The sequence below is a fragment of the Rutidosis leptorrhynchoides genome, chromosome 4 (genome assembly GCF_046630445.1).
Source record: "Rutidosis leptorrhynchoides isolate AG116_Rl617_1_P2 chromosome 4, CSIRO_AGI_Rlap_v1, whole genome shotgun sequence".
NCBI classification, from domain to species: domain Eukaryota; kingdom Viridiplantae; phylum Streptophyta; class Magnoliopsida; order Asterales; family Asteraceae; genus Rutidosis; species Rutidosis leptorrhynchoides.
Window position 1 is genome coordinate 59,356,424 of NC_092336.1, and position 72,089 is coordinate 59,428,512.

Below are 72,089 nucleotides of genomic sequence, written 5' to 3' on the forward strand. Positions count from 1 at the left end.
AAAGGGAGTAATGAAACTCACACTACAATATTTTGTAGTAAAAATATTCATACGGCGATACCGAACAATGCAGGGTTAGCCTTGGATTCACGAACCTATATCATTTGTATATTTATTAATATACATAATTGTAATCGAACAAATATATATATATAAATTTATTAGCTATATCCTTTTTATATTAATAATATATATATGTTTCATATATTCATTGTGTAATAAAATATTAAATTTTATTATGTTATATGTATTAAATATATATATATATATATATATATATATATATATATATATATATATATCATTTGTTTGTTAAAACAGTACATTAGTAATACTAAGATATTATTTGAAATATTAATAGTGATAATACTAATATTAATAAATATGATGATATTATTTATAATTCTATTAACAATACTATTAATGATAATTTTAATAGTAAATTTCATAATAATGATAGTATCGGTAGTTTTTAATAAAATGAAAATTTTAATAATAATAATAATGAAAATATTAATTTGTGATATTAATACTTAAAACATGATGATAATAATTATAACAATATTATTACTAATGGTAATCTTAATAAAAATACTTTTGTTAATAATAATCCTAAAATGATATTAATACTAATATTAATGAAAATAATAATAAATTTTATTATTTTTACAATAATAATAATTATTATAATCATAATAAAAATAATAACAATACTTATAATACTCTAATGTTATTACTTAATAATAAATAAATGATAATAATAATAATCATTTTAAGTATATAATAACAACAATAAGTAATAATAACAATAATAATAATAATCATAATAACAATAATAATAATAATAATAATAATAATAATAATAATAATAATAATAATAATAATAATAATAATAATAATAATAATAATAATAATAATAATAATAAGAATAATAAAAGTAATAATAATAAAAATAAATAAAAGTAGACTACCTCAAGAAAAAATGAGTTCCAAAAAGAAATGACAGTCCATGCCGGGGATTGAACCCGAGACCTCACGCATACTCGACACCTCTCTTAACCATTCATCTGAACCTGCTTTTCTGTTTTAATCTAACTTACTAATTTATATAACCCGTTAAATTATTTTCCTATTTTCTTCCCCATCATAACAATGATTCAAATCGATTCAACAATCTAATTGAGTTAGCAGCTAAATTTTAATTTTAGAATAGAAACAGAAACACTTAAAACGTATTTAAATAAATTAACAAACGAGAAAGAAAAAGGAAAAAAAATAATTTTAAAACAGCCTCCTGCTGTATCTCGCGATGAACAAAAAATAAAAATAAACTCCACTTCAATTTTGAAATTCCAAATCATTTTAGACTACGATTCCTGAATAAAACTTATTCGAAATCGAACCTAGAAACCTTCTGGATCATTAATTGATCCAGAAACAACACATAAAGTTCAAATTTCTCGAAGAACATAGTAGTTGACTTTTTGAAAATAACAGTTTGACTCAAAAATTTGATCTTGTTTTGAAGAATTGGAAATTGAGACTTTTCAGATAGTTCAAGTGAGTGATTCCTAACACAAATGCAATATTAGATTTTTGAAATTTATATGGAATCGAGTTTTGAGTAAAAATTTACACATACAGAGTTTTTTTCTGTTTTCTCTCGTTCTTCTCTCTTTAATTCACGAATTGTAATATTTGATATATATAATGTGATATTGGATGATTGCTACAACATTAAGATTCGATTCAAATTGTTTTGTAGTTAAAAGTGGGTCGACAGTAGTTCAATCAGAAACAGAAGAAGGAGGAAAAGAATGAAAACATATGAAGTTTTCTTAATTAATTTCGTACGTAATTGATTCTGATATCAATAATACTAGACAGAAACAAAATTCACAGAATATTGATGTGGATATGTAACGGTTTCAATATATATCTGTACAATTTTTCAATTTATTAATGAATATAAATATTTTATTAATAATACTTTTAATATTAATAATCATAATTAATAATACTAATAATAATATATTTAAAATAAATAACTTCTGTTAATAAGAAAGATAAATAAATAAAAAAACATGATAATATTTATAATAATAATAATAATAATAATCATCAACAATATAAACGATAAATTGTATTATTTATATGATAATATTAATAATGACTTTAATAATAATAGTAATTATAATTATAAAAGTAATAATATTAATAATAATAATAATAATAATATTAATCACGATAACCAATAATATTTAAATTACAACTAAATAATAATTTTAATCATTCTTATAGTAATATTTATATTTAAGTATTTATTTTGATAAATCATAATCTTAAATTTATTAAAATTTTAATATTTAACATTTGTTAATATCACTAATAATGATATTAATAATAATGAAAGTAGTAATAATATAATTTGTCATTATTATATATATATATATATATATATATATATATATATATATATATATATATATATATATATATATATATATATATATATATATATATATATATATATATATTTAACTTGTTGTTACATTATATATGTAAATATGAATACATTAATAATGTTTTATATATATAATTATTATATATCTATTTACTATATTATTTCATAATAGAAATAGATATTATAAATTTCAACACATAATACTTATATATAATTATTATATATCTATTTACTATATTATTTCATAATAGAAATAGATATTATAAATTTCAACACATAATACTTATATATATATATATATATATATATATATATATATATATATATATATAATTATATATAGTTATTATATATGTTTATATCTAGATTCTTTTAATAATAACTTTATTATATTATATATTACTTTACATATTTAATTCTACTGATTAATTTGTATTTACATTATTATTTATACTCATATATTTATATTTATATTTACATATTTATTTACACAACTGTTCGTGAATCGTCGGGGATAGTCAAAGGTCAAATGAATTCATAACATATTTCAAAATTTTTGAGACTCAATATTACAGACTTTGCTTAGCATGTCGGAATCATATAAAGATTAAGTTTAAATTTGGTCGGAAATTTCCGGGTCGTCACAAGAACAAATTCTAAATACACAGGTTATAGGTTATTAAGATAAACACGATAATGGGTTTGTCAACCACACTAGCCAATCGATCGATCTCCCTTTAATCCTTCTCGATATCCACTCGAATGATTTGACTTGAATTTCATTTAGAGCCGTAGGACCATTCCATGACGAATTTTTGAAGACTTTTTGATTTCGATTTTTCTAATTGAGATACCCGCATATCCATTACACCGCTTGCCACACTTTCGCTTGAAGAGGTGAACTCGGAAGAGGAATTCTCCCTAGAAAAGTTTCGCTAACACTTAATATCGTTACATTTGGAAAGCCCCACCATTTGTACACTCTTTCCCAAACTTCCATCGCGTGCTTGCATAAGATTAGAGAATGTTCCACGGACTCGACATCATCATTGCATAACGGTCATAGAATTGAATGTAGATCTAAACCTCTCTTGTCTAGTTCCTCTAAGACCGCCATTCTTTTTAACCTTGCTCGCCAAACAAACAACTCAATTTTCTTTTGTGACGCCCCGTACAAAACCATCGTGTACGATTCGTCATCAACAGGATCTTCACACGGTCAAACACTATATGCTGTTTGAAAACCTGCTTGCATTCATAAACGATAACGTGCATCCTACGAATAGGAGCATAAACATAAGTATTTGACCCTAAGGTCGTTACAAATCCATTGTTTGAAATTAACATAAACTACGAATGCAAAAGAAAAGTTCCATGAATGAGACATCTCTAGTAATGCAGCGGATAACTAATACAGCAGGTCCTTAATAGCAATTCAATAACAGCATGACAGCAAATCTAACAGCGGAAGCAAGAAACCTCTAGGCACCTGGGAAATACACGCTTAAAAGTCAACACGAATGTTGGTGAGCTATAGTTTAAGTTGTAACAGTAACGTAAGGGAGGCCACGAGATTTCAGTGCAACAAAACAGTATGAAAAGTATATATATAACCGTGGGCACCCGGTAACTAGACTTAACGTTTATAACCCCCAGAAAGTACACTTGGTGAGTGCGTATGTTCACGAAGTATTAAACACCCATTAAATGCTAGCGCGACTAGCCCGAGTGGGGATGTCAAACCCTATGGATCCATATCTAAGATTCGCGTTCACCGGTTCAAAAACCAATGACTAAACATTACCGTGCTAAGGGGAATGTTTATGTCGTTGTATAACCCACACACATATAAAGTTTAAGTACTCGTGCCTAGTATATAAAACGTAAAAAGCGCATGTATTCTCAGTCCCAAAATAATTAAAGTAAAAAGGGATGCTATAACTCACAGTGAATAAGCAATACAAGTTGATACGAAAATGTGCAAGTAGTAAGTCGGTCCGAAAGGTCGTCAACCTAAATCAAAGGTTATTAGGTCAGTAGATTGTCTTTATAAATTCTAATAGTGCATAAAATAAGTTTAAGTGTCATCATCATCATCATTCATCATCAAAAAGCTAAGTAAGTTTGACAAGAATAGAGATCGAAACAATAGGCTGATTTCAGTCAGCTGCTACGACCTATACGTAAATCAAAAAGACGTGTAATCAGTGGCTATGGCTCCGTATATGAGTCCCCTAGTTGCTGACCAATTTCCAGAACCAAACTTGTCTTCGTTTGACCGTGGCGACGGTTTAAGTGCGAGTAGGTCAGAAATTTCAGCACAACATTAATAGGGTGTAGTGACTCTCGGAGGGCCATAAATCCTAAACCGTAACTCGGATTAAGACGAGGCCTAAATAGAAAATCATCTACTCTAACCGAACTAACTGAAAATCAACTTTCCAGTAGCCCAGGTGGTCTGATAAGATACGAAAATCAGTAGACAAGTGCTCCGGTGGGGTTCTTGGTACTTGATGCTCATCACGGTTCTCATCCTTGATGCTTGTAGCTTCAAGTGTACAACTCGTTGATGGGTTAGCATTACCTTGACTAAGATTCCACCATCAACACACAATATGTTAAGACCAAGTAAGGATACAACTCAATCAAGAGTCTTAGATGGATGATGAACCAAGGTTACGTCATATTCTTAGACTTAACACAATTACAAGTCACATTTACAACTAAAGCTACAAACTTTACATCAATCAAACAAGTATAAACACAATCTAAGTCAAATGAGGTGATGGAACCCTAAGCAAGAGAGCTTGGATCCTATTCACACAATTTATATGGTCACAAAGCTAGAAAGCTTGAACCTTTATTGTTCTTGAAGATCTTGAAGCATAAAGCTTGGATCTTTAAGTTACATGAAGATAACAAACACAAGTTTGAATCTTTTTGACAAAATAACAAGATCATAAGTTAGAAAACTTAGATCTAACAAAAAGATATGGAGATTCAAGCTAGAAAGTTTGCATCTTGATTGTTCTTGAAGATCTTGAAGCATAAAGCTTGGATCTTTAAGATACATGAAGATTACAAACACAGGTTTGAATCTTTATAATAAAATAACAAGATTAAATTAAAAAGATTTAGATCTACAAAGTAGGTGAAGATTCAAAGCTAGAAAGCTTGAATCTTCCATGTTCTTGAAGGATTCAAATCCAAGTTTGAATCTTACAAGATATAATCAAGATCAAAGCTAGAAAGCAAGACCTTTAATGATGATGATGACCATGAAAATGATAAGAGAAGAAGAAGAAAAAGATCAAAAACTTACAAGTTTTAGAGTGAGAAAGACTAGAGAGAAGATAGGAGATTAAGTGTGCGTGAAATATAAATGAGAGCAAGTGTAAAATGGATGAAATGAAGCTAGTATTTATAGGCAAATGAGGGTGTGGGTGAGGCCATAAGGCCGTTGGTTTTGTAGGAGGAGGGGGGGCACAAAGTTGCTTTTTGGTTAGTGGTTGTCTAAAGTAGGTACTTATACTAGGATCCCATGTAACATTATGGATAATACTTGACATTTTTGCTATCATGTTCCCTCTAATTAAATGGGTAATTGTCTTATATATTAATGGATCACTAGTAATTAATAAGTGGGCTAATTAATTGGGCCACTAGCTAGAGTAGGGTGGGCTTAAGTCCAACAAAGTAGAAAGTCCAACAAGACTAACTAGTAAGCTTAATTAAATTTCTACGCGTAATTAAGCATCCAAAATCCCAAGTAATTATTATTATAAAATAATAATTAATATTTCACAGTCATAATATTCCGATTACGACAAAAGTCAAACGTGTGCGAAGTCCGCGGTTTATTCGAAACGTCAAGTAACACTAACGGTTATAAAGCATCCGGTGAACAAGTTAAGTATCCTACGTACTCTAAGGCACGTTTTAACATATAATTAGAAGTAAACCACGTATATCAAGTTTCCAGAGTATAAAGTAGCATAGTACGCACAAAATCGCAGTTTCGCAAAAATACAAGGCACGAAAGCAAGTCGAAAAAGTCGGGTCGTTACATTACCCACCTTGTAATGACCCGAAAATTTCTGACCAAATTTAAACTTAATCTTTGTATGATTAACATTTTCGACACGATAAGCAAAGTCTGTAAAACTGAATCTCAAAATTTTTGAACTACTTTCATATATTCAAATACCTTTCGGTTGTTCTTGACGATTCGCGAAGAATTATATGTATATTGATACATATATATATACTATAACTTGAAAACGTAACAATGTATTAATTGTTTGATACCGTACATTAAACTTATTGGTTTAAATATTTATTTGAATATATATGATAAGTTGGAATATAAATTGTATGAATAACTTGCGACGTATATTTAAAACGTGTTAATAAATGTTGAAAATATATATTAACTTGGTCATAAAACGATTTGTTATTATATATATATTAACAAATAGCGAGACAATGATTTATAGAAGTAAATGACCAAAATACTCGAAAGTTTAAGATACACTTTGAATGATATAGTTTATTGATAATTTAAGATTATATTTTGACAAAGGTACGAGTCACAAAACGTAAATTGCGAGTTTTCTAAGCGTACGAAAATGCGTTCGAGAAACCAGAACCGGGACATAAGTCGAGTGACAACATACGAGTCATCGGAATGAAAATTACAAGTCAACTATGCACATGAATTTAATATAATATATAATTAATTATTTAAATTATATATATTATATAATAATATGTCGACAAATAAGAAAACAAAAACATTTTGAGCTGGATCAGGCGGCCATGCGATCGCATGGAAAATACACTAAAAACCCATGCGATCGCATGGGCATCAGATTCCAAAAAGTTGCCTATAAAAGTCCAGTTTCTGCTCGAGTTTTATTTACACATACACTACTCCCTTTGTAATATTATTATTATTTATATTAATATTATTATTATTATTATTATTATTATTATTATTATTATTATTATTATTATTAAGATTATTATTATTATTTATTTTATTATTATTAGTAGTATTATTATTATTACTAATTATATCACTTAAAATACTACGACGAGGTCATGAGCGTGTCACTTTCAAAATGGGTTTTCAAGCGGGATAGAGCTAAGGAAACTATGTGTTATTACTAAGGAGGTTTTGGGTATTGTTCAAGTGATTTGCTCGTGAGTCAAACTAGTATTTATCATCTCCGTTACGTCTATGTACTTTCCTACAATATTGAATCTCAATATTGATATGTTAGCACTCATATTTTATCTTTTATATATTAATTGTGTATCCATGTCTAGTGCTCAAGTATATATATTTATACATACGTGTATGCTAAATTTCGTCGTTAAACAGTTTATAATAGATCACGAATTAAATACATATATTACTGGTAAAAGATATATGATATACATGTTTTTGGAAAGCTGGCGAAAAATCAATAACTTTTCATTTAGATATCGAATAGTTTCGATGAACGGATTAAAAGATATGATCAACTGAATTATATTTGACGTTAATTGGAATTGCTTTTGAATCTGCAATTAATATTTAAACAACTTGTTTGTAAGATTAATAAATTGGATTTTTGAATATTATCAACCGAGTAAATGAATCCTTATATAAGGTACGTCTCGTTTTGTTGAACTATTGTCAAAATTGACTTTTTGAAACGACTTTGGATAACTTTTGTATGTCGATCTCGAGCATTAAGATTGTGATACACTATGACCAGACCTAGCTTGATAGACATTTATTGACCAACATATGTTCTCTAGGTTGAGATCTACAGTTATTTGGTAATCCGAGTTTCAGTCACATTTTGGTGAACGACTTTATATGCTGCTAAGGTGAGTTTCATTACTCCCTTTTTATATATATTTTTGGGCTGAGAATACATGCGACTGTTTATAAATACTGAAAATACTAGATTTATATGCGTGAGTTTCATTTGCTCCCTTTTTTAAATGCTTTTGCAATATATATTTTTGGGCTGAGAATACATGTACTTTATTTTAAACAATGGACACAAGTACATACTAAATTCTATACTGAGTTTGAACCGAAAATCCCTTAGCTTTGGTAACTAGTAACTGCCGGTTATAAGAACTGGTGGGTGCGAGTAGTAGTATATGGATCCATAGGGCTTGATATCCCCGTCCGAGCTAGAGCACTAGCCTTTTAACGGACGTATGCTATTTGAGAAGCGTACACGTTGGTTTGCGTGTATTATTAAGATGATTATACAAAGGGTATAAATTATATATACGTTAAGTTTAGTTACCAGGGTGCTCAATTTTGTAGAATATTTTGATAAACGTTTCTGGATGAAACAACTGAAATCTTGTGATCCACCTTTATATACAGATTATGCGAAACACTAAAACTATGAACTCACCAACCTTTATGTTGACACTTATGAGCATGTTTATTCTCAGGTTTCCTAGAAGTCTTCCGCTGTTTGCTTATATGTTAGACAAGCTATGTGCATGGAATCTAACATGACATATTTATCAAGGAAACGTTGCATTCACCAAATCATCACCATGTATCTTATTTTGACTGCATTGTCAACGGAAGTACTATTGTAAACTATTATTTACGGTGATTGTCTATATGTAGAAATCATCAGATGTCGAAAACCTTTGATTTAAATGTTCATTTATGGTGTGCCTTTTCAAAAGAATGCAATGTTTACAAAACGTATCATATAGAGGTCAAATACCTCGTAATGAAATCGATGAATGACGTGTTCGTCCATATGGATTTGGAGTGATCGTCACAGTTGGTATCAGAGCGTTGGTCCTAGTGAACCAGGTCTTACATGAGTGTGTCTAACTGATAGTTGTTAAGATACATTAGTAAGTCTGGACTTCGACTGTGTCTGCATGTTAAAAGTTTTGCTTATCATTTCTTGTCGGAAATTACATGCTTATCATTCTTAAGTCTAGAACGTTTTACTGCATTGATTGCATGAATAGTGTATAGACAAAATTCATATCTTAGCGTATCTGTTACTGTAAACTTTTCCTGACATCTTCCGAAAATTTCTCCGTGATTTATGGAATTTGGTATTATATATACATATGTAAATTATGTATTGAAAAATACCAAACTAAATTCTATAATCTAATTCATATCAAAAACCATCTCCCTAATTATACAAGATGGATCCCGTATCTAGTTCAAATTCCTTAAACTCTTACAGCTATTTCGATATGGATATTCACCTGAATTCCGAAGACAGTGTAACCGGAATGGATCAACCAATTATCCATCATCTATTCTAGATGAATTGGGGATGGGTTGGTAGTCTACTTAATTATTGGAGACAAGAAGAAGGCGATCCCTTCCATCCACCACATTGCCCTCTTGGCGAAGAACCTGAAGCACTTACTGGCGAACCTATTCAAGACACTATTTTCTCTCTCATTTCCAGAGTATCTCGTCACGATAATATACTATCTCAAATTCTGGATCTTATTCATCCGCTCGTCCGAACCGCCAATCATCCCGGTGTAGTAGAAGAAGTCAACGAGCTTCGCGCTCGGGTAGTGGCTTTGGAGAATATGGTGCAAAGGTTAGAAGCACCAGCAGCATCACCGGCATCAACAGTACCATCGATAATAACACCAACAGTACCATTACCACCACCAACAACATCCGCATCGCAAACCTCAACTTCACAATCTGTTCCACGTGCATCAACGTCATACGCACCGTAGATACCAAGAAATACCAGCAACAATAACCGATGAAGTATTAACTCATTTCCTCTGAAGAAATTTTATATATATTTAATATATATGAATTTTGAAATCAAAATAAATCTTTTCGTACTAAGCTATTACATGTGAATCTTAATTGGTAGGTACTACTCGGTTAGTTCATATTACTAATATGCAATGATGTACATCCTTCCTTAACAACTTAACCATTGTTAACTACAATCTCTGTTTCAACCCAATGAATTCCATTTCATAATAAACCAAGTGTATTAATCAATTACATAATTGATTTTACATTTTCAATTTTGATATACTCAAAACTTTCCAGAAAACATCATCTGTGCCTTGTAAGGTTCACAAAAATTCCACGAGTGCCAACATCCTTCACCAAGGAATATCAATAAGAATAAATAATGAAGTATTGATTTCATTAGCGAAATACTCTGCAAAGATTATGTAATCTTTAATATTTTAAAGATTAATCATTTCTAAGTCAAGTCGAAAATCAAATGAGCTTAATATGATATTAACTCATTAAATCTGTATTACATCTGAAGAATATATACATACATATATTTTCATAAAGACGGTAATAAAAATTCTTTTGTACAAAATATTAATTGTGAAATCTTTAACGGGTAGGTAATACTCGAGAAATATATAAGTTCACAATTAATATGTTATACTGTACATTCTTCAACTTTGATTCAAAAAAAAAAATTATTAACAATACTCACAACGATATACAATCGTTTTCATACAAATTCAATTACATATTCTGACATTGACGGATCAGAATCCAAGTCATAACTCTGAACCGGTGACATCATTCTTAGATCTCTACATCTTTCAAAGCTATACTTTGACTTCAAAACTGTGCAAGATCCTTTAGCGTTGTTTTTACCGAAAATAACCTTGCAATCCCTTTTCAAAGTATCCAGTATTATCAAGCATTCAACCAGTCAACGATAACCTTTCAGACTTGAAACTTTGGTATATACATTTTTGTTACTGGGGAACCTTTTATGTTCCACCACATTAGCAGTAAATTTACCAACAACTTCATTGATCCTTGACCTTCCGAAAAATCATTATACTCATTGAAACCCTATCATGTACTCATCCACATCTTATAACAATAATTGCCATAAAAACTACCGGGAATTAGCAATCAGTATTTTGAATTTCGCAGCAATTCTACGCCAACAGTTATATATATATACATATAATGTCTATCTCCTAGACTTACATACTTCGAATGTGAAGTTTCTGAAAAACACCCTAAAGTATGAACTAGTTCTCTGAAATTTGGAACAATGCTGATGAAGCAGCAAAAACTGTAAACGACCTTAACAGTCAAAAGTTTGATGATAAAGAATAGTGTGGTGGTAAAGCTGAGAAAAAGAGAAGGTTTAGAACTGAAAAACCGATTGAGTAAAGTATGAAAGAGGCTGTGGATAAATCACAAAGACTGAACCTGCCTTCAAAGAATTCAAATGATTCAGTATCTGCTGAAGCCATTAACGAATACCTTGATTTCGAATCTAAACTCTTGCGGACAATATTCTTCATCATCCTCTGATATTAGAAATTCTAAGATATCATCGTATCTTTCATTATAAATATCCTCCATATTTCTGGAGATAATTCCATAATCATTCTTATCGGAAATCAATTTTCTCCTTATGATATCTGTGTTACATCATAAAAGAAACTATTTTAGTTTCTAAATTCTGAAACCTTCGAGTTTAAAATATGAATATTTTTGAAGTGGTGTTGGGAGCTGAAGCATGAGTTAGTATAATATAATGACACTTGATCAACGTGATTATATTACAGTAAGTCATGCTGAGTTTCTAAATGGAACGTGATGATTCACAGATCATAACGTCATCATGTGCTATGTCATACGACTCTTGTATTCTAGTTAATCTCTAAAATATCAAGAAAATATTTCTTGATGATTCTATCTTTCCGGATATTCTAGTAATTTGACAAATCAAGATCGTGCCATTACGATTACCTTCTTAGAACATTAACTATGTTCATCCAAAACTCCATACCTACGAATTCTGGACCATTATTCGCTTGACTTGAAGTCGGGAAGGAAAAATAAAAGCATGAAGCTCCGAAATATAATGGAGAATAAAAAGCCTGATAAAAACCCCGAAATTACAAACCGTGTATATCAATGCGTATAGCAATATAAAGACACGGGAGAATGAAAAACACTATAACCCCAAGGTAATAGTAGAAGAAAATAACCTCCTCTGGTGGTAGATGAAAAAGAAGAATGAAGGATACGATAGCCAAGAAAATATTAAGAATCAGAACTGGATTAAGCATTTTCAAAATCTATTAGGAAGTATGAAATAAGGAAGAAGCTTATAGGAGTGGTGAAAATAAATGAAACGGAAGAGGTCAATTTATAGTAAAATATCAGACATAGCAATCGAGGCAGATTACGTATTTAATTAAAGAAGATCTTAATCTCCTTAATTTCCGAAGAATCAAATCTTATTTAGATTATGAAGATTTTCTATTCCTTAAATTACGGAAATCAATCGTTAATATGTCAAGAGTTAAGACGAATCTCTATTCTTCATTTCACTCTTTTACGATAACTTCTCTCATACGCTTCGAATAATCGGATTGTTTTATCCATATTATTCAACGGTGATAAAACTCTATTTATCAACACATATACGTCATGAAAACTTTTCTATTGTTAGTCATGACGACCTCACTCAAATTTCGGGACGAAATTTCTTTAACGGGTAGGTACTGTGATGACCCAAAAATTTCTGACCAAATTTAAACTTAATCTTTGTATGATTAACATTTTCGACACGATAAGCAAAGTCTGTAAAACTGAATCTCAAAATTTTTGAACTACTTTCATATATTCAAATACCTTTCGGTTGTTCTTGACGATTCGCGAACAATTATATGTATATTGATACATATATATATACTATAACTTGAAAACGTAACAATGTATTAATTGTTTGATACCGTACATTAAACTTATTAGTTTAAATATTTATTTGAATATATATGATAAGTTGGAATATAAATTGTATGAATAACTTGCGACGTATATTTAAAACGTGTTAATAAATGTTGAAAATATATATTAACTTGGTCATAAAATGATTTGTTATTATATATATATTAACAAATAGCGAGACAATGATTTATAGAAGTAAATGACCAAAACACTCGAAAGTTTAAGATACACTTTGAATGATATAGTTTATTGATAATTTAAGATTATATTTTGACAAAGGTACGAGTCACAAAACGTAAATTGCGAGTTTTCTAAGCGTACGAAAATGCGTTCGAGAAACCGGAACCGGGACATAAGTCGAGTGACAACATACGAGTCATCGGAACAAAAATTACAAGTCAACTATGCACATGAATTTAATATAATATATAATTAATTATTTAAATTATATATATTATATAATAATATGTCAACAAACAAGAAAACAAAAACATTTTGAGCTGGATCAGGTGGCCATGCGATCGCATGGAAAATACACTAAAAACCCATGCGATCGCATGGGCATCAGATTCCAAAAAGTTGCCTATAAAAGTCCAGTTTTTGCTCGAGTTTTATTTACACATACACTACTCCCTTTGTAATATTATTATTATTTATTATTTATATTAATATTATTAATATTATTATTATTATTATTATTATTATTATTATTATTATTTATTTTATTATTATTAGTAGTATTATTATTATTACTAATTATATCCCTTAAAATACTACGACGAGGTCATGAGCGTGTCACTTTCAAAATGGGTTTTCAAGCGGGATAGAGCTAAGGAAACTATGTGTTATTACTAAGGAGGTTTTGGGTATTGTTCAAGTGATTTGCTCGTGTGTCAAACTAGTATTTATCATCTCCGTTACGTCTACGTACTTTCCTACAATATTGAATCTCAATATTGATACGTAAGTACTCATATTTTATCTTTTATATATTAATTGTGTATCCATGTCTAGTGCTCGAGTATATATATTTATACATACGTGTATGCTAAATTTCGTCGTTAAACAGTTTATAATAGATCACGAATTAAATACATATATTACTGGTAAAAGGTATATGATATACATGTTTTTGGAAAGCTGGCGAAAAATCAATAACTTTTCATTTAGATATCGAATAGTTTCGATGAACGGATTAAAAGATATGATCAACTGAATTATAATTGACGTTAATTGGAATTGCTTTTGAATCTGCAATTAATATTTAAACAACTTGTTTGTAAGATTGATAAATTGGATTTTTGAATATTATCAACCGAGTAAATGAATCCTTATATAAGGTACGTCTCGTTTTGTTGAACTATTGTCAAAATTGACTTTTTGAAACGACTTTGGATAACTTTTGTATGTCAATCTCGAGCATTAGGATTGTGATACACTATGACCAGACCTAGCTTGATAGACATTTATTGACCAACATATGTTCTCTAGGTTGAGATCTACGGTTATTTGGTAATCCGAGTTTCAGTCACATTTTGGTGAACGACTTTATATGCTGCTAAGGTGAGTTTCATTACTCCCTTTTTATATATATTTTTGGGCTGAGAATACATGTGACTGTTTATAAATACGGAAAATACTAGATTTATATACGTGAGTTTCATTTGCTCCCTTTTTAAATGCTTTTGCAATATATATTTTTGGGCTGAGAATACATGCACTTTATTTTAAACAATGGATACAAGTACATACTAAATTCTATACTGAGTTTGAACCGAAAATCTCTTAGCTTTGGTAACTAGTAACTGCCAGTTATAAGAACTGGTGGGCGCGAATAGTAGTATATGGATCCATAGGGCTTGATATCCCCGTCCGAGCTAGAGCACTAGCCTTTTAATGGACGTATGCTATTTGAGAAGCGTACTTGGTTTGCGTGTATTATTAAGATGATTATATAAAGGGTATAAATTATATATACGTTAAGTTTAGTTACCAGGGTGCTCAATTTTGTAAAATATTTTGATAAACGTTTCTGGATGAAACAACTGAAATCTTGTGATCCACCTTTATATACAGATTATGCGAAACACTAAAACTATGAACTCACCAACCTTTGTGTTGACACTTGTTAGCATGTTTATTCTCAGGTTCCCTAGAAGTCTTCTGCTGTTTGCTTATATGTTAGACAAGCTATGTGCATGGAGTCTTACATGGCATATTTATCAAGGAAACGTTGCATTCACCAAATCATCACCATGTATCTTATTTTGACTGCATTGTCAATGGAAGTACTATTGTAAACTATTATTTACGGTGATTGTCTATATGTAGAAATCATCAGATGTCGAAAACCTTTGATTTAAATATTCATTTATTGTGTGCCTTTTCAAAAGAATGCAATGTTTACAAAACGTATCATATAGAGGTCAAATACCTCGCAATGAAATCGATGAATGACATGTTCGTCCATATGGATTTGGAGCGATCGTCACACACCTGTTATTGGAAATTTTGTCCCGAAATTTAAGCTGATGGTGATGGAGTCGAGAAAAAGTTAGGATACTTCTGCATCATTTGATCCTCTCGTTCCCAGGTAAACTCAGGTCCACGCTTGGCATTCCATTGGACTCGGACGATCGGAATCTTGTTTCTTTTCAAAGTTTTGACCTCACGGTTCATAATTTCGACAGGTTTTTCCATGAAGTGGGGTTTGTCATCAATCGTAAGTTCTTCCAATGGTATGACAAGTTCCGGTGGGGCAAGGCACTTCTTCAAATTTGATACATGGAAGGTAGGATGAACAGCACTCAACTGAGTCGGAAGATCCAGACGATAAGCAACGGGTCCAACACGTTCCAAAATTTCAAAAGGACCAATATATCGCGGGTTTAACTTTCCGCGCTTTCCAAAACGAATTACACCTTTCCAAGGTGCGACCTTCAACATTACTCGGTCACCCACATTGAATTCGAAGTCTTTACGTTTAAGATCAGCATAACTCTTTTGGCGATCGCGGGCCATCTTAAGTCTCGCCTGAATCTGAGAAATCTTCTCCGTCGTTTCATGGACTATCTCGGGTCTGGTGATTTGCACTTCGCCTAACTCGGCCCAATAAATAGGAGAATGGCACTTGCGGCCATACAACGCTTCAAAAGGCGCGACTTTAATACTTGAATGATAACTGTTGTTGTAAGAGAATTCGGCTAGCGGCAGATGCCTTTCCCAAGACTTTCCGAAGTCAATAACACAGGCACGCAACATGTCCTCCAAAGTCTGAATCGTTCGTTCGCTCTGACCGTCGGTCTGCGGGTGATATGCGGTGCACATGTCGAGACGAGTTCCCAAGGCTTCTTGCAAAGAACGCCAGAATCTTGAAGCAAAATGGGGATCGCGATCGGAGATAATTGATAAGGGCACGCCATGACGAGATACAACCTCTTTGATGTACAGTTGAGCAAGTCTCTCCATTGTATCTGTTTCTTTCATTGCTAGGAAATGAGCAGATTTGGTAAGACGGTCAACGATAACCTAGATTGTATCATATCCGCCCACCATTTTTGGTAGCTTCGTGATGAAATCCATCGTAATTGCTTCCCATTTTCATTGTGGGATTTCTGGTTGTTGGAGTAATCCAGATGGCCTCTGATGTTCAGCCTTAACCTTCGAGCAAGTCAAACACCTCCCAACATTAGTTGCAACATCCTTCTTAAGATTTGGCCACCAATACTGTTTCTTAAGATCGTGGTACATTTTTCCGGCTCCTGGATGAATCGAATATCTCGACTTGTGGGCTTCATCAAGTATAAGGCTTCGTAAATCTCCATAACGAGGTTCCCAAATTCTTCCGGCATAACATCGGAGTCCAGACTCCTTAACCTCGAATTTAGAGACCAGGATGTTCAGGTATTCACGAGATATGTTCTCCTCCTTGAGAGCCTCTTCTTGGGCTACTCGGATCTGGCTATGAGGTTCAAATGGATGGTGATGTTCAGAGCCCAAACACGAAGAGGTACCATTCTCTCCTTTCGACTTAAAGCGTCGGCTACAACTTTGGCCTTACCAGGATGGTAACGAAGTTCACAATTATAGTCGTTCAGCGTCTCAATCCATCATCGTTGTCTCATGTTCAGGTGTTTCTGGTCAAAGATGTGTTGGAGACTTTTGTGATCGGTGAATATGGTACTCTTTGTCCCATAAAGATAGTGTCTCCACAACTTCAAAGCGAAGACAACGGCTCCAAGTTCGAGATCGTGAGTTGTGTAGTTTCGCTCATGAATCTTCAGCTGACGAGATGCATAAGCAATTACCATCGTTCTTTGCATCAATACGCAACCAAAACCATTTTTCGAAGCATCGCAGTACACAACGAAGTCGTCACTGCCTTCGGGAAGAGATAAGATAGGTGCGGTGGTTAACTTCTGTTTCAGGGTTTGAAATGCTGCTTCTTGTTTGGTTTCCCAAACGAACTTCTTTCCTTTGTGAGTCAGTGCGGTCAAAGGACGCGCAATCAACGAAAAACCTTCAATAAACCTTCTGTAGTAACCGGCAAGACCTAGAAATTGGCGGATGTGAGTTGGAGTAGTGGGTGTCTCCCACTTGCTGATAGCCTCGATCTTGGCAGGGTCAACTTTGATACCTTGATCACTCACAATATGACCCAGAAATTGGACTTCCTTCAGCCAAAATTCACACTTGGAGAATTTGGCATAAAGCTGCTCTCGTCTCAAGAGTTCAACCACTAACCGAAGATGTTGCTCATGTTCTTCTTCGCTCTTGGAGTAGATGAGGATATCATCTATGAATACGATAACGAACTTATCCAGGTATGGCTTGCATACACGATTCATGAGGTCCATGAACACGGCTGGTGCGTTGGTTAATTCGAACGGCATCACGAGAAACTCGTAATGACCATAGTGGGTTCTAAACACAGTCTTCATCACATCACTCTCTTTCACCCTCAACTGGTGGTAACCGGATCGCAAATCGATCTTAGAGTACACGCTCGATCCTTGTAGCTGATCAAAAAGAACGTCAATTCGGGGAAGAGGATATCGATTCTTGATCGTCAATCTGTTGAGTTCGCGGTAGTCGATACACATGCGGAAGGATCCGTCCTTCTTCTTCACGAATAAAACGGGCGCGCCCCAAGGCGACGAGCTCGGTTGGATAAACCCTCGATCGAGCAATTTCTAAAGTTGACTCTGCAATTCTTGAAGTTCTAAAGGTGCCAGACGATAAGGCGCAGGAGCTACGGGTGCAGCTCCGGGTACTAGATCGATTTGGAACTCCACTGCTCTGGGTGGTGGTAATCCAGGCAACTCTTCCGGAAAGACGTCAGGGAATTCATTCACTATTCGCACGTCATTCACACTCTTCTCCTCTGATTCTAAAGCCTTCACGTGTGCTAAAACAGCAAGTCGTCATTTCTTCATGATCTTCTGCACTTTCATACAACTAATGAGGTTCAGCTTCAAGTTACATCTCTCTTCGTAAATAGTCAATGGCTCACAGTCTCCTTGTGGTATACGAAGAGCTTTATCTCCACAGATAATATCGGCCCTTACTTTAGTCAACCAGTCCATGCCGACAATCACGTCAAAGCTTCCCAATTTGATGGGTATCAAGTCAATTTCGAAATCCACGCCAGCTATGTTAATAATAGCTCCTCGGCCAATTTGGTCAACTTTCTCAAGTTTCCCATTGGCTATCTCAACTAGCATATTCTCCTCTAAAGGCACTAATGACCAATCTATCTTAGAGCAAAAGTTTCTACAGACATAGCTTCTATCAGCACCAGTATCAAATAGGACAGAGGCTAATAGATTGTTGATAGTGAATATACCTGTAACCAAGTCGGGGTTCTCACGGGCATCCCTTGCGTTCACATTGAAAGCTCTTCCACGCGGTGGTCCTCCGTCCTTTCGCTTGTTGGGACACCCATTCCTAAGGTGGCCCTGCTGTCCACATTCATAGCATTTCCTTGGTCTGTTTGGGTTTGTCCTCATAGCTGGGAGGGGAATCTTGCAGTTCTTGCCAACGTGCCCGATCCTGTTGCACTTTTCACAAACTGCATTACAGTATCCGGTATGGTGCTTGTAGCACCTCTTACACTGTGGTAGACTACCCTTGTAGTTGGGGTTCGAGCTAGTGTTCGGGTTAGGGTTCCTTCCGTCGTTAGGCCTCTTAGCGGGGGTTTGATCATAGGTTCTCCCCTTGTTGTTGTAGTCCCACTTACGCTTCTCACCACTGGCTCCCGATTCGGATTTAGCCTTTTTCGGTTCTTTGCTGATAATTTGGTTCATAAGGGTATGCGCCATGCGCATAGCTGCCGGGACGTTGGGTGGATTAGAAGAGGTGACATTTCCTTGAATGGACTTGGGAAGTCCCCACAAGTATCGTTCCATTCTCTTAAATTCTGGGGTGACCATCGTGGGACACATCAGCGCTAATTCCAAATACCTACGGTTGTAACCATCAAGATCGTTGCCCACAACCTTTAACTCCCAGAACTCAGCCTCCATCTTCTGTATCTCTGTTCTGGGGCAGTACTCTTCGATCATGGCCCCCTTGAATTCTTCCCACGGAATGGCATAAGTCTCATCAATACCCTTAGCTTGAGCCAGTGTGTTCCACCAGGTTAGGGCACCGTCTGACAGCGTACATGAGGCGTACTTGGTTTTGTTCGCCTCTGAGCAGTTGCTTACACGGAACACAGCTTCTAATTTCTCAAACCACCTAGTCAGACCAACTGGCCCCTCAGTACCGCTAAAGTTGTGGGGCTTGCAGCTTTGAAACTCTTTGTAAGTGCAACCGTTCTGGACGTTCTGGTTAACCGGTGGGGCTGGAGGAATAGCATTTGCCATGGCTGCGGCTACTCGTTCCGCAATCATTTCCTCAATTTGTGCTGCTGTGGGCGCTGCTCTTTCGTTTGCCATTGCTCTTCTAAACAGAAATTTTGACTTAAGTCAAAATCCAGCATTTAATATATAATAATACAGTATATGGTAAACATGGGAATAACACAACGCATGCCAATTAAGTAACTCAACCAGGTACAAATACCGCAAAACCAACATACAGTAACGTAAATAGAACACTGTGCAAGAATTAAACAATACAAAGTTCCATTCATTAATAAAGAGTTGCATACATTCGCATAGGTTCGTACAATACATAAGTAAAACATGAACTACAAACGAGATTACATAATGAAATCTACTACAATGCCCTATGGTGACGGTGGGTAAAGGATGTCCATTACGTGGGACATCTGCTCCTCAAGCTCAGTCACCCGAGCACGGAGGATCTCCACCTCCCTCGTCAGTTCCTCGATAGAGGGAGGGGCTGGCAGAGCAGGCGGTGCTGCTGGTGCAGGTGGTGCCGGTGGTGCAGATGGTCCAGCACCAGAAGCAGATGCTGCATAGCGGTAAGGCTTACGCACGAAGGGATCAGCAGGGTAAGGCACAACCCGCTTACGGGCGGTAACCTTACGACACTGACCATGTGCGTCGGTGAACGCTCGACCTCCGTTGATCCTCGGAATAATGGTGTCGTCGAAACGGTACCGCTTCTTCGGCGGGGTGGAGGGTGGCTGTACAGGTGCATCATCAGGGTCCTCCTTGTCGGAGTCATCGTCACTAGAGTCGTCTGTGGATGAGTCGTCGAATGATGAATCGTCGAAAATAGCTGGAGGTGGCGGCGCTCGGCGACCGGTAGTAATGATCCGGTATCTGAAAGGTGGGATCGGTATGACACGTCCATCAGGAAGGCGTCGGCACCAATGGTTATGCTCATTACGGAATAGAACGTCCCCGTATTCCCCGGGAATCACAACACTACCAGAGCGGGGCTGTGGCTCCGAGGGTCCTGGGATGAGTGGAGCTGGAATCTCTGGTAGATCCTCGTGTCCGTCTGAGGTGATCACTGGGTCGGGCGTATGGCTGCTGGTTCTGGAGGATGAAGCGCCGGGGTCACTGGTGGGTGTCGCCGACGGGATCGGTGGATCGGCAACAGTGGCAGGTGAAGTGGCTTAAGAGTCTGAATCGCTGCCCAAAATGATGACAGGTGGAATATCCGACATCTGAACAGGGAAAAATAACTTTTCCATGTCAGTAAGTCATAAAGCAAGCACGTATTAGGCACTACAGCAACCTAGCATGACAGTAATAATAACAGTGCTAAACAGAAATAACATGTGAAAGCAGATAGTAATCATGCAATAGCGGAAATAATCATACAACAAGTTCGCATGGCAGTGAAGATAAGCAATAGCATGCAGTAAGATCATACAGCTGAAAATGTAGACAAAAGCATGCAGTAAGTTTCACAGAAACAAGTAAACTAGCAAGTTGTAGATTTGTCCTATTAGTGAATCCTACTTAGGTTCGGTCTAGACTCACTAATGTAACCTAATTCCCTACAACCAATGCTCTGATACCAAATGTGACGCCCCGTACAAAACCATCGTGTACGATTCGTCATCAACGGGATCTTCACACGGTCAAACACTATATGCTATTTGAAAACCAGTTTGCATTCATAAACGATAGCGTTTTACAAAAGATAACGTGCATCCTACGAATAGGAGCATAAACATAAGTATTTGACCCTAAGGTCGTTACAAAGCCATTGTTTGAAATTAACATAAACTACGACTGCAAAAGAAAAGTTCCATGAATGAGACATCTCTAGTAATGCAGCGGATAACTAATACAGCAGGTCCTTAACAGCAATTCAATAACAGCATGACAGCAAATCTAACAGCGGAAGCAAGAAACCTCTAGGCACCTGAGAAATACACGCTTAAAAGTCAACACGAATGTTGGTGAGCTATAGTTTAAGTTGTAACAGTAACGTAAGGTAGGCCACGAGATTTCAGTGTAACAAAACAGTATGAAAAGTATATGTATAACCGTGGGCACCCGGTAACTAGACTTAACGTTTATAACCCCCTGAAAGTACACTTGGCGAGTGCGTATGTTCACGAAGTATTAAACACCCGTTAAATGCTAGCGCGACTAGCCCGAGTGGGGATGTCAAACCCTATGGATCCATATCTAAGATTCGTGTTCACCGGTTCAAAAACCAATGACTAAACGTTACCGTGCTAAGGGGAATGTTTATGCCGTTGTATAACCCACACACATATAAAGTTTAAGTACTCGTGCCTAGTATGTAAAACGTAAAAAGCGCATGTATTCTCAGTCCCAAAATAATTAAAGTAAAAAGGGATGCTATAACTCATAGTGAATAAGCAATACAAGTTGATACGAAAGTGTGCAAGTAGTAAGTCGGTCCGAAAGGTCATCAACCTAAATCAAAGGTTACTAGGTCAGTAGGTTGTCTTTATAAATTCTAATAGTGCATAAAATAAGTTTAAGTGTCATCATCATCATCATTCATCATCAAAAAGCTAAGTAAGTTTGACAAGAATAGAGATCGAAACAATAGGATGACTTCGGTCAGCTGCTACGACCTCTACGTAAATTGAAAAGACGCGTAATCAGTGGCTATGGCTCCATATATGATTCCCCTAGTTGCTTACCAATTTCCAGAACCAAACTCGTCTTATTTTGACCGTGGCGACGGTTTAAGTACGAGTTGGTCAGAAATTTCAGCACAACGTTAATAGGGTGTAGTGACTCTCGGAGGGCCATAAATCCTAAACCGTAACTCGGATTAAGACGAGACCTAAACAGAAAATCATCTACTCGAACCGAAATAACTGAAAATCAACTTTACAGTAGCCCAGGTGGCCTGATCAGATACGAAAATCAGTGGACAAGTGCTCCGGTGGGGTTCTTGGTACTTGATGCTCATCACGGTTCTCATCCTTGATGCTTGTAGCTTCAAGTGTACAACTCGTTGATGGGTTAGCATCACCTTGACTAAGATTCCACCATCAAAACACAATATATTAAGACCAAGTAAGGATACAACTCAATCAAGAGTCTTAGATGGATGATGAACCAAGGTTACATCATATTCTTAGTCTTAACACAATTACAAGTTACATTTACAACTAAAGCTACAAAATTTACATCAATCAAACAAGTATAAACACAATCTAAGTCAAATGAGGTGATGGAACCCTAAGTTAGAGAGCTTGGATCCTATTCACACAATTTATAAGGTCACAAAGCTAGAAAGCTTAAACCTTTATTGTTCTTGAAGATCTTGAAGCATAAAGCTTGGATCTTTAAGTTACATGAAGATAACAAACACAAGTTTGAATCTTTTTAACAAAATAACAAGATCATAAGTTAGAAAACTTAGATCTAACAAAAAGATATGGAGATTCAAGCTAGAAAGTTTGCATCTTGATTGTTCTTGAAGATCTTGAAGCATAAAGCTTGGATCTTTAAGATAGATGAAGATTACAAACACAAGTTTGAATCTTTATAACAAAATAACAAGATTAAAGTAAAAAGATTTAGATCTACAAAGTAGGTGAAGATTCAAAGCTAGAAAGCTTGAATCTTCCATGTTCTTGAAGGATTCAAATCCAAGTTTGAATCTTACAAGATATAATCAAGATCAAATCTAGAAAGCAAGACCTTTAATGATGATGACGACCACGAAAATGATAAGAGAAGAAGAAGAAAAAGATCAAAAACTTACAAGTTTTAGAGTGAGAAAGACTAGAGAGAAGATAGGAGATTAAGTGTGTGTGAAATACAAATGAGAGCAAGTGTAAAATGGATGAAATGAAGCTAGTATTTATAGGCAAATGAGGGTGTGGGTGAGGCCATATGGCCATTGGTTTTGTAGGGGGAGGGGGGGACACAAAGTTGTTTTTTGGTTAGTGGTTGTCTAAAGTAGGTACTTATGCTAGGATCCCATGTAACATTATGGATAATACTTGACATTTTTGCTAGCATGTTCCCTCTAATTAAATGAGTAATTATCTTATATATTAATGGATCAATAGTAATTAATAAGTGGGCTAATTAATTGGGCCACTATCTAGAGTAGGGTGGGCTTAAGTCCAACAAGGTAGAAAGTCCAACAAGACTAACTAGTAAGATTAATTAAATTTCTACGCGTAATTAAGCATCCAAAAACCCAAGTAATTATTATTATAAAATAATAATTAATATTTCACAGTCATAATATTCCGGTTACGACAAAAGTCAAACGTGTGCGCAGTCCGCGGTTTATTCGAAAAGTCAAGTAACACTAACGGTTATAAAGCATCCGGTGAACAAGTTAAGTATCCTACGTACTCTAAGGCACGTTCTAACATATAATTGGAAGTAAACCACGTATATCAAGTTTCCAGAGTATAAAGTAGCATAGTACGCACAAAATCGCAGTTTCACAAAAATACAAGGCACGAAAGCAAGTCGAAAAAGTCGGGTAGTTACATCTTTGGAACTAAGTTGTTTAGTATAGTTTCGACATGCACCGATATGCCTTCGTTTGCTTTATCTTCAATCCTTGAATGCAGCTCCTTTGTAGAGAATTTTCCATTTGGTACCATAATCCATTTCCACAGGTCACTTACTTCGCTTCCAAACTCGAATCCTTTAATCAAATTTATTAATTTTTCCAAGTTTCCCAATGCTCATCCTGAAGGGGGACGAACCCAGTTCCACTGCCCTGTTACTTCAGGTCCGCGTCTCGACACTCTTTCTTGAACTGATGCCGTCTTTATTGCTTCCAGTTGGTACAGCCTGTTGAATGTGTCTTTTAGCTTTCCATCACCTATCCATTTGTCTTCCCAGAAGGACACACTCGATCCGTTTCCCACAATTTTCACGAAAGATGAGCTGAAGGGTATGCCCATATTATCCAAGTATTTGCCCACAAAAACAATTTCCTTCCACGTAGTATAAGAAGAGAAAAGGCGATGAGAGGATTCCACATCAAACCCACCATTTGGACCATATAAGCTCATAATGACTTTGGCCCATAATGATTGAGGTTCGGTATGAAACCGCCATCTCCATTTCCCTAATAAAGCAAGATTTTTATACAATAGAAACCCAATGTTTAGGCCTCCCGCATCAAACGGCAAAAGAACATTTTTCCATTTTACCCATGAAATCTTTTTGTCATTATAGTTCCCGCCCAAAAAAAAAGTCATCCTCACACGCTCTAATTCGTTAATGACGCACGACGGAGCACGATAGATTGAGAAAAAAAATACAATGGTAGACTATTCAAAACCGACTTCACTAAGGTCAATCTTCCACCAAAAGAAATCGCCCTTGCTTTCCACTCCGATAATCTCGAGTTGAATTTTTCGATTACGAGCTTCCAATCTTTTGATTTTTTCATATTAGACCCGATAGTTATCCCAAGATAGGTAAATGGAAGTTTTTCCATCTGACATTTAAACCGAGCTGCAACATTTTGGACCTCCTGATCTTTTACCCCAACACCTATAATCGAGCTTTTTTGAAAGTTAATTCGAAGCCCTGAAGCTCGTTCGAAACACAACAAAATCTTCATCAGGTTTTTTATATTTCCTTTGCTCCAATTCCCAAAAACATTGTATCATCCGCGTATTGCAAAAGTGTGATGTTGACCGCTTCATTGCCCACTTTTACTCCTCTGTAATAACCCCTTTCAAACGTCGCATTGGTTAGAATATTTAGTCCCTCCGATGCTAAAATAAATAAGAAGGGTGAAAGGGGATCGCCTTGACGAACCCCTCTCCCTAGCTTGAATTCCTTTGTCGGAGATCTGTTAATCAAGATCGAAACCATTGCCGACTTAAGACACGAAAGGATCCAATTTTTTCATTTCTCTCCAAATCCCATGCTTGTCATTACTTCGATTAAAAACGACCAATTAAGGCTATCGAAAGCCTTTTCAAAATCCGATTTGAAGATGAAACTTTTAAGCCGCTTGTTTTTTAGGTAGCTTAACTTCTCATTAGCAATTAACACCCCGTCAAGGATAAACCTTTTTTTGAGAAATGCGCTTTGCTCATCGACCACCAATTTTGGAACAATCTGTCTAAGACGAGTAGACAACACTTTAGCAATCACTTTGTAAAAACTCCCAATCAGACTTATGGGTCGATACTCTGATAAACCGTTCGGGTTTGTTTTCTTTGGAATCAATGACACAAACGAAGCATTGCACCCTACTGTAATCTCGCCGGTCCTCCAAAACTCGTCTACCGCAGCTACCAGGTCCTGCTTTATCAAGTTCCAAAAATTTTTGTAAAAAAGAAAACTAATTCCGTCCGGACCTGGGGATTTGTTGTTTGCACATTCGTTAACTGCCATCCATATTTCTGACTCCGTAAACTTTTCCTCGAGCTTGCAAGCCTCCTCATCAGACAGTACCTTATATCTCAAGTTTACTAAACTCGGTCTTTCCTTGGTGTCTTGTTCGAATAGTTTTTTATAATGAGCCAAGGCTGCACTCTTAATGTCTTCCGGGTTTTCATTCCAAACTCCATCAATTATTAAGCCTTTGATGTTACTTTTGTTGTTGTTCCTTTTGATTACCGAATGGAAGTATTTAGAATTCTCGTCTCCATCAATCGCCCATCAAATTTTCGCCTTTTGCTTCAACATTCCTCTCTTGATTTTTTTCTTTTTCAAACATTTCCTTTCTCGAATGTAGCCAATTGTTCCTTTCGTCATCGTTTAGATCTCTTCCTTCAACAACATGCTCCCACAGACTAACATCGCATTGAAGTTTTTTAATGTCCGAATCCAGATTTCCCAATCTCGAAGCACTATTCTGTTTTAAGGCTTGCTTAACATGCTTAAGTTTTTGCATAAACACTTTGTCTTTCCTGTGATCATTTATCACCGAATGCCAAGCTTGCTCAACAACCTGATCGACCCCTTCGAGTTCTAGCCATTCATTAAATTTTTTTATCGGTTTTGGCCCGAAGTCCCTTTGACCATTCTTAAGAATGATATGACAGTGATCTGAAATATTCCGATCTAAAACCAAAGCCGACAAATTTTTTCAAAACTGAAAGAAATTTTGTGAGACAAGAAACTGATCGAGCTTAGTAAACTTTAACCTATCACTGATTCTTGTGAATTTCCGACCACCTAATGGAACATCTATGAGGCAATTCCTATTTGTCTCTCTTTTTTGTTTATTGAATTTAGCAAAAGTTTTCTCGAACGCGAGAGCACCTACCTCGTTCTCTTTGATGATCATTCCAATTAACTGTAATAAACACAATATATAATTTTCATTTTATTTTTAAAACTTGGGCAAATTTAAAGATATTTTTATTTTATTTATTATTGTACATTCTGATTCTGATTTTACTTTTCTTCTCATCAAAATTTCAGGATCGAACTTAAAATACACGTCACGGGTAAAGTCTTGCCCAAAGTCTTGCACGTATTAATAAAGTTGACTTTATTAAATACGGAGTAACTTTTAGAATATAGTCCATACTAAACTATTATAACGTCTGGATCAATGTAGACTAGAATTAATGTCAATTCAACTTTTTTCACAACTTCTTTAATGTGATTATCACCAATTTATCAGCTTATCTTATAATATATGTTATATGTTATTTTTTTAACGGCGATATCGACATCGAATACTCTCATTTGTCACCCACACACGCGTTAGGAGGAAACCCAATTCGCGACGATGTTGGCAGTACCATTGAAGGTTGGGAAAAACCCCCAGAGACCTTCCCAAATCGTATTGATGTTGACATTACCATCAAAGGTTGAAAATTCTCTGCTTGGAATGAGGATTGAACATGGGTTGGCAGTACCCCAAGTTGAATCTCACCCCATACCACTCAAGCCAAAATTCGGTGGTAATATATGTTATATGTTAGTATTTAGAAAAAGTTATAAGAATAAATCAAAGCTCAATTAAACAGTATTATAATAATAATTTACTATTTACTATTCATTTTAATATATATATATATATATATATATATATATATATATATATATATATATATTGGTATGATCAAGAGGGAAGTAACCAATCGGGGGAAGCAGAGAGAAGCAAAAACCTTTTTTTTCGTTTTTTGAAAAAACTTTGTTCACGAACATTATAGATGGGATGAAAATATGAACATTTAATAAAGACACTTTGTGATAAATGTTTTTATTTTGGCGGGAAAAAGCTCGAAGAAGTAATATATAACAATTATCGTGTTTTTCGAGCGTATGTTGAGGTTTTAGCTATTGGAGTTTAGATATTAGGGTTTAGATATTAGGGTTTATAGGGTTTAGATATTAGGGTTTAGAAATTTAGGGTTTAGGGTTTAGATTTAGGATTTAGATTGAGTTTTTAACACGAACGGTTTAGAGTTTAGAGTTTAGGGTTTAGGGTTTTGGGTTTATGGAATAAACCCAAAACACCAAACCCTAAACCCTAAATCCTAAACCCTAAACTCTAAACTCTAAATCGGGCTAAATTTTACTTCACAAAACATGAAAAGAAACGTTCATATTCTTCACGAACAATATTATCTTGAATGTTATTTTTGCCGATCGTTTTCCCGCCTAAATAATAACATTCATCACGAAGTGTCTTTTCTAAATGTTCATATTTTCGTGTGATCTTGATGGCGGGGAAAAAAATTTCCAAAAAAAACGAAAAAAAAATTGCATCCCCCGCTTCCCCCGATTTGTTACTTCACCATTGATCATGCCACTATATATATATATATATATATATATATATATATATATATATATATATATATATATATATATATATATATATATATATATATATATATATTAAATTAATCAATATTATATTTTATAGTATACATCTATACATGATTGTACAATCTAATAAAATAAAATGAGTAGAAAAAATGATATATCATAATTCATATTCATATTCATATTCATAATTCATATTCATTCATATTCATATTCATAATTCATAATTCATATTCATATTCATATTCATAATTCATATTCATATTCATAATAATACTATAAAAGACTGATTATTATTTGTTGGGGGAGTAGTAAATTATAAATTCTTAATTTCTAATAATCCGAAGTCAATGGTGTTAGGCCTCAGTTATAAGATGGAAATCTGTCTTGTTTGTTTCTTTATAATAACTCCTCAGCCACCAATCTACTCCTATTCTTATTTCTATCTCCCTCATGAATCCACATTCAACACCTCTTAATTTACTACCCACATCACGCTTATAATATATTTATTTTTATTCGTTTATAATAACTATAACTATTATAATTACTTAAGATTAAGAAGAGACTGAGATCAGAGAATGACGTCGTCAAAGAAGTTTATAGTTGAAGTTGAACCGGCGATTCCGGCCAAAGATGGAAAACCGTCGGCTGGACCGGTTTATCGTAGTGTCTTTGCCAAACACGGTTTTCCAGCTCCTGTTGACGGTTTAGATTCCTGCTGGGATGTTTTCCGGTTAGCTCTTTTTTTTACTTAATATATCTGTTCTTATCTATAATATATATACGTGGTTATTGATTTACTGTAGTATAGATCTGTAACTTAATATTTACTTGTGTTTCGATTATGTTACCTTGATTCTGTATGATTAGGTTTTGACTGGTTTATTTGAATTTTGACTTCTACACATTGTATGGTTTTGAAGTATATATGGATGGATATGTTTTGACTCATGTTTGACTTTTTGTGGATGGCATCTATCTCCAAGTTAATTAATTGGCTTTTTATTCGGATGAAGACAAATCTTTATATTAAACCGTACAGTATTTGATTAATAAAAAATACTACAGATTATGGTTGGTTTAGCAACAAATTAAAATAATGTTTTTGGAGACTTATGTAAGATGATATTACTTTTATTTTGCTTGAGATAACAGGCTAACTTTGTTACATATATAAATAAATATATGATAAATTTCTTGTTTTTAGTTTATCTCCCTGCATAACAGACAAACTTATTTCCACTTTCCACTGTCACATACGAAAATGATATTTTGAAAGTTCAAGGTTGTATAAATCGCTACTTGGGGATACTCGGTTGGGACTTTTTAGGCAGTACTCGGCAACTCGGGGAGTAATCGGACGCTGACCAAGTTTGACTTTGACCTAGTTTTTGACTGATTTTCCGATTAATCCCTTGTTTTGGCCGACTTTTGACCGATTTTCCGAGTAATCCCAAGTTTTGACCGATGTTCCGAGTAATCCAAGTTTTGGTCGAGTTTGACCGAGTTTTGATCGAGTTTGACCGAGTACTTGCGGAGTTGCAAAAACCAAGTGCAACTCAGCAAGTACTCGCTGAGTAATTCCGAGATCAGCAACACTGTGAAAGGGTGAAAACTCAAGCTTTAACTCCAAACTGGCAACAACGATAAGCTTTATAATTTCAGTCTTCATGTATAAAATTTGTTTGGCTGGTTAAGTTGCATTTAACATAAAAAGTGACTATGGAGTAAATATTTGTATTCTTAGTCAGTAAAAAACCTAGGAAAAAGTAGTAATTTTTATATTGCTTTCTTGGTTTGCTGTTCATTTTCATAGAGTACCTTCTATTTAAATTTAAATACAAGGTTAAAGCAAAAAGCATGGTGATAAACATGATTTTGGCTCTGCTTTCACTCCAAAGTACATGTTATTTCACAATGACCATCTTAATAGTGTGTGTGTGTGTGTGATTTATTTATTTATTTATTTATTTGGGAACTTGTGTGCTTGACAGTTAGCACAGGCATGCAAGTATGCAACACTAAAAGTTTGTAGTGGAATGCGTGATTCATGTAACACTTAATGACAAAACTTATACTAGACCAATATCTTGTAAAGGAAGCAATAAGTAGATCCAACACTGCATTCTGAACTATATTCATTTCAAGTTCATGTGAAGTTGGACAGTGCATGTAATATCTGAAAAGGTTATGAATTAGGATTAGGGAGGCTTAATTGTTGTCCTATAACTCATTTGTGTTCATTTAAGAATATAATGCAGAACAGCTATTAGTTAGAATTAAAAGGAACTCATGTATATGCATCTCTATCAACTCTCACAATTGTCATAGTATGTTTTTGTTGCTTAAAATGTTTGTTTTGTTACGTTACAGCCTATCTGTGGAGAAAAACCCCAATAATCGAATGCTTGGCACCCGTGAATTTGTTAACGGAAAGGTATATTGGTCCCTACTATGGATTATGCTTAATTGTATTAATATCTCCATCTCCATCTCTTTCTTTAATTTGTATTTATCTATATAATATATACTTTGTATTTTGTATGCTCTACAGCATGGAGCATACGTATGGTTGACATACAAACAAGTTTATGACAAGGTGATAAAGGTTGGAAATGCTATCCGTGCGTGTGGTGTCGAACCTGTGAGTGACCTTTTGATGACAATTATAATAATATATTCTCTTTAGTTTTGTCGATTCTTCCTTCTAAAAGTATTCAGTTCAATTCTTAATATATTAATTAGTATAGACATACTTACTAAATGTGATGGATGATTTAGGGTGGTCGGTGTGGAATCTATGGTGCCAATTGTGCAGAATGGATTATGAGCATGGAGGTACGACACCTTTTTTTGGAGTTCTTCATGATTGTTGACCTTAGGGTGTTTAGTAACATGTCACACTATTATACATTGCTGTTTTTTTTATTTTCCGAATAAATCACGTGTTTTCCATGATTGCCTTTTGTTTTTAAGCTGTTTTTTTATTTATTAACGACCCTTCAAGTTTTCACCTTTCACTCCATTCCCTGAAGAAAGTTTTCTGCACTTTTTAATCTTATGAATACTTTATAATAATTATTAATTATTGAGTATTTTCATCCAACTGATGCCAAATATCTCAATATACTGCACGTCGAAATAGAAAAAATGTGTTCACTTATATTTTTCACTAAAAAGTTACATGAACGCAACATGGTCGTATTTTTATATGGCATACAGTTTAGTTTATATGGGACTTATTACCTGATAGATTACATTCTTAATACCGACAATGCAGGCATGTAATGCTCATGGGCTTTACTGTGTTCCTTTATATGATACCTTAGGTAAGTACTCAATCCTTTTCTGTATGTTATTATCTATTATATACGTTTTACTTTTACCATCTTTTTCGAAATATAGGTGCTGGTGCAATTGAATTCATTATATGCCATGCCGAGGTTACAATTGCTTTTGTTGAAGAGAAAAAGATCCCTGAGGTAATTGCACCTGTTCATTTAATGCTTATCAGTTCAAAAAAAGTTAGCTGGTGAACTAATAGAAATCTTTTTGTTCTTCAGTTGTTAAAAACATTTCCGACAGCTGGAGAATATCTTAAAAGTATGTTACTCATCACGTCTATTATCTAATATCTTAATCATTAGTATAAATTTTACAAATGCTAATATGTTATATGTATAATTCTTTCGTTCAGCAATTGTAAGCTTTGGTAAAGTTACTCCTGAACAAAGAGAACAAGCAGAAAATTTCGGTTTGATAATACATTCTTGGGATGATTTCTTGTCAATGGTACGCTCTTACTACTATTTTTTATACGGAGTAGTTAATATTAATAAATAAAGTTAACTTGTAATGATAATCTTCGTTTTACAGATGAGTAAAATGTACGTACATTGGATTTGACTGTTTTTATCTACTTGCAGGGTGATGATAAAAACTTTGACCTGCCATTGAAGAAAAAAACCGACATTTGTACGATAATGTACACTAGTGGAACAACTGGTGATCCTAAGGGTGTTTTAATTTCAAATAAAAACATGACAACACTTATAGCTGGGGTCAATGGTATACTAGATAATACAAATGTGTCGGTGAGTTCCCACCCTACATTCAATGAAAAAATGCTTACTTTTTTTATGTGTGTACGTAAAAAAAGATTATCGAGACCATGATCTTCTAATACTTATGAATGATTAATGTTCAGTTAAGTCAACATGATGTCTATATCTCGTTTCTACCTCTAGCACATATATTTGACCGGTTGATAGAAGAATGTTTTATCTTTCATGGAGCATCTATAGGATTCTGGCGTGGGGTAAACTTGTAACTTTATTTTCTATAATGTTAAGTTGATAGATATATTCGATACATATCATTATAATGTGTCTGATTATTATATATATATACAGGATGTTAAATTGCTGATTGAAGACATTGCGGAGCTGAAACCTACTATTTTTTGTGCAGTTCCTCGAGTGCTGGATAGGATTTATTCAGGTTTTTTTCCTGTTAGTCGCATTGTTCCTTCTTTTAATATTCATTTTACTGGTAATAACTAATAACTGTTTTTTTTTTTTTTTTTAAATCAGGTTTACAACAGAAAATTTCTGCCGGGGGTTTTCTCAAACGTAGCTTTTTTAATCTAGCTTATGCACAGTAAGTATTCTTATAAACCAAGTATTTTTTTTTTTTTTTTTTACTATTGTTTTCATTCATGTTGATTTGGATTTACACTTTAACGTTTGCAGCAAGTTAAGTAATATGAAGGGTGGGAAATCACATTCAGAGGCATCTCCATTAAGTGACAAAATTGTCTTCAGTAAGGTCAGTGTAAAAGACCTTTTTGCCCTTTTATATTTGTCATAATAACGGTCGCATAACTTTGACGTTAATTTTATGTTTATTCAGGTTAAAGAGGGCCTAGGAGGGAAAGTACGACTTATTGTATCTGGGGCTGCTCCATTAGCTCCTCATGTAGAAGCATACCTGAAAGTAGTGACATGTAGTCACGTTCTTCAAGGATACGGTATAACATCCGTCTACTTATTTCATTTTAAGTTATCTTTTTGTCGAATATAAAATATACCTAACATCGACTCATTTATAAGAGTATCTCCAATGTTAGCGCTATTTGTACCTTTTTGCACTAATATTTTACGAAAGTGCAAAAAGTACTCTCCAATGTGAGCACTAAACATTGCACTACTGTAGTGCAATGGCAAATAGTGTTTAGTTCTGCACCAAATTTTGGTGCAACAATAAACACTATGGGTATGTTTGGATGCGAGACTTTTGGAGCTTTTAGAAGCTTCTAGCTCCTAGCTTTTATGAAAAAGCATGTATCTAATAAAAAGCTTTGTTTGTTTAAAATAGTTTAAAACTTTTAGACAGAGGGAAAAAGCTAAAAGCTACTAGAATGAAAAGCTGGTAGCTCCCAGCCTTATGTCATTTTAACAGTTCCGCTACTCTGCCAAACACCTAAATACATAATCCGTATAAAAAGCTACCAGCTACATGCTAGTTTCGCCAAACATACCCTATATCACATTAAATTAAACTAAATACTAATACTAATAATATATATAATAACTAAAGTGTACTTATATGATAATTGATTGTAAATTATAAATTTCCGATTAGTTTTTTAATATTACAAATTATATAAAGTTTGCTATCATATTTATTAGAATTAAAATTTCATTTATATCTTGTAAATTGTTAAATACTTAATACAATGGTTATTGTTATTACATTTAACACGAGAATTTATTAATGATTATATAAAAATCATAATACTACAAGATATTTTTTGAAGTGTTTATTATAAATCAAATAAAAAAGATGCAACTTTTTTTTCCTTTCTGTTACTATAATGTAGGCCTGACAGAAACTTGTGCTGGATCATTTATCTCGCTACCAAACGAAATGGGTATGCTGGGTACAGTTGGCCCCCCAGTACCAAATCTAGATGCCCGACTTGAGTCTGTTCCGGAGATGAACTACGACGCTTGTTCAAGTAAACCGCAAGGAGAAATATGTATTAGAGGGGATGTTCTGTTTTCAGGATACCATAAACGTGAGGACCTTACAAAAGAAGTCCTCGTTGATGGATGGTTTCATACAGGTCTGGCTTTATTAATTATTAAATTAATTAAATAAAGTCCTCTACTAAATTATTTCAGTAAATAAATAAAATTTATCAAGCGTATATATATTGCAGGTGATATTGGTGAGTGGCAACCAGATGGAAGCATGAAAATTATTGACCGAAAGAAAAACATTTTCAAGCTTTCGCAAGGAGAGTACGTGGCGGTTGAAAATCTCGAGAATGTTTATGGAAATGTTTCTGACATCGATGCAGTATGGATATACGGGAACAGCTTCGAGTTTTGTCTTGTTGCTGTGGTCAACCCAAATAAGGCGGCAGTCGAACATTATGCTGAAGCACATAATATTTCTGGGGATTTTGATTCGCTATGTGAAAATCCTAAAATCAAAGAATACATACTCGGAGAGCTCACTAGAGTTGGAAAAGAGAAAAAAGTATTAGTCCGTATATTTTTACAAATATTTTATTAAAGTATTTTAAGTGTTTAACCCTCATAATATGTATGGTTTATGAACTAATTATAGCTAACTCGGACGTACCGTTTCGCAGTTAAAAGGTTTTGAATTCGTCAAAGCTGTTCACCTTGACCCTGTTCCTTTTGACATGGAACGTGACCTTTTGACCCCAACTTTCAAGAAGAAAAGGCCCCAGATGCTTAAATACTACCAGGTATTTATGCTCTATGTTTCCATTCTATTCTATTCTATAATATAAGATTATAATCTATGCTTAAACTATTTGTTTTGACCTCTTAATTGTTGATATTATCTTCCTAATGAAAAAGTTGTCACCTTTTTTGCAGGATATAATTGATAACATGTACAAGACTATTAACAAGAAGTGAATTGCTACATGATGGTGTCATATCTTCTCTACCTGATTGAAACTTTTCTATCACATTTTACAAGCTCTGGATTTGTTATGAACATTATATCGTTTGATATTCTGTTGTACAGCTGTACAATAATTTGGGATGATTGTGTAAGTTAATTTCTGCTGCACTTTACATTCTTTATATTGATGTGCATAGAACTCTTGTATAATGAAAGAAGCGTGACATCTTATTGTTAAATTGAATAATCTTGCAACGAGTTGCACTATAATCTAATTAGTGTTTTAAGTCGTTTTTGCTGTGTAAGTTTAGTTGTCAGTCGCCTGAGTGGTGTTCTACAAGTATTTAGTACGCACTAAGGGCTTTTTTGGATTTTTGGGAATGAGTGTCTGATTCTATGTCTCTTAGAAATAGACCAATTTTTAGATTAAGTGATAAAGAAACATCAATTTTTACTTACTGATTTAAGAGTTGTACAGAAATATATCATTAAGTAGAAAGTAAACAGGTCTATTTCATCTAATAAGTCAGTTATATTAGATAAGTATAGCCTATAAATAAAGATATCGGAAGCTTGTGTTCGATGCCAGTGTTGATCTCAGAAAGAGTTATAGATTTTGCAGCCATTTTGGGATCAAATGTAGAAGCTTTATTACACAAGCTAGTTTCAAGAATTCGGATAAAATTATCAATTTTGAAATTAATTATCAAATTTGACTCATGAAGTTAAAGCTGGATTTGTTAGTAGCAAGTACAGTCTTGATCATATAAGTAGAGCATACTTTAATAATCAAGTATCGAGAATTAATATTAAAATTAAGATAAAAAAAAACTAAAACCAAAAGACAAATAAGTACCACACTATATAATCAAACTGAACTTAAAATGTTACCAATTTTTTTGCAACACGTAGCACACCAAAAACAAGTGAAAACCAACTCTACTCTATCTTTACTACTTAACTATATCATCCATACTTTAAGCTAAAATCAAAGAGAATGAGAAAGAGGATGAGCACTTTTTAAACTATCTCTTCACTCCTTTCTTCCCCCATAATTACACACCATTAAAACACTAAATAAATTATGTATCACTACTTTTAGTTCAACACGTGCGTGTAAATAATAACGTTCTTGATATTGACTTAAGCCAACGTGTAGCTAGAGATTGAGACAGTTGCAGGTGAAGCAGAATGAATGTAAACAAACTCCATACTTTTTCCAGCTGGTAATGAGCTAACCCAATTTGGGAACCCATAGGAACCATTTGGGCTCTTGGTTAATCCCCAAACAGGACCATAAAGTTTCGAGATTGATAAGCTAATGTTCTTGATCATCTTCCCTGATTTGTTTGTCACCACAACTGAGTATCTGTAGTATGTTCTTCCATTTAATTCCCATGAACTTGTCGGTTTTTGTTCAACTGCAATTGGATCAACACAAAGATCCATTTTATCAATATAAAGGTTAAAACAGAATTAACATTTTAATCCAAAAAAGGTAAAACTAACCTGCAAATGAAGCTTCTTTAATCGTGTTAGGCTTTGGTTGGGCAGCAATAGGCTTAGTTGCAACAGGAATTTCAACTGCATCTAGTTGGTTGTAGCCACCATGACCACCATGTAGCCTAGCCAAAACACCGAGAAGTGGTGCATTGTTATAAGTTGCGGGCTCGGTTTGCTCATAATTGTCTCGATGGTCAGCAAAATTATCATAAGCATCTGGCCCACCAACAATAGCACCGGTCAAAAGATTCGGGTCACTAGCTTTTCTACTAAACCAAGTTGCATAACCACCTCTGCAGCTAACAAAAGATGGGTCAACCTTAACCGACACAATCGATGAACCTCTATGGTGCACTTGTTGCGGATAGTTGCTTCCATATCCAACCATGTAACTTGTAGCCCTTGGATTGTCTCCAAGAATGTAATCCACCTTAAAAAGTCAAAACACTTTTTAGTCAATTTAACGGTGACAACTCAATACTAATAAAAACGGTGGCTTTTTTTACCTGTGATTTGGCGAATGCAAGTAGCTCTGAGGGGGCAACACTGCCCAAAGAACAATGTAGATTTCTTCGGGCAGATGTTAAATAATCGGAGTAGACAGTGAGAAGGAACGATGCACTTGTGACGAATTGCAAGTTGTTCCATCGTTGCTTATAAATTAAACCACCAGGCGTTTTTTGAACATTTTGATTACTTTTGCCAAGGCATGAACACATAAACGATTCGGCCTTTTCTTGATACTTTTCGAAAACTTGAGCATGATTACCAGCTCTCCCTCCCATTAAAAACTGCACAATAACAATTAGAATATGAAACATCAGAAAGGCTGCCGTTAGAAAAATCCTAAAAATTACATCTGACTTAACAGTTTTCGGTTGACTAGAAAATACAATATGACCGCGTTTGAATCAATACCTTAGCGACAAGGGTTTGAACACCGGCATACTTAACGTCCCAACCAAACTCGGTCATGGCCCACCCGGTCCCACCAAGTGTGTCGCCATTTTTGCCGAGGTAATCCAAGTAGTACTCATTTCCGGATGCCTTGTACATCCAAGCAGCTGCCCACAACAATTCATCCTGACAAAGTCCAAAATTACACAAAGGATAAATATGTAAATATTTTCAAAGGTGATTGAGACAGTTAAGATGTCGTGGTTGAGTAGAGAGATTGTGATCACATACAGCATAGCCACTGACAGAACGATAGTACTTCTGGGCAACACTGATGCTACTGTCATATTTGCCCCTGTATTTGTCGGCAAAATCAAATAGCTGAACACATAAAAGTTGTAAGTTAGTCACACTTCATAAGGGTAAAATGGAAAAATTACTTTGTACTTCCACACTGTCCGAAATCAACACCAAATATACCTCAACTTTTGTTACACACACGTGCACTGAATGAATCAGCAACCAAATACAGTCCACATATTTTCTTTTTATGTTTTAACCTTGTTTATCACAAAAAATGTGTATAATATAAACTATGTATACATTGTTGTAGACTTGTAGCATGAACATTAGAAAGTACCCTATTTGGTGCACTTATTAACTTAACTAGAAAAAATCCGACCGCGCGTTGCTGCGGTTGGATTCGACGCGCGGTCCAATTTGGATATACGATGTCCGTTTCGCGTATAGTTAGTCGTGTTGTATATGTATATATATGTATGTAATGTAGCCCGAAATATTTATTTTTTTAACGATGTCCGTTTCGCGTATAGTTAGTCGCGTTGTGTTCGTAAAATTATTTCGAGTTGAACGGTGGTCTCGGAAAAATTTAACTCGCACCGAGCGTGAATATAGGGCCCGTTATTTAGTGTTTTTTTAATGATGTCCGTTTTGCATATAGTTAGTCCCGTTGGGTTCGTGAGATTTTTTCGACTTGAACGGTGGCCTCGGAAAAATTTAACTCGTACCGAGCGAGAAGATAGGGCCCGTTATAAATTCGGGTGGAGTAAGGTTTTTTTATTTTAATTAAATTATAAATTTACATTTTTTACCCCTGAAAAAGTGTAAAGTTCAGGTGTCGTGTAATTTGTGCGAAAGTTGGAGGACCATTTGTAGTGTGAACGCAAACTCAAAACGACAACTCGTTAAAACTGAAACGACCAAATTTGGGAGGAGGTTTAGCATGTAAGTATAAGTATAAATATAAATATAAATAAATATAAATATAAATAATATAATATAATATAATATAATAAAAGTTTATTTAAACAACATCCTTGTTTTTACTATCTTATAACTATCTGTCCAGTTATCTTTCATACAGGTTTAAAAAATTCATTAACTTCATTAATCACAAATAAAAAAATAAAAATAAAAACAAATCAGAATAATTTTTTCTGATTGGTTAGAATAAAAAGTGACAATTAAATGAGACATTGAAAAATAATGTTGATACTTATAGTAAGAGGGAGAGAAGTATAAAAATGTGTATTACATTATTTTATATCTAGTTGAAATATGGCTTTACTATTTTATTTTTTTTAATCCACAAAAATTTTACTCTATAAAGGGAAATTAATCAAAATACACTTTTTTTAAGGCTTCAAACAAAATACACGTTTTTTTTAAAAATTGTCTTTTTACACCATTCGGTAGACGGGATTCCGTCTACCACCTTTATCTGTCGTCTACTACCATTTTTACAAAGTAGTCGACGGTGAGATAAAGGTGGTAGACGAATTCCCGTCTACTAGCAGGGTTAGTAGACAGCGCGAACAAAGCAGTAGACAGACATTTACAAAGTAGTCGACCGTCTACTGCCTTGTTGTTGATGTCTACTGCCTTGTTGTTGCTGTCTACTGCCTTGTTAGTGTCTACAAGGCAGTAGACAGCAACAACAAGGCAGTAGACAGCAACAACAATGCAGTACCACCTTTATCTGTCGTCTACTACCATTTTTACAAAGTAGTCGACGGTGAGATAGAGGTGGTAGACAGAATTTACAAAGTAGTCGACCGTCTACTGCCTTGTTGTTGCTGTCTACTGCCTTGTTGTTGCTGTCTACTGCCTTGTAAACACTAACAAGGCAGTAGACAGCAACAACAAGGCAGTAGACGGTCGACTACTTTGTAAATGTCTGTCTACTGCTTTGTTCTCGCTGTCTACTAACCCTTCCAGTAGACGGGAATTCTGTCTACCACCTTTATCTCACCGTCGACTACTTTGTAAAAATGGTAGTAGACGACAGATAAAAGTGATAGACGGAATCCCGTCTACCGAATGGTGTAAAAAGACAATTTTTTAAAAAAAAAGTGTATTTTATTTGAAGCCTAAAAAAAATGTATTTTGAACAATTTCCCCTCTATAAAATACTCCGTAGTGTTATTTTGGTGAATTGGGCGGGCTAATGAAAGGGCTTTACTTTTCCAGATTGAAAAGTACTGAAATCAAGGAACTTTAGCAGCAGTATCTTAATTCCAAGCACTGAAAGTTGCAAGTAACTCTGAATTTAGATACTGTAGCTCTAGAAAAGTAATACTAACAAAAGTGGAAAAAATTGGAATAATGACCATTCTAAACTAGGCGCATTATAAATAGGTGGCGACCTAGATACGACTGCATTAAACCGCCAAAAACAAGGTCGACACTAAAGTAATTAACCGCAGCTGCTTTATCACACCAACTGCTTTATTAACATGCGCCTATCTTTTACTAACATACGTATTTGGCCATTTAAACCACTCTTGCAAAAGACCCCATTGCCACACCCGTTGCGACGATTTACTGATTACCCCATCCCGTCTCGAAAAAAACTGTCTAATATAACAGTTAACGGTCAAAATATGGGTCAAAGTTGAAAAAAATCAGGTCAAAGTCTGTCAAAATTCAGAAACTCCCGAAAGTCGATAAAATCGGTCAAATTTGTCGTATTTTAATTTAAACTTTTTGTATTAAACGGTGATAGCAATTATGGGTACAAATTAGTCAACTAAAATTTTTAGCTTTAAAATATGTATTACATATATACATTTAAACTACTTTGGTCAACGTTCGTCTCGACACCCGTCTCGACCCCGTTTCGAACGACTCGACCTTTTAAAGACCCAACCATCTCGACCCCGTCTCACGTCTTTTATAACCTTGATTTAAACTACTTTAGTGGGGCACAAACTAACACAACATTAGTAACATCACCATCAGCCCGTAGTATGATATTGTCCGCTTTGGACACAAGCCGATCACCGACGGGCTACCCGCGCACGAGTACAACCCCGGATCGCACTTCTACCTCACGGATTTGCTTCTCGGGTAAACACCCTCAAAACGCGTCATCACAGAGTGCGCAGCACAACTGGTATGATACTGTCCGCTCTGGGCCACAGGCCGATCACCGACAGGCCAACTTGCCCCGGATCGCACCTACCCGCACGGCTTTAAACGCGTCTTACCAGAAGAGGTATCCACACCCTTATAAGGAGTGCTTTGTTTTCCTCTCCCACCGATGTGGGACGAGTCTGTTACAACTCTCCCCCCTTCGGGACACTGCGTCCCCGCAGTGCACATCGATGCGGGCCCCAGCTCTGATACCATAAGTAACATCACCATCAGCCCGTAGTATGATATTGTCCGCTTTGGACACAAGCCGATCACCGACGGACTACCCGCGCACGAGTACAACCCCGGATCGCACTTCTACCTCACGGATTTGCTTCTCGGGTAAACACCCTCAAAACGCGTCATCACAGAGTGCGCAGCACAACTGGTATGATACTGTCCGCTCTGGGCCACAGGCCGATCACCGACAGGCCAACTTGCCCCGGATCGCACCTACCCGCACGGCTTTAAACGCGTCTTACCAGAAGAGGTATCCACACCCTTATAAGGAGTGCTTTGTTTTCCTCTCCCACCGATGTGGGACGAGTCTGTTACAACATTGCTTGATGTTTTTTATTATTTGTAACTATAAAAGCAGGTAACTTTATGTAATTTTAAATGACTATGGTTCTAAAAGTATAATTCGTAAAAATGACTAAACGAACCTGGTAAGCGTGACTGAGAAGCTCTCGGGAATACGCGGGGTTGGAACGACGGAAGACAATGGATGCCGCAGCCATTGCAGCGGCTGTTTCACCTGCGAGATCTGAACCAGGGTTATTTTGATCAATTCTGTAAGCGTAACGCGAAGTTGTCATGTCTTCGGGTCTTTGCCAACAGTAGTGATCGGTATTACCGTCTCCCACCTACACATAAAACATGTTACTTACGACATTTGACCTAGTAAAAATTATAACCTTATGTTTGTAGGGCAGACCTAGCATAGTGCAACTTATAGGCCAACCACACCTTCACATTTTTTTGGGAATTCATATGTTAAAGTTTCGTCATTTAAGCTGTTATATTGTAAATATCAATTCCTAAGGTTTTAACTACGTTGAGATTTTTTTCGGCACTGTAATTTATTCGAAAATTGTTTTTTTTTAAGGCAAACCTACAAATCTACACACGAAACCACGAATTTTTACATCTCACTGCCTCAAGTGAGGCTTGAACCTACAACCTCTTGGTTGAAGGGTTCATCTAATACCGCTAAGCCAAGGGCACTTTGGTTATTCGAAAATTGTTACCTCTAACAATTTTTATAATTGCGGGTGCTTATACAATTCCACCTTCAATTTAACAAGTCCTTTAACTCGATGAAACAATAGTAAAATTTTATTTTAATTAAACATCAAGACTGTTGTCACAAAACACCACGCAAATATATTCTTGTAGTCCGCTTGGTATGCACATTCTGTCGGGTTATTTGATTGTTTATTGTTAGCAAAAACAAGATCCATAAAATCATTTTTTTGTTCAAAAAATACATTTCCCAAAACAACCTCATAAAATGAACTTTTTTCGTAGTTTGGTGAATTTAATCCTTCTTTCTTCATTTTTTTATTCATGATTAAAATAAAATTTCATACTCTAATATAAGCTTACTAAAAATATTTACAGCTTATTTGGCAAGAATCGTTGTAATTCTTAATGACACGAATATACTTTTACTTGATGTAAATTTAGATTAGTTTTTTTATTTTAAAAATTTTGTTAGACGCTGATATTTTTATCAGTGAATTTGATAAATGCATCAAAAGTTTAAGTTAAGTACTTTTACCTTACAAGTTCAATGACAAAAAGGGAGTGATATGTTACAACCATTTTTGTTATGTATACAAATTATTATTTGTTGACTTGTTGTGTACAACCATTAAGTTATATGATGACGTTAATGTATGTGGATAGGATTAAAAGAAAAGAATAAAAAGATTAAGTTCTATTATGCCCTTAATGTATGTAAATAGTATTAAAAGAAAAAGAAAAAATAATGGTAAAACTGAAAAATAAACAAAAAGTACAGTACTTTTACGATATTTTTTTAAACGGTGTATTTTTTGTCTGGCATAATTAAATTGGGACGGGGAGAGTATATAAGAAAAATAGTTGAGTAGATATCATCCATCATCCATGATAAAAATATCAACTGACATTTTACTTTAGAAAATTGTGACTCATTTCTTTGTTTTACCATTTTGGAAAATATTTTTTTCCTAAAAATAAGTTATGTTTTCGTATATACATTTAATCTATACATTTTGTTCCTTTTAACCTAAACGATAATACAAACCAACTGTAAACATTTATTAATATAATAATCACAAAAACCCACCCAAAATATAAAAAATGGTAGTACATGTTTGTTTACAACCCTTGTTAGACCAATCCATATACTTAGTTATCCGCTAGTTACCCGTCATTACCCGTAACTTACTATAGGAAACCGTTTAGTTATCCGCGTTAGTTACCCGTATTCACCATGGATTTGGCGAGAGTGTTATATGCATGTGGGACCTTCAATGCTATAAATTGTTTATACTTTGTGCTATATTTTTTGTACATTGTTAGTTATTGGTAATTATTATAGGGAGTGTTTAGTTATAGGATTTTATGGATTAGTTATAGGATATAAGTGTTGATGTGGCGCTGATGTGACACTTAAGAGGATGAATAGTGTTAGTCACGATGGGAGTTGAGGATGAGCTCCCTATTAGTACTAAACTAAAAGACAAAAACAGTGTTAAAACAGAGCTACCTCTCCATATAGAACATGAGGTTGAGGATGAGCTTTAATAAGGTAATCAGTACCCCATTTAACAGCTTCCATAGCATGATTTAGTTCACCACTTGCACCCATTTGATTCCCATATTCCATTATACTCCATGACATCATTGTTACCGTAAATGCCATTGGTAGCCCAAATTTCACATTATCCCCTGCATCATAATATCCTCCCACCAAATCCACCTTCATTTGATACAAAGTTTTGTTAACAAAAATAATAATATAACGTGGTTGAAAATGTAAAAAGTAAAATTACTAATTTACCCCATTTGATTTGCCATCATACAACCCTGAATTGCCTCTCCATTTAACTCTTTGATTTCCAGGAAGATAACCAGATCTTTGAGCTTCAAAGAACAAAATGCTTTTGCTTAATGCTGCACCATAGTCATGTCCACCTGCTAAAGCCAATGGTACAACTCCCATTACCACAAACAGAGTACTAATTATTGCCATTGAACACATTTCTGTTTTGTCTTTTGAAAAAAAAAAGAAAAAAAAGACAGAATGTGTGATCTTGAAATGGGAATGGTGCAAGTTTTAGAGAGAAGAATTTGAAGAGTTTGGTTAGAAGATGGAGGGAAGGGTTAGTATATATGGAGGAGATGAAAAGAAAGATGCCAAAAGTGAAGATATAATGCGAGTAGTAATTAATACGTAGTACTCCGTAAATGGTTTTTTTTATAATTATATTTGCTATTTATTATTTGATGTTAATAGTAAAAGATGCCAAAACTTTTAGGTTTTTCGCTAAAAAATACTACAGTACTACGTAGTAGAAATCAAATTAAATATTTAAATACTCCGTAAATGTGTACAGTAAGAAAATAATGAAGGAATTTTGTGTGTATGAACTATGAACATGTGAGGTAAAGAGATCAAGGCATGTGACTTTGCGGGTTTCATTTATTCTCAAAAATCGGTGGATTTTTCCCTATTTTTGTAGTAGTATTATTATTATTATTATTATTATTATTATTATTATTATTATTATTATTATTATTATTATAATAAACTTAAAAGTTTTAAAACTTACAAAAAATTAGTGGGAAGCCTAGAGACAATCTGGGCCCCAACACCTCTAGCAATAGCAAAAAATATCCTATTAAAAATATGAGCAGCAGCACCGGCACCAATATCTTGCACCATCGAACACTTCTGAACCCGATTTAGCAAAGAAACAGCCTCCTTCTCTAATTCCCCAAGGAAAGAAAATGAGAAAGGAATGAAACCATAACCAATCGCCTGACAGCTAGATTCGTACTTGACCCGCTTCCGACGAGCCGCATCAACCACAGCACGTCCAGGGACAAAGTCAGAAAGCGCAGACTGTGTCAAAGGAGAAGACCCTGTCAAGTCAACACAAACATCGCGACCACAATCCCAGGAATAAAGTAACACATCTGCAGGTCTGAGGGCCCTGTCGTTCCCTCCGGACAACCCAATGTCAACCTCCTTTCTCGCTGAAATCCCAGATCGATAACAAACATCAACAAGAGAATCCCGAACAACATTATGTCGATGCTTAATACCCACCATACCAGTACAAGACACCGCGTGATCCCCGAAAATATCCCCAGTAAAAACCCTTGAACATGCAGAGCATGCCGTCGAGATAGAGAACAATGGAACACCCAACTGGTAGCACAACACACATCGGTAAGTCTTTGCGTTCATCGTCTGACCCAACCCCAAAATAGGGACTGCCCTTAGCCAAGCAGAGGTGTGATCACCCTGCTGTGATTTCCATAAGGCCAATTGTCGGGGAGATAACGAAAAAGTGGATTCTGCAGAAGCGGTAACCTTTGTGAAATAAACATCTGCCAATTTCTTCATGAGTATTGGGGCAGCGACCTCACTCGGATTACCTAAAATATCAAACCCAACCGTTTTATTAAACAGACCCAATGCATCTTCAAAAGCACGACCAAGACCAACAATACCCGCATGACGTAGGAGCTTGGTCTGCAACCCAGCAGACTGTAATCGAGAAACCACAAAAGCAAAATGACGAACATCTCCCGCAGAATAAACACCAAGCCCTCCAAATGCAAATGGCAAGGTGGCAAGCCGCCACTGCCAAACACCAAACCCAGGCCCTGAAGCAGTAACAATACGCTCCAAGGAAGATCGAAGGGCTCCATCGAAAGCGCGTTGAGCCGCCTCAAATATACTAGGAGGACAAGTACGCAAGGTAAAGTAGAGTTTAGAAACTCCCATACATGCCCTAAGCAACAACAACTCACACTGAGGATCATCAAGCTTAGCAACCTTATCCATAAGCGCAATGGACTTGGTCACCCTTTGCATCACCAGTTCACTACTTAAACCAGGATCGGAACTTGCGGGGGCCCCAAGCAACTTAACACCATTTAAAGGTCGAGCAATATTAGGAGGAAAGACACCTACTTGCCTGCTGCGAGGGTCCTCCGTAGGCCAGAAAATTTCTTTTTTTTCAACGTTGAGATGTAGCCCAAAACGAGGCCCATCCTCCATAATCAAATGCAAAACCTTCCCCACCACCAAAGTGTCCCCAATAATAGTGCCATCATCCAAATACCACGCCTAAAGACAAACCTCAAAATTATCTCTGATTTTAAAAACCAAGGGTTGTAAGACCAAAGCAAAAAGCAGCGGACCAAGGGGATCACCCTGTTGCACCCCCTGCAAAGACCATAAGGTGTGGTTCCCATAATACAATCTGGCTGGATTAGAGTAGCAAAATTCAACCCACTGAGAAATGCTCGGACAAAGGCGGCGAACTTCACGCAACATGACCGTACGATCAACTAGATTGAATGCATTTTGAAAATCAATTAATAACATAGAGGGGCCAACATCAGAGCCACAATCCTCAATCAACCGATTCACAGCATGAAGAATTTCCTCAGCACCTGAAGAAACACCAACACCAAATTGAAGACCACCGAAGTAACTTCCCAAAGACTGACCAACCATAGCAGCGCCAACCTTCGAAACAAGACGTCGTCAAACAGTACCCACAGCTATAGGACGAAGACCACCGCCGGGCTTGACAAGCGGTGTGAGGGGAGCACTAGCTATATACTCTCCTAATTCCATAGGGCACCTTCCAGCTAGAAAGAGATTAACAACCCCGGTAATAGAGCCAACCAACTCATCCGAGACTGCCACAGCAGCACCACTCAAGCAATCCATAAGGTGTTGTGCACGTAAACCATCCCTACAACTTTTAATCTGGCCCAAAACAACAGCAGAAGTCGTAACGAGGTGAAGGTGATCAGGCGAGTCAAATATAAATTATTATTATTATTATTATTATTATTATTATTATTATTATTATTATTATTATTATTATTATTATTATATGTTTTTTAACATAAACATATTCATGTTAAGTTTAAGAGACCCGTTCAATAAGCAAAAAAAATGCCTTTTTGTTTACCAAATTTTTTTTATGTATAAGAATAAATTCAATGATGCTGGAAAAATATAATTTATATTTAAAAAAAATATAAATAAATGAACCATATTTATATTATTTAGTTCATTTATTGTATGGTTCCTTTGTTTATATAATTTTAAAACTATTACATATTACATCACTATTGAATTATATATATATATATATATATATATATATATATATATATATATATATATATATATATATATATATATATATATATATATGAAAATTTTTAAGTATGTTTAGTTAAAGTTATATATATGTAAAACTTTAGTTAATTATTCAACATTATTGAATTTACTCTTAAGTATAAGTGAATACATAATTTACTTATATTTTGTAGTTATAGATGAAAGGGTACAATACAACTATTCATTTTGATAATAATAATAATAATAAATACCTATGAAATGGGACCAAATTAAAGGTGTTTTCTTTTGATCCCACTATTTTTTTTTATCATATCAAGTTAATTCTCGCGGGTGTGCGTTCTACACTCTCTAAACTCATTAGATTACACTCGTCTCAAGTAAATCACCACTAAGTAATTAATATATATTTTAGAACATTGGAAAATTTATTAGAAAACGCTTTTCTGACTAGTGGCTATAAGAGGAAAGAAGAAAAGACTACAAAACTCATAAAGGATTACATAGAAAATCTTGACATTTAAGAGGAAGTTTTCCTCTATAGACAAGCTAGCTATACGAGAAATTACAAATCATGTCAAAAAGCGAGTCCTTCCTCATCGTAGACGAGTCAAAAAGAACAATGTTACGAAATCTCCAAAGCATCCACACCGTATACCGACAATAATCTTTTCTTTATCCACTGTAGCTTAGTTCCAATTATCAATCAATGCAAGAAGATCATTGGCAGAAAGCACTGTTCCCACAACAAACTCTGATTTTAAGCAGGATAGTTATAGCAGTTTCGTAAGAAAATAAATAGTGACATAATGAGTCAACTTCATGTGAACACGAAACACAACTAATATATTTGATCTTAATACATCGACAGGACAAATTGAGTCTGGTAAGCAACCGATTAAGCATACACCTCAAAAAAATACATTGACTTTGCTTAAAATAAATTTGAACACCCTCGTTTCTATAGGAAGAGATGAGATGACCCGTTCTAATCCATAAGAACGAATTCAATAACATATGATTACATCGCGAGGTACTTGACATCTATATGTTACATTTTACAAATATTGCATTCATTTTTGAAAGACAAACTTTCATTACATCGAAAATTGACGGCATGCATACCATTTCATAACATATCCAACTATATTTGACTTAATAATAATCTTGATGAACTCAACGACTCGAATGCAACGTCTTTTGAAATATGCCCTGAATGACTCCAAGTAATATCCTTAAAATGAGCTAATGCACAGCGGAAGATTTCTTTAATACCTGAGAATAAACGTGCTTTAAAGTGTCAATCAAAAGGTTGGTGAGTTCATTAGTTTATCATAATCATTCATTTCCATTATTTTAATAGACCACAAGATTTTCATTTCTCATAAATATACGTCCCATGCATAGAGACAAAAATCATTCATATGGATTGAACACCTGGTAACCGACATTAACAAGATGCATATAAGAATATCCCCTATCATTCCGGGAAATCCTTCGGACATGATAAAACAACATCGAAGTACTAAAGCATCCGCTACAACGGATGGGGTTCGTTAGGCCCAATAGATCTATCTTTAGGATTCGCGTCAATTAGTAGACTGGTTTACTAATTCTTAGGTTACCAAGTAAAAAGGGGCATATTCGGCTTCGATCATTCAAACATATAATGTAGTTTCGATTACTTGTGTCTATTTCGTAAAACATTTATAAAAACAGCGCATGTATTCTCAGTCCCAAAAATATATATTGCAAAAGCATTTAAAAAGGGAGCAAATGAAACTCACCATAATGTATTTTGTAGTAAAAATACATATGACGCCATTGAACAAATGTAGGGTTGACCTTGGATTTACGAACCTATATTATTCATATATCTATTAAAGCATATACTTGTAATCGATCAAGGTTAGATATTATTATTAGTTGTTATTTCAGTAATTTGTATGTTTCATTAATAATTAAATTAACTATACTTTATTTTATATATATTGGATAAATAATTAATATTTATTATAAAAATATTAATGTTCTTATGTGATATGTTTTAAAAATATTCTTATATAGTTATTTATTTGGTTAAATAATATCAATAATAATAAAAATTTATATCTTTTTATGATAATAATAATAATAATATTAAAAGTAATTAGATTTAGTAATGATACTGATATTAATAGCTTTGATAATAATACTAAAAATAAAAGTAATGTTAGTAATAATAATATTTTTAATAGAAAAGATAATAATGATAAGATAAAATGTTAGTTTTCATAAACATAATATTTTAAATAATAATGGTACTTTTAATAAAACTGATGATTTTAATAGAAATTTTAATAGTCATATTAATCATAATACTACTATATATTTTAATAGTAACAATAATAATGCTGATAATATTAGTTATACTAAAGATCTTATTTCTAATATTAGTAATAATAATAATTACTTAATAACAATCAATAATAAATAATAATAACAATAATAATCATAATAACAATACTAATAATAATAATAACAATAATAAATGAATGACTACCTCAAAGAAAAGGGCTCTAAAAAAATATGCCCCAGCCCGGGCTCGAACCCGTGACCTCTCGCTTAAAGCCCACTCCCCTAATCCATTGCTCTGTAGATTACTTTCTATTTTATTTTAAACCTTAAATGGTTTTAACCCTTTTTTCCCTGCTTCTTCATCATAGAACTAATAGATATCATCATCTTAATAACTATCAACACCCTAATATCAATCTGTCTCCATCTTTTTTTTTTAGCTTTATCTATTCGTCTCAATTGTATTTGTTTAGTGGATCCACAAAATAATCCATTTATTTAAGACAAACCGAAGCCCAAAATCTAAATCTCACGGCCCAATATTTACATCAAAGTTTACTGCCCAAGTTGAAATTAAAAGCCCAAAACATATTCGGTTCTTTTTCAAAAAAATAATACCACAGCTCAGAATCGATCCTGTGACCTCTCGTTTGCCTAACACCCTATTAACCATCGATCTGCCTGTTGTTTTTCTGTTTTAATTACCACTTTTATTTTTATTACCCATATTATTTCTGTGTTTTTCTTCTTCTTAACATCATCATCATCATCATACTCACGTTATACGATCATTGCATCATCGTTATCATCTAATGACAATTTATCATCATCACCATCGGATTTTCCAATATCATTTCACATATTCAACATACATATCACCATGCATCATCAATCATTCGTTCATCACCATACATCATCAATATACATGTTCCTATCATCATCATCATCGTGGCATGGAGAAAGAAACAGACGTCTTCGTAGTAGAAGCAGCTGCAGCACTTCGAACCAAACAAGATTTGAACGTACTGTAGTGGTAATAGTTCTGGGTTTCAATATATATATATATATATATATATATATATATATATATATATATATATATATATATATATATATATATATATATAGCGGTTAACTAGATGTAGTAATAGACTATTGTGGTGGTGCATAGGGTGGTTTGGGGTCTCATTTACAGTGAGTAAACACGGATAGAAGTAGCAACAATCTCAAACAGTAACGTTGATGGTTTGGAGATGGTGTCGATATCAAGGTTGAGGTGGTGGTGATTCACGATCACATTTAAGAGAGAGAAGAGGGTGGTTGATGGTGAGGGTGACGGTTTATGATGGTGGCGGTGTGCTGAGTTTAATGGGTGCTGCATCCATCGAAGCAAACAGAAAAGAAAAAGATAGTGTTGTTTGATGGTGGTTTAGGTGGTTGATGAAGGTGGGTTTGTAACTTGGCTTGGTGACTCGTTTCGACCATTAGAAAATAGAAAGAGCCAATGGTCGTATAGTTATTGGATTCATAGTGTTTGAAGGTAACAATCGAAACAGAAAAACATGTGTGTACTAAAAGAGAGATGAGAATGAATTATGAGGCAAGTTGATGAATGCATATATGATATGTCTGTATATGTATTCTTGTATAGGATTTAGAATATATTATTTAATATTTAATTATAATATAATATAAATAATTTGGCATGTGGAGGAAATCATTAGCAGCCTTAGTTTTTGTTGTAGTGTGCCGACACTTTTCCACAGACCGGATTTCGTGCTCCATTGTTAATTAGTGGCGAATAAAAGTGTTCAGAAAAATCCCATGTTTTTAAATTAACTATATTTATTTATTATGGTCATTATGGTATAAAATTCAATCATTAATTTGATAAATAAAAATTACATCAACTGTCCCTCTCATTTCTGGGTAAAATATGAAAAGTGTTAAAACTTAACCAATAGTTCCTAAATACATTTTTTAATAAGCCTAAAATTTATAGAACTCATTTTCGGACCACCATTTATTTTAAAATCATATAGGTTCGAATTAAACTTGTTTAATATCCATCGAATGGTAATTGAGTGTTACTTGTCGTTTACTAAATAGATTCAAAATCACAAAATATACATTTAATATACTTTATATATATATATATATATATATATATATATATATATATATATATATATATATGTGTGTGTGTGTGTGTGTGTGTGTGTGTGTGTGTGTATGTGTGTGTATGTGTGTGTGCGTGTGTGTGTGTGTGTTTTAAATAATTATTATTATAATATTCTATTTTTATTTTATTTTACATAATTAAATTTTAATAGCAATACATATAATATTTCAAATTATTTTTCCATTTACCATTTATATATATATATATATATATACACACACACACACACACACACATATACACACACACATATCTATTTACAATTAGTTGTTCGTGAATCGTCAAAAATAGTCAAAGGGTAATTTGAATATATGAACATAGTTTCCAAAATTTTCGAGATTCAACATTATAGACTTTGCTTATCGTGTCGAAATCATATAAAGATTAAGTTTAAATTTGGTCAAAAATTTCCGGGTCATCACAGTACCTACCCATTAAAGAAATTCCGTCCCGAAATTTGATTAGAATTGTCATGGTTGACAATAGATATGTTTTCATGACTTATATGAGCTGATAAATAGAGTTTTATCATCAGTGAGTAATATAGAATAAACAATCCATTTATCTGAAGAGTACGAGTGAAGCTATCACAAAAGATTGAAATAGAAAAAATAAAGATTCGCATTATCTTATGACGTAGATAAGTTGATTTTCGGAGTTCAAGAAATGTAAAGAAAATCTTCAAATCTATATAAGATTTGATTCTTAGGTAATTCAGGAAATTAGAATCTCTCTAATTAAATGCGGAGATCTGTCTTGATTTCTTTATCAGATATTTCACTATAAATTAACTTCTTCCGTTCCATTACTTTTACCATTCTCATACCCAATTCTCAAATTCAAAAGTTTATGAAAATGCTAAATCCAGTTCTGATCCTTGTCCTTATCCTTACTATCACAACCATCATTCTCCTTTTTCAACTTCCACCAGAGGAATCTGCTTACTTCTACTTTGCCCTTGGGGTTATAGTATTTTTAATCCTCCCGTATCTTTATGTTGCTATAAATATTGATATACACGGTTTGTAATTTATGTATTGTTATCGGGCTTTATATCTGTGACGATCGCTCCAAATTCATATGGACGAACACGTCATTCATCGATTTCATTGCGAGGTATTTGACCTCTATATGATACGTTTTGTAAACATTGCATTCTTTTAAAAAGGCACACCATAAATGAATATTTAAATCAAAGGTTTTCGACATCTGATGATTTCTACATATAGACAATTACCATAAATAATAGTTTACAACAGTACTTCCGTTGACAATGCAGTCAAAATAAGATACATGGTGATGATTTGGTGAATGCAACGTTTCCTTGAAAAATATGCCATGTAAGACTCCATGCACATAGCTTGTATAACATATAAGTAAACAGCGGAAGACTTCTAGGGAACCTGAGAATAAACATGCTAACAAGTATCAACACAAAGGTTGTTGAGTTCATAGTTTTAATGTTTTGCATAATCTGTACATAAAGGTGGATCACAAGATTTCAGTTGTTTCATCCAGAAACGTTTATCAAAATATTCTACAAGATTGAGCACCCTGGTAACTAAACTTTAACGTCTATATAATAAGTACCACCATTTTAACATACATGCAACCAACATGTACAATACACGCAAACCAACGTGTACTAAACTCAAATAGCATACGTCTGTTTTATAGTTCAGGCTAGGGTTTCTATACCTGGAATAGACGGGGATGTCAAGCCCTATGGATCCATATATAACTACTCGTGCCCACCAGTTCTTATAACCAGCAGTTACTAGTTACCAAAGCTAAGGGATTTTCGATTCAAACTCAGTGTAGAATTTAGTATGTACTTGTATCCATTGCGTTTAAAATAAATTGCATGTATTCTCAGCCCAAAAATATATTGCAAAAGCAATTAAAAAGGGATCAATGAAACTCACCTTAGCAGCACATAAAGTCGTTCACCAAAACGTGACTGAAACTCGGATTACCAAATAATCGTAGATCTCAACCTAGAGAACATATGTTGGTCAATAAATGTCTATCAAGCTAGGTCAGGTCATAGTGTATCACAATCCTAATGCTCGAGATCGACATACAAAAGTTATCCAAAGTTGTTTCAAAAAGTCAATTTTGACAATAGTTCACAAAACATGATGTACCTTATATAAGGATTCATTTACTCGGTTGGTAATATTCAAAAATCCATTTTATCAATTTCGTAAACAAGTTGTTTAAATATTAATTGCAGATTCAAAAGCAATTCCAATTAACGTCAATCATAATTCAGTTGATCATATCTTTTAATCCGTTCATCGAAACTATTCGATATCTAAATGAAAAGTTATTGATTTTTCGTTAGCTTTCCAAAAACTTGCATATCATATATCTTTTTCCAGTAATATATGTATTTAATTCGTGATTCATTATAAACTGCTTAATGTCAAAATTTAGCATACAAGCATGCATAAATATATATACTCGAGCACTAGACATGGATACACAATTAATATATAAAAGATAAGATATGAATGCTCACGTATCAATATTGAGATTCAATATTGCAGGAAAGTACGTAGACGCAACAGAGATGATAAACACTAGGTTTGACTTGCGAATATTACCCATGAATATTACCCATAACCTCCATAGCAATAACCCGTAATTTCCTTAGCTCTATTCCGCTCAAAAAACTATTTTGAAAGTGACATGCTCATGACCTCGTCGTAGTATTTTATGTATAATACTAATTAATAATAATACTACTAATAATATTAAGATTAATAATAATATTAATCTTAGTAATAATAATAATAATAATAATAATAATAATAATAATAATAATAATAATAATAATAATAATAATAATAATAATAATAATTATAAATATAATAGAGAGATTGAGACGAGAGATATAAGTAAATAAAACTGGTACTAGACTTCGCATTTTATAGCATCTGGCCTGAAAAAGTACCCCATGCGATCGCATGGGATTTGTGCTTCAAGGCCATGAGATCGCATGGCACCCTGGGACAGCTCACAATTGTTTAACTTCTAGTTTGTCGACATATTTTTATATTATATATAATATATTTAATTTATATAATTAATTATATATTATATTAAATTCACGTGCATAGTTGACTTGTAATTTTTGTTCCGATAAGTCGTACGTCGTCACTCGACTTATGTCCCGGTTCTGATTTTTCGAGTGTCCCTTCGTACGCTGAGAAAACTTGTAATTTACATTTTGAGACACGTACCTTTGTCAAAATATAGCCTTAAATTATCCCTAAATTATATCACTCAAAGTGTATCTTAAACTTTCGAGTGTTTTGGTCATTTACTTCTATAAATCATTGTCTCGCAGTATATACATATACATATATACATTTTCATTTCGAAATAGTGTTTTACTGTAGCAAAGTTACCGTAGCAAAGTTTTTTTACTGTAGCAAATAGTGATTTTCGAAAACACTGTAGCTTTTCGGGTACTGTAGTAATTCAAAAATACTGTAGTAAATTAGTGTTTTACTGGTTCATCTTAAATGTTTTAGTTACTTATCTAAATATCAATCGAATCAATAATCGAATGTTACTATCGTTTACTAAATAACTTGAAATCATATATATTCAAATAGATATATAAACCAATTAGTTTAATGTACGGTATCATGCAATTAAAACTTTGTTACGTTTTCAAGTTATAGTATATATATGTATCTATTTACATATAATGGTTCGCGAATCGTTGAGAACAACTGAAGGGTACTTGAATAGTTCAAAAATTTTGAGATTCGGTTTTACAGACTTGGCTTATCGTGTCGGAAACGTTAAATCATTTAAAGATAAAGTTTAAATTTGGTCAAAAATTTCCGGGTTGTCACAGTACCTACCCGTTAAAGAAATTTCGTCCCGAAATTTGAGTGAGGTCGTCATGGCTAACAATAAAAATGTTTTCATGACGAATATGAGTTGGTAAATAGAATTTTATCACCATTGAATAATACGGATAAAACAATCCGATTACTCGAAGCGTATGAGAGAAGTTATCGTAATAGAGTGAAATGGAGAATAGAGATTCGTCTTATCTCTTGATGTAGTAACGATTGATTTTCGGAATTTAAGGAATAGAAAATCTTCATAGTTTAAATAAGATTTGATTCTTCGGAATTTAAGGAAATTAGGATTTTCTTTGGTTAAATGCGTAATCTGCCTCGATTGCTATGTCTGATATTTTGCTATAAATTGACCTCTTCCGTTTGATTTATTTTCACCACTCCTATAATCTTCTTTCTTATTTCATACTTACAAAAGATTTGTGAAAATGCTTCATCCAGTTCCGATTCTTGATATTTTCTTGGCTATCATATCATTCATTATTCTTTTTCATCTGCCACCAGAGGAGGTTATTTTCTTCTACTATTACCTTAGGGTTATATTGTTTTTCATTCTCCCGTGTCTTTATATTGCTATACGCATTGATATACACGGTTTGTAATTTCGGGGTTATTTTCGAGCTTTATATTTTTCATTATATTTCGGAGCTTCATGCTTTCGTTTTCTCTTCCCGACTTTAAGTCAAGCGAATAATGGTCCAAAATTCGTAGGTATGAATTTCAGAATGAACATAATTAATGTTCTAAGAAAGAAACGGTAATGACACTATCTGACTTGTCAAATTACCAGAATACCTCGAAAAAGACCGAATCATCAAGAAAAATATTTTCTTGATATGTTTAGAGGTTAAATAGAATGAAAGAGTTATGTAACATGGTTCATGATGAGGGTATGATCTGTGAACCTTTATCACGTTCCATTAGAAACTCAGCATGACTTACTGTAATATAATCACGTTGATCAAGTGTCATTATATTATACTAACTCATGCTTCAATTCCCAACACTACTTCAAAAACATCCATTTTTCGAAATTTTCAGAAATTAGAAACTAAAATAGTTTCTTTTATGATGTAACACAGATAGCGTGAAGAGATAAATAATTTCGGATGATAATAGTTATGAAGATATCTTCAGAAATATCGAAGATATTTATAATGAAAGATATGATAATATCTTAGAATTTCTAATATCGAAGGATGATGAATAAGATTTGTTCGTAACGGATTTTGAGTCAGGAACAAGGTATTCGTTAATGACTTCAGCAGATACTGAATCATTTGTATTCTTTGAAGGCAGGTTTAGTCTTTGTGATTTGTCCACAGCCTCCTTCGTGGTCTGATCAATCCGTTTTCAGTTCCAAACCTTCTCTTTTTCTCAGCTTTACCACCATACTATTCTTTATCATCAAACTTTTGACCGTTAAGGTCGTTTACAGTTTTTGCTGCTTCATCAGCATTTTTCCAAAATTCGGAGAACTAGTTTCGCAGTTTGGGTGTTTTTCAGAAACTTTACCTTCGAAGTAAATAAGTCTAGGAGATAGACATTATATGTATATATATAACTGTTGGCGTAGAATTTCTGCGAAATTCGAAATACTGATTGCTAATTCCAATGTAGGTTAAATACTTTCAGTTTTGTTCCGATGTAGGCTATATACTTTTAGTTTTGTTCCGATGTATCACCAACGTCATTCTCCACATAGGATGCCATGTCTTTGCTTAGTTGTTTATCTGGTTAATAAGTTTTGTCCGTTCATATTAGAACACTTTATGAAAGTATATAGCCTACATTGGTATTTTTCGGGGTGTATAACCTTACATTGAGACAAAAATGAAAGTATATGGCCTATTTATGACTCTAACTTAATAAACTAATGAGAATATGAGACAACCATGTATATAAATAATTAAAAATATTACTCCAAAAGAGATGACTTGCGTATTGATACACAGAAAATAATTTCACTCCATACATTTATAATAATAATTCGCATATTGAAGGTTGGTACAATTTTTTATTGTGTGAAAAGTATAAAAAACTTCATGAACACTCTTCCAACGTTTATAGAAAAATTTGTTGAAATAAATTTCATATGATAAAAAGTCTGCTTGTTTTCTAATTTAGGTGTAATACAAAAACAAAACAAAAATGTAACAAAATATAAAAAAAAAATTAAAAAAATTCAGGTTTGCTACTAACTAGAATTGAAACTGGCCGCGCGTTGCGGCGGTAACATCTTGATAGTCGTTGTTGTAGTCTGATTTACTTTACAAAACGGCTATGTGTATGTACATAGCTGATACATTACATAGTGGTTTAAAATTACATAGCTAATACATGACTTCCCATATTGCTTACATTCTGCTTACATGTTACAATGCGGCAACTCTCGCTTTTGAAATTCTATCAGTACTGCACAGAAAAGACCGAATTAGAGTATACACTACAATAACCTGTAATTTAAGTATTCTATTTGAAACGCGTAGAATGAACATATAAAACAAACTGCGTATGGCACATACATATAAGTAATTGTATAAGACATATAACACATAACATCACAAATTTGTATAGCAAAATATATCAGGCATGTATAAGATAAACTACATAAGTGATTCCATAACCACATCAGACACATGCATATAATTAATTACATCAGCAAAACTAATTGGAAAATAACTCGGATAACATCCCAATACTTATAATTTCAGAAAGTAATGGGAAATTCAAAAACAGTTCACACAAAACATCCCAAATATCTCAGCAGTACACATAGTTAGATGTTAGTTACAATAAATAATTAATCATAAAAGACTACTTTTTCTGAAGTTTAATAGTTTAAAATAAACAATAGCATAGCAAAGAGCATAAGCATCACATATAAATCTACCAACATATATTGCTTAAGATGAATGGAATTTGCATTATCAAAAAGCTATTCTATAAATAAGCAACATAATATTAAATATGGTAAGTTATGGCAAATAAGCGAAATGTAGTACCTAATAAATATTGAGAATGTACACTGCTGTTATTAATCTGGATGCACTCATCAACAACAACAAAGAAACAAATTTCTCAAATGTCAATAACAGATAGCAACATCTTTAAAAATCTTTAAATTTATAAGGAAAAGGGGAAAAAAGGGACAAACATTACCCATAATACAGGAAGTTGCAGCCATTGTGCGCATGATGGAGTTAGATAACTATTACTCATGAAGACTGTCTCTCTTGTTAACAATAAACATAAGATAACGAAATAAAAAAAAATACCTTGTGATACCAATTATAAATAGACGAAATCTGCATGAAGTTATAAGGCAAAATCTAGCAACAACAATCGGGTACCCAATAAGGAAATAAAAAAATGCAAAAAGAAAATCAAGAACAAACACTTACAATAGGAAGAAAGATAAGCTAACCAAGCAGAAAACAAGCCTCGGCCCATATTAAACATGTGAAAAACGATTGAAGAAGATTAACCTGAGAATTCCGAACGAATCAAAATAGAAGTCACACAAAGGTATGAACTAAATGAGCAACAAAAACATTCAAATACACACCAATTACTCGGTTTTTACAGTCCTAACTTTAAATACCCAAAATAAAAATTAGGGTTAGAAATTTACTTGCAAAATCGGATAATATTGAAGAACAATCGGAAGAGAAATGATGATAACCAACTGCAATCGACAACCAAAAAGGATGAGATTTCAGATGAATCGAAGCATGTGGGAGATCGAAGAAGATATTGTAATGTCGTTATTTTGGAGAGAAAAAATTACTACCTCCGTCTCATTCCAATAGGGCAGTATTCTATTTTGGGCTGTCCCATTCTGATAGTCTGAAAGGACCCGTTCATATACATTATAAACGATTCACAATAGTTGATTACATTGCGAGGTATTTGACCTCTATATGATACATTTTACAAACATTACATTCGTTTTTAAAAGACAAACTTTCTTTACATCGAAAATTGACAGGCATGCATACCATTTCATAATATCCACTATCCAACTATAAATTGATTTAATAATAATCTTTGATGAACTCAATGACTCGAATGCAACTTTCTTCGAAATATGCTATGAAAGACTCCAAGTAATATCTTTAAAATGAGCAAATGCACAGCGGAAGATTTCTTTAACACCTGAGAATAAACATGCTTTAAAGTGTCAACCAAAAGGTTGGTGAGTTCATTAGTTTATCATAATCATTTATTTCCATCATTTTAATAGACCACAAGAATTTCATTTCCAGTTCTCATAAATATACGTCCCATGCATAGAGACAAAAATAATCATTCATATGGTAAACACCTGGTAACCGACATTAACTAGATACATATAAGAATATCCCCTATCATTCCGGGATCCTCCTTCGGACATGATATAAATTTCGAAGTACTAAAGCATCCGGTACTTTGGATGGGGTTTGTTAGGCCCAATAGATCTATCTTTAGGATTCACGTCAATTAGGGTGTCTGTTCCCTAATTCTTAGATTACCAGACTTTAATAAAAAGGGGCATATTCGATTTCGATAATTCAACCATAGAATGTAGTTTCAATTACTTGTGTCTATTTCGTCAAACATTTATAAAAGCGCATGTATTCTCAGTCCCAAAAATATAAAGGGTAAAAAGGCAAATGAAACTCACCATACTGTATTTCGTAGTAAAAATACATATAACGTCATTGAACAAGTGCAAGGTTGGCCTCGGATTCACGAACCTAAATTAATTATATATAATTATGTGTTGGTCAATATTTGTCTAACAAATTAGGTCAAGTCATAGTGTACCACAATCCTAATGCTCGAGACTAATATGCAAAAGTCAACAAAAGTAAATTTGACTCAAAATAATTTTCAAAAATCTATACATGATTAATATATAGTTTAAATATCGTCGTTTTATATTTTTAAATATTTTTAAAAGATTTATTAGAGTAAATAATATAATTTATTTATTAATAAATAAAATTTTTATATTAAATTTATATAATAAAATATACTTTTATATATATTAAGTAATAAAATTTATAGGGTTCATTTAATATCATAAAGATAATATGATAGGTATTATTAAAGTAAGTTATTACACGTAGTAAAATATGTTTGTATCACATATTTATTTGATAAAATAATATCTATAATGATAGTAAGTAAAAGTTGTATTATTTTGTAATAATAATTATTATTATAAAAATATCAATATTTGTAATTACTAAGATGACATTATGACAAAACGATAATTCTAATTATGATAACTTTAATATTTATGATAATTTTTAATATTATCTTTAAAATAATAATTCTATTTAAAATAATAATAATTATGATATTTTATAGTAACAGTGACATTTCTATTAAAATGATAATTTTTGTTAAAATGATAGTTTTAATACTAACGATACTTTTAATAATAATAGTAATGATAAAAATAATAAGAACGATAATTTTATCTAAATCAATATCTTATAATATTTTAAATTTATCATGATACTCTTACTCATTATTTCCTAATCGTTTCGTTTAATAGCTTTTAATCGTCTTTTATATCGTGTTCATAATAATGATAATAATAGTAATCAAAATAATTAGGTGTTACAAATATTTGTTTTAATTACACTAATATTAATAATGATAGTTACTATCACATTATTAACGATAATACTAATAATTATCTTAATGATAATATAGTAATAATAATAATAACAATAACAATAACCATTTTTAAATAATGATATATATATTAATAATGATAATAATAATAATAATAATAATACTAATAATAATAATAATAATAATAATAATAATAATAATTAGATAATAATAATAATACTAATTATAACTTTAACGATAATAACGATAGTAATAATAATAAAAAATAACAATTTTTAATGATAAATATCTTTTATTGATAAAGATAATAATAATGATAATAATAAGATAAAACTAGAACGACGATAAAAACGACGATAATAATAATCATTTTTAATAAAAATATCAAAAATTCAATTGATTATAACTTCTAATCCGTTCATCGAAACCATTCGATATCTAAAGGAAAAGTTCTTAATTTTTCGCTAGCTTTCCAAGGACATGCATATCTTATACCTTATCTCAACCGCAAGTGTAACTAATTCAATATTCAACCTAACCTGTCTAAGGGCAATATCAAAAGTACAAGTATGCATAATCCTAAATACTCGAGCACTAGTCAGGGATACACTATTAGTATGTAAAAGTTAAATTATGAGTACTCACGTATCAATATTGAGATTCAATATTGCAGGAAAGGTACGTAGACGCAACGGAAATGATAAACACTATATTGACCTCACGAGCATACCCATGAACCATACTCAATCACCTCCATAGCTATAACCCATAATTTCCTTAATCCTATCCTACTCGAAAAACAATTTTGAAATCACTCGGACAGCACTCCGTCGTAATATTTTATGTATACTAATAATATCTTGAAATAATATGGAGTAAATATATATATGTAAATCGATTGAGAGAGTTTAGAGAAAAATATTTTCAAGTTTCTATGAAATAATGAAACCTATTGAATTCTATTTATGATAGATTTTTGAATTATTAAAGTGAATTATTATAGTATGAATTATTAAAGTGAATTATTAAAGTATGAATTATTAAAGTGAATTATTAAAGTATGAATTATTAAAGTGAATTATTAAAGTTAAAGTAAAGTAAAAATAAAGTAAAGGTAAAGTTTAAGTATAGTAAAAGTATAAAACTATGTACGTATAATACGCGTATAAATATATATAATATTAATTTAAATCGTTATATATATTTAATAAAATAAAATATAAATATCGTTATCTTTATCATACTAGTTAAGTAATGAGTTGTCAAAAGTGGTTCTAGATATTTATAAAAGTTATTACGTTTTAATAATAAAGTTTTTTTTTTAAACTGAAAACGTTTTTGTACGTTTGAAACTAAATAGATCAATCGAGTCTTTATGAGATTCAATCTTCCACTATCATTTGTCTAGTTCTCAATGATTGACAATTTGTTCTTATTTATTAATCACTTTACCATTTTCTGAATATTGTTAAAATGGAAAGATTTCTCAAATCAACGTGGGCCTTTCAACAGAGACTTGTAATCATAATTCAATATATCTGATAATTCAATCATTTGATCTTATCTTCTAATTCCATTGATAAACATTTTGAAACAGATACAATCATATAAAGTATTTAATCTAATATTTTGTTTACGTTTCAAGTTATAATATATATACACATATACATATATAATCATATTCGTTCAATGGTTCGTGAATCAATGGAACTTGGTCGAGGTTGAATGAATGTATGAACATAGTTTAAAATTCTTGCAATTTAACTTAACAAATATTGCTTATCGTGTCGGAAACATATAAAGATTAAAGTTTAAATTTGGTTGAAAATTTCCGGGTTGTCACAGTACCTACCCGTTAAAGAAATTTCGTCCCGAAATTTGAGTGGAAAGGTCGTGAATGATAATAAGTATGTTTTCATGATGCATACGGGCTGAAAATTAGAGTTTTATCATCAGCTAATAATTTGGATAAACAATCCATTTATATGAAGAGTACGAATGAAGCTAACATAGAAGAGTGAAATGAGTAAGTGTAGATTCATCTTATCATTTGACGTAGATATGATTGATTCCCAGATTTCAAGGGATTTGAAGAAAATCTTCTTAATAAGATTTGACTCTCCGGTAATCAAGGGAATTAGGATCCGCTTTAAATGCGATCGTCCATTTTAATTGTTCTGTCGGAGATTTTCTTATAAATTCACCTCCTTCGTTTCCTTACAACTCACACCTTCTGTTGATGCATTTTATGCAAGTCCCTAGTCATCTACTCACGTCCATTGTAGGTACAATAGTTTACAGGCCACCATGATTGCTCGTTATTATCCTATCCGTGTTTGTATGTGGTTACAGGAACTGCAGGAATGAGATTTAGATGTTTGACTATGTTAGACTTAGTCAGACGTATGAGTGAAGCCTCACTAGTACGGCTGATAGGCTCATACGCACGGTTGATGCTGAGCTAAGTCACAATTACAACCTAAATGAGAAGACACGAGTGAGTGATCACCCGTACGGTTGATGAAGCCAACTCGTACGTGTGATGAATGAATCGTATGGGAGAGTCAACAGCAGGGGTATATAAAGTCTTATGTTCTTCATTTTAGGTTAAGCCTCTCATTTGTTACACACACTCAGATCTAGTGAGCTCCTCCGATTCTCTCTCAGTCCAAATCATCCAGGTGGTGAATAATTGCTCTAGGTGTTGATCTAATCACACTTGATTTAGTTGTGATTTGACTAAATTAATAAAAAAAAACTTAACCTATTCACTAGAGGGTTTGATTCACTTATTCTGCCATTGTGTGAGTTAAATCTGTTGATTTCTAAGTTCCTAGTCATGTTTCATCACCTTCTATTCTTTCCCCCTCAACTCATATTTTAAAGTATTCATCAATATGCTCCATACAGTTCTGATTCTCGATATACTTCTAACTTTCATATCGGTCATTCTTCTATTTCATCTACCGCCGGAAGAATCTATTTACTTCTACTATACTCTTGGGTTTATAGTGTTTCTAGTTCTCCCGTGTCTTTATATTGCTATATGCATCGATATATATGGTTTATAATTTCTGGTTTGTCGTTGGGATTTATATGTTCCCTTATATTTCAAAGTCTCTGCTTCTGTCTTCTATAATCATTATCATTCACAGTTAATGCTCTCTTTTATTTGCTGCAATTTATACTCCAACTTCTATTTCGGAGTTTTGTCCTTTCGTTTCTTCTTCTTGCGATTAAGCACCGCTTGTAATGGTTCAGAATTCACAGATATGAATTTCGGAATGAACATTGTTAATGTTCTAGGAAGGAAATTGTGATGGCATGATCTTGACTTGTCAAATTACTAGAATACCTTGGAAAAGGCCGAATCATCAAGAAATATTTTCTTGATATTTTAGAGGTTAAATAGAATACAAGAGTCGTATAACATGGCACATGATGATGTTATGATCTGTGAATCATCACGTTCCATTTAGAAACTCAGCATGACTTACTGTAATATAATCACATTAATCAAGTGTCATTATATTATACTAATTCATGCTTCAGTTCCCAACATTACCTCAAAATATTCCTATTTTAAACTTGAATGTTTCAGAATTTAGAAACTAAAATAGTTTCTTTTATGATGTAATACAGATAGCGCGAAGAGGTAAATGATTTCAAATAAGAAAAATTAAGAAAATATCTTCAGAAATATGGAGGATATTTATAATGAAAGATATGATGATATTTTAGAATTTATAATATCAGAGGATGATGAAGAATATTGTCCGCAGGGGTTTAGAGTCAGGAGCAAGGTATTCATTAATGACTTCAGCAGGTACTGAATCATTTGGATCCTTTGAAGTCAGGTTCAGTCTTTGTAATTTGTCCACAGCCTCCTTCCTACTTTGCTCAATCCGTTTTCCAGTTCCAAAGCTTCTCTTTTTCTGCGCTTTGCCAGCACACTTCATCATTATCATCCAGCTTTTACCGTTTAAAGTCGTTTATAGTTTTTGCTGCTTCATCAGCATTTTTTTTTTCCATTTTCGGAGAACCAATTCGTAGTTCGGAGTGTTTTTCAGAAACTTCACATTCAAATTAAGTCCAGAAGATAGATGTTATATATACACATATAACTGTTGGCGTAGACATCCTGCGAGATTTCAAAATACTGATTGCTAATTCCCAATGATTCGTATGACAATTCTCATTAAAAAAATGCGAATGAGTAAATAATGGGGTTTCAATGAATAATTATAATGACTTTTTGGAGAGGCTAAAGTCAAAGGGTAATGAAGTTGTTGGTACATCTGCTAATAATGTGGTGGAGTGTAAAAGGTTCCCTGGTAACGATGGTGTATATCTCAAGGTTATAATAAGGTTAGTCTGACTGAAAAGTCGAAGTTGATTTGCTGGAGCTGTGACAAAACTGGCTACTTTGAATAGGAGTCGCAAAGTTATTTTTGCTAAAAAAAATGCCAAAGAATCTGACGCGGATACGTTGTTTAAACTTTTACTTTGGTCAAGAGTTTTTCGGGTACATAACTGTGGGTAACATGTGGTTGGATCATCATCTCGATTGCTCATCATTCGAAGTGTCTTCAGAAATTTTCGAAGGGTTTGAACACAGATTGTAATCGTTAACATACATTTGATGTTATAACACAGTTTTGAAGTCCAAATATAGCTTGTGAAAGATGTAAGGATCTAAGAGTGATGATTTTGGTCATATCTCAAGTTGAATTTTGAGATTTCAAAATCAGAATATGTAATTAAATTTTGAATGAGTATGGTTGTTTTGATTTCTATAAAAGAATGTATATTGTTGTGAAACTAGGGAGTATAATGGATGATTTGCTGAATTAGATTCGAAGAATGTAACATATTAATTGTGAATTTATATATCTCTCGGGTATTACCTACCCGTTAAAAAAATTCACAATTAATATTTTGTACAAAAGAATTTTATTACAGTCTTTATGAAAATATATATGTATATTTTCTTCAGATGTAACATAGATTTAATGAGTTAATGTTAAATTAAACTCATTTGATTTACGGGTGAAAGTAGAATTGAATAATCCCTAAAGGCTTTAAAAAGTACATAACTTTTACGCAGTATTTCTTTAATGACGTTGAAATTATGAATCAATACTTCGTTATTTGTTGATGTATGATGTTTGGTTCGTGGAATTCTTGTGAATTTCGCAAAGTACGAATGATGTTATCTGAAAAGTTTCGGGTACATCGATGATGAAAATGTAAAATCAAATATATACTTGATTTATTATGAATTGGAATTTTTTGAATTGCTACAGAGATTGTAGTTAACGCTGGTTAAGTTGCGGCCGAAGGACGTACATTATTGCATATTTGTAATATGAATTAACCAAGTAGTTAAGATTCACACACAATAGCTTAGCACGGAAAGATTTATTTCAATATATATATATATATATATATATATATATATATATATATATATATATATATATATATATATATGATTTCTTCAGAGGGAATGAGTTAATTCTTCATAACTCATTGATACAATATACACGTTATTGATTCGTAATGATGTCTACAGTGATTCTTGAACTGACGGAGTTTGTGATGTTATCGGTGTTGTTGATTCGGATATTGATTGTACTGACGATGCTGGTAACGCTGATGGTACTGTTGATGCTGTTGGTAAAGCAAGTTTAGCTTGTTAATCATACACCATTTTTGTCAGGGTTTCTACTCTTCCTTATATCATTTTGGTTCGTTTAACTGATTTATGGTTAGGGCTAGATTAGATAATCTCTAAGACTTTAGAGATTACATAATCGCCGCGGAATGTTTCTCCAATGAAGTTATGAATTAATACTTCGTCAGTTATTGTTGTTGGTACTCCTTGGTATCTATGGTACGTATGACGTTGATGCTCGTGGGACAGTTTGTGAAGTTGAGGATTACGACGAGATTGTGGTTGGAGGTGGTAATGGTACTGTTGGCGTTGATGATGGTGGTACTGGTTATGCTGATGATGCTGCTGCTGGTGTTTGTAATCTCTGCACCATATTCTCCAAAGCCACTACCCGAGCGCGAAGCTCATTGACTTCTTCTATTACACCGGGGTGATTGTCGATTCGGACGAGCGGATAAATAAAATCTAAAATTTGATGTAATATATAATCGTGACGAGATACTCTGGAAATGAGCGAGAAAATGGTGTTTCGGACAGGTTCGCCGGTAAGTGCTTCAGGTTCTTTGTCAAGAGGGCAATGTGGTGGATGGAAGGGATCACCTTCTTCTTGTCTCCAATGATTAAGGAGGCTACGAACCCATCCCCAATTCATCCAGAATAGGTGATGACTGATTGGTTGATCTATTCCGATCACACTGCTTTCAGAGCTTGAATGGGATTCCATTTCGGAATCTGAGTGACTTGAACTGATGACGAATTCCATTTCGTACGATTGGATAAAGGATTTTTTTTCCGATATGAAATGATTTTGGCTAACGGATGGTATTCTAATTATATATATATATATATATATATATATATATATATATATATATATATATATATATATATATAGATATATAGATCAAAAGATTTCATAGATTACGGAGGACTTTGCGGAATATGTCAGGCAAAGTTTAAAGTAACAGATACGATAAGATATGATTTAGCAGATATGCTAAGATATGAATTTTTGTCTATACACTATTCATGCAATCAATGCAGCAAGACGTGTCTTAGACTAAAAATGATAAGCAGGTAATTTCCTGAGGATGATAAGTAGTTAATTTTCGACACAAAATGATAAGCAAAACTATTGACATGCAGACACGGTCGAAGTCCAGACTCACTAATGCATCCTATCGACTTATCAGTTAGACACACTAATGCAGACCTGGTTCGCCAAGACCACTGCTCTGATACCAACTGAAAGGACCCGTTCATATACATTATAAACGATTCACAATAGTTGATTACATTGCGAGGTATTTGACCTCTATATGATACATTTTACAAACATTACATTCGTTTTTAAAAGACAAACTTTCTTTACATCGAAAATTGACAGGCATGCATACCATTTCATAATATCCACTATCCAACTATAAATTGATTTAATAATAATCTTTGATGAACTCAATGACTCGAATGCAACTTTCTTCGAAATATGCTATGAAAGACTCCAAGTAATATCTTTAAAATGAGCAAATGCACAGCGGAAGATTTCTTTAACACCTGAGAATAAACATGCTTTAAAGTGTCAACCAAAAGGTTGGTGAGTTCATTAGTTTATCATAATCATTTATTTCCATCATTTTAATAGACCACAAGAATTTCATTTCCAGTTCTCATAAATATACGTCCCATGCATAGAGACAAAAATAATCATTCATATGGTGAACACCTGGTAACCGACATTAACTAGATACATATAAGAATATCCCCTATCATTCCGGGATCCTCCTTCGGACATGATATAAATTTCGAAGTACTAAAGCATCCGGTACTTTGGATGGGGTTTGTTAGGCCCAATAGATCTATCTTTAGGATTCACGTCAATTAGGGTGTCTGTTCCCTAATTCTTAGATTACCAGACTTTAATAAAAAGGGGCATATTCGATTTCGATAATTCAACCATAGAATGTAGTTTCAATTACTTGTGTCTATTTCGTCAAACATTTATAAAAGCGCATGTATTCTCAGTCCCAAAAATATAAAGGGTAAAAAGGCAAATGAAACTCACCATACTGTATTTCGTAGTAAAAATACATATAACGTCATTGAACAAGTGCAAGGTTGGCCTCGGATTCACGAACCTAAATTAATTATATATAATTATGTGTTGGTCAATATTTGTCTAACAAATTAGGTCAAGTCATAGTGTACCACAATCCTAATGCTCGAGACTAATATGCAAAAGTCAACAAAAGTAAATTTGACTCAAAATAATTTTCAAAAATCTATACATGATTAATATATAGTTTAAATATCGTCGTTTTATATTTTTAAAAGATTTATTAGAGTAAATAATATAATTTATTTATTAATAAATAAAATTTTTATATTAAATTTATTTAATAAAATATACTTTTATATATATTAAGTAATAAAATTTATAGGGTTCATTTAATATCATAAAGATAATATGATAGGTATTATTAAAGTAAGTTATTACACGTAGTAAAATATGTTTGTATCACATATTTATTTGATAAAATAATATCTATAATGATAGTAAGTAAAAGTTGTATTATTTTGTAATAATAATTATTATTATAAAAATATCAATATTTGTAATTACTAAGATGACATTATGACAAAACGATAATTCTAATTATGATAACTTTAATATTTACGATAATTTTTAATATTATCTTTAAAATAATAATTCTATTTAAAATAATAATAATTATGATATTTTATAGTAACAGTGACATTTCTATTAAAATGATAATTTTTGTTAAAATGATAGTTTTAATACTAACGATACTTTTAATAATAATAGTAATGATAAAAATAATAAGAACGATAATTTTATCTAAATCAATATCTTATAATATTTTAAATTTATCATGATACTCTTACTCATTATTTCCTAATCGTTTCGTTTAATAGCTTTTAATCGTCTTTTATATCGTGTTCATAATAATGATAATAATAGTAATCAAAATAATTAGGTGTTACAAATATTTGTTTTAATTACACTAATATTAATAATGATAGTTACTATCACATTATTAACGATAATACTAATAATTATCTTAATGATAATATAGTAATAATAATAATAACAATAACAATAACCATTTTTAAATAATGATATATATATTAATAATGATAATAATAATAATAATACTAATAATAATAATAATAATTGGATAATAATAATAATACTAATTATAACTTTAACGATAATAACGATAGTAATAATAAAAAAAATAACAATTTTTAATGATAAATCTCTTTTATTGATAAAGATAATAATAATGATAATAATAAGATAAAACTAGAACGACGATAAAAACGACGATAATAATAATCATTTTTAATAAAAATATCGAAAATTCAATTGATTATAACTTCTAATCCGTTCATCGAAACCATTCGATATCTAAAGGAAAAGTTCTTAATTTTTCGCTAGCTTTCCAAGGACATGCATATCTTATACCTTATCTCAACCGCAAGTGTAACTAATTCAATATTCAACCTAACCTGTCTAAGGGCAATATCAAAAGTACAAGCATGCATAATCCTAAATACTCGAGCACTAGTCAGGGATACACTATTAGTATGTAAAAGTTAAATTATGAGTACTCACGTATCAATATTGAGATTCAATATTGCAGGAAAGGTACGTAGACGCAACGGAAATGATAAACACTATATTGACCTCACGAGCATACCCATGAACCATACTCAATCACCTCCATAGCTATAACCCATAATTTTCTTAATCCTATCCTACTCGAAAAACAATTTTGAAATCACTCGGACAGCACTCCGTCGTAATATTTTATGTATACTAATAATATCTTGAAATAATATGGAGTAAATATATATATGTAAATCGATTGAGAGAGTTTAGAGAAAAATATTTTCAAGTTTTTATGAAATAATGAAACCTATTGAATTTTATTTATAATAGATTTTTGAATTATTAAAGTGAATTATTAAAGTATGAATTATTAAAGTGAATTATTAAAGTATGAATTATTAAAGTGAATTATTAAAGTATGAATTATTAAAGTGAATTATTAAAGTTAAAGTAAAGTAAAAATAAAGTAAAGGTAAAGTTTAAGTATAGTAAAAGTATAAAACTATGTATGTATAATACGCGTATAAATATATATAATATTAATTTAAATCGTTATATATATTTAATAAAATAAAATATAAATATCGTTATCTTTATCATACTAGTTAAGTAATGAGTTGTGAAAAGTGGTTCTAGATATTTATAAAAGTTATTACGTTTTAATAATAAAGTTTTTTTTTTAAACTGAAAACGTTTTTGTACGTTT

General features: G+C 33.1%; 4 protein-coding genes across 5 annotated transcripts; 1 reads left to right on the forward strand and 3 right to left on the reverse strand.

The window, feature by feature from the left end:
* Positions 1 to 24,801: 24,801 nt before the first annotated feature.
* Positions 24,802 to 25,323, reverse strand: LOC139840662 (uncharacterized mitochondrial protein AtMg00310-like). Its single transcript, XM_071830914.1, has one exon. The coding sequence runs from the start codon at positions 25,321 to 25,323 to the stop codon at positions 24,802 to 24,804; it is 522 nt and encodes a 173-aa protein (XP_071687015.1).
* An 11-nt stretch (positions 25,324 to 25,334) lies between these two features.
* Positions 25,335 to 25,691, reverse strand: LOC139840663 (uncharacterized). The gene has a single exon (XM_071830915.1). It carries the CDS (start codon positions 25,689 to 25,691, stop codon positions 25,335 to 25,337), a length of 357 nt encoding a protein of 118 aa, XP_071687016.1.
* A 3,504-nt stretch (positions 25,692 to 29,195) lies between these two features.
* LOC139839622 (long chain acyl-CoA synthetase 4-like) lies at positions 29,196 to 36,073 on the forward strand. Of its 2 annotated transcripts, none has more exons than XM_071829745.1 (18): positions 29,196 to 29,606; positions 31,247 to 31,310; positions 31,428 to 31,517; positions 31,655 to 31,711; positions 32,154 to 32,202; positions 32,279 to 32,355; positions 32,437 to 32,476; positions 32,571 to 32,665; positions 32,800 to 32,967; positions 33,081 to 33,191; positions 33,286 to 33,373; positions 33,466 to 33,532; positions 33,625 to 33,700; positions 33,785 to 33,902; positions 34,821 to 35,000; positions 35,097 to 35,419; positions 35,535 to 35,654; positions 35,788 to 36,073. In XM_071829745.1, exons 1-18 carry the CDS (start codon positions 29,452 to 29,454, stop codon positions 35,827 to 35,829), a joined length of 1,920 nt encoding a protein of 639 aa, XP_071685846.1. In that variant the 5' UTR covers positions 29,196 to 29,451; the 3' UTR covers positions 35,830 to 36,073. The 2 variants fall into 2 exon arrangements, with proteins under 2 accessions (XP_071685846.1, XP_071685845.1); XM_071829744.1 differs by having other exon boundaries at positions 29,205 to 29,606; positions 34,755 to 35,000.
* Positions 36,074 to 36,704: 631 nt separating this feature from the next.
* On the reverse strand, positions 36,705 to 44,906 carry LOC139839623 (endoglucanase 6-like). The gene is made up of 8 exons (XM_071829746.1): positions 44,706 to 44,906; positions 44,412 to 44,624; positions 42,319 to 42,519; positions 38,510 to 38,599; positions 38,240 to 38,404; positions 37,828 to 38,112; positions 37,328 to 37,751; positions 36,705 to 37,239 (listed from the first exon to the last, which is right to left on the reverse strand). Exons 1-8 carry the CDS (start codon positions 44,904 to 44,906, stop codon positions 36,962 to 36,964), a joined length of 1,857 nt encoding a protein of 618 aa, XP_071685847.1. The 3' UTR covers positions 36,705 to 36,961.
* Between the last annotated feature and the right edge of the window lie 27,183 nt (positions 44,907 to 72,089).

What these genes read in the sequence shown, in the direction of transcription:
- LOC139840663 (XM_071830915.1), bottom strand. Translation starts at nt 25,691, where the DNA reads ATGAAGATTTTGTTGTGTTTCGAACGAGCTTCAGGGCTTCGAATTAAC.
- LOC139840662 (XM_071830914.1), bottom strand. Translation starts at nt 25,323, where the DNA reads ATGACTTTTTTTTTGGGCGGGAACTATAATGACAAAAAGATTTCATGG.
- LOC139839622 (XM_071829744.1), top strand. Translation starts at nt 29,452, where the DNA reads ATGACGTCGTCAAAGAAGTTTATAGTTGAAGTTGAACCGGCGATTCCG. An exon ending in TCCTGCTGGGATGTTTTCCG is followed by an intron (nt 29,607 to 31,246) that starts GTTAGCTCTTTT and finishes GTTACGTTACAG; the next exon opens with CCTATCTGTGGAGAAAAACC. An exon ending in GTGAATTTGTTAACGGAAAG is followed by an intron (nt 31,311 to 31,427) that starts GTATATTGGTCC and finishes TATGCTCTACAG; the next exon opens with CATGGAGCATACGTATGGTT.
- LOC139839623 (XM_071829746.1), bottom strand. Translation starts at nt 44,906, where the DNA reads ATGTGTTCAATGGCAATAATTAGTACTCTGTTTGTGGTAATGGGAGTT. An exon ending in TTCTCAGTCACGCTTACCAG is followed by an intron (nt 38,600 to 42,318) that starts GTTCGTTTAGTC and finishes TTATGTGTTCAG; the next exon opens with CTATTTGATTTTGCCGACAA. An exon ending in TAAAGAAGCTTCATTTGCAG is followed by an intron (nt 37,240 to 37,327) that starts GTTAGTTTTACC and finishes ATCCAATTGCAG; the next exon opens with TTGAACAAAAACCGACAAGT.